Below are 72,089 nucleotides of genomic sequence, written 5' to 3' on the forward strand. Positions count from 1 at the left end.
TACCATCTGAGCCACCAGGGAAGTCAATCATTTCACTATATATGTAAATCAGAACTTAATTCTGTACACTTTAAATTTATACAGTGATATATGTGTAGTACATATATATATCAATTACTCCTCAGTAAAACTGAAAAAAAGCTGTTTGTAAAATGTCAAGTTGAGACTAAATCATTTAAAAGAAAAAAAGAGGAGCCCAAGGAGACACGATGACTAAATATAATGTGATGTCCTAGATAGGATCTTGGAATAACAACAACAGGAAAAAAATGAGCATAAAACAAGGAAATCTGAACTCCAATAATAATAGATCAGTGTCGGTTCATTAGTGATACCAAAAGTGCCATACTAACATAAGATGTTAATAGAATGAAAACTGGGTGCAAGGAATATGGAAACTCTGTACTTTTTAATTTTTCTGTAAATCTGAAAAATAAAATGTTTTAAAAATGGACTATAACAGCCCCTTTCTGTGGACTCATTGAGTTAACACACTTGTATGACGTGTATGTTCTGTGCTAAGCCTTGTGCTGGGGGCTGGATCTCAGGCGGAACAAGACATGGCCCTGGCCTCCCAAAGAGCATGGAGCCTGTGGGAAGTCAGCCGAGAAATCAGGCCTCCCATCCTCTCTCTTACCCTGGAAGGCTCTGTACTTCACCTTGGAGACCTAACTGGAGTACAGCAGGTAAAGAAGGACTTGGCAGCCTTATGGGCTGGGGGGCTGAAGTGGGAGGGCAGTGAGGAGTGTGTTGGAGTGGAGTGGAGGCAGAGATGTGAAGCTAGAAAACTCAGACCTCATTTATTTCTTAAGTATTTTTGAGCACTTACTCGGTACCTGGACTTTCCAGATGGCTCCGTGGTAAAGAATCCGTCTGCCAGTGCAGGAGACCCGGGTTCAATCCCTGGGTTGGGAAGAGCCCTTGGAGAAGGGCCTGGCATCCCACTTCACTATCCTTGCCTGGACTTGTGGACAGAGGAGCCTGGTGGGCTACAGCCCCTGGGGTTGCAAAGAGTCAGACACGACTCAGTGATTAAATAACAAACTCTGTACCTAGGAATGTGTTGGGAGCTGCCTGAAGGTGAGAAGGATGACATGGGCATGGTCTCTGCCCTAAAGAAGGGGAAAAAAGGACAGTGTACAAGTCATCCCAGATGATGGTTTATTTGGAAATTGATCATCAACATGAGAGGATCAAAAGGGAATGACTAGTGAGTATATGTTCCTGTGTCTGTGAAGGGTGGCGGTGCAGATCCCAGGGCTGCTATAACAAATCACCACACAGTTGGTGGCTACTAAACAAGAGAAATTTATTTCTCACAGTTACAGAGACCAGACGCCTGAAATCCAGGGGTCAGCAGGCCTGTGCTCCCTCTGACAGTTCCAGGGGAGGAGCCTCCCTCTTTGCTTTGTCCTGCTTCTGGTGGCTGTCAGCCTTGCTTGGCTTGGCTTCTCACTGCGATCTCTGCCTCCATCTGCATATCACCTTCGTACCTTCTTCTTCCTGTGTCTCTGTGTTTTCTCCTCCTCTTATAAGACCACCGGTCATTAGATTTAACATTCACCCTAAATCTAGGATTATCTCCTTTCAGGATGAACTTAATTATACCTGCAAAGACCTGTTTTTCCAAGGTCACCTTCAGAGTTTCCAGTTGGGAGGCATATTAGGACATAATGTTGGGACATAAACATATCTTGTTTGGGGGCAGGGGGCTGCACTCACTATCCAACCCATTGAAGTGGCCAAAGAAGGACTTTCTGAGATGGGGACGTTCTTGTGGAAAGTCTGGTTTGCAAAGAATAGGGAAGAGGGTTCTAGGTAATGAGAATGCCACACCCAGAAACCTTGAAGCAGGAAAGAGCTGTGTATAGCTGAGAAGCTAAAAGGACCAGAAAACTGTAGGGAAGGGACAGAGGCGCCAAGAATACCTTGTATGGCCTGGTAGGTGGGTCCATCCTGAGTCACAGATGGTCAGGCTGGAAGAGATCTCAGAATGACTTGGGCCAGCGTCCAATCTCATTCTCAGCCCCGAGCTCTTCTTTCACCTACCTCCTGCTCTGGAAGGCTTACCTTCAGTGCATGACAACAGCTCCTGGGCCCTGATCCGGTGACATTCTGCCCTGCAGGAAGAAGCCCTTTGTCTGTGTCTATTTCAATGTCAGAGTGGCGGCAACTTTATAGTACCCTGTGAGCCTGGGTCTCAGTGCCAGCTTCCAGTTTTGCTGCAACAAGCCCCGTCAGGCCCCACTGTGAGCTGCTTCTCTGAATAAGCCCTACCTGGTTTTGTTTCAGATCACTCAGGCAGCTGATCTGCTGGGGCCCGAGCTGTGGCCTGCGATCTAGGAGCTAAGGTTAAATCTCTTTTCAGACTCTTACTGGCCACACAGCTCTGGGCAAACCAGTTAGCCATTCGACGCTCAGTTTCCTCATCTGTAAAATGAAAACGAAAAGCCCAATATCACAGCAAGATGGTGAGGCTCAAATAAAATGATGTGTCCGAGATGTTTTGTGAATTCCAGTGTTCTACATGATGAAGGAGGTGTTAGTATCAAACCCCTGGAGTCGCTCATCATCTTCCGGGAGGCAGGGAATGCTCAGGACCCTGCTCATTACATCATACATCTCTCTACTTTGCACTGACAGCTGCGTGTCACTGTCCATCCCTCCCTGTGGGGTTAACAAGCCTCATCTCCCATTGAGATTTCATCCTGGAGCGAGCTCCCCAAATGGAAAGAAACAAAACTCAAATTCATGTCCCTATAAAAAGCAGCCTGCCTTTGAAACTTGACCCTGTTGAAAACCTACTGAACTGAACACAGAGGAGAAGGCGAAGGGTATTTTAAAAAAGGAAGAAAAAAAAACAAGAAGTAATTAATCAGCATTTTGTCCAACCCAATTTGGTTTCAAAGACATTCATCAAGACCAACATACCTGTCCAGGCCAATCCTGGGAGCCCTGTGAGTGGCCACGTGGACCTGACCTCCTGGTTGTCTGCAGTCCCGCTCATTTACAAAATGGTTTCAAAGAAGGTAACAGTTTGTGGTAATGGGAAACATATGGGCTGGTGGCTGCTGTCAGTAAAAATAGCCGGCATGGCCCATGTGGCCAGACGCAACGTCAAACTGAGTGCAGGAAGACAAAAGCTGTGTGAAGAAAGGGAAAAAAAATTGTTTCAGAAGACTAGAGACAGGAGCCTGCCTGGTGGGGGAGGAGGGACTGGGACATGAAGGCAAAGGACTCCTCAAAGGCAGAGACGTTTGCATGAAACGCCAGCCCTCCCTGGCCTGGTTGTCCACACTCTCGTGCCCCAGTTGAGAGGGGGGCAGAGAAGGTTCTTTCTTCAGAGCCGAGGCTCAGCACGCGGCACAGATTTCTGTAGGCTGTGCACTGGGGTCCGCGTCCTCTTACCCCACCGTCCCGACAGAGGATGAAGCCTGAAGGAACTAGACAAGGAGGCCAGGCCAGCAATTGAAAGAAAAAAATTGAAGCTGAAACTTTAGGATCTTTTTCACATGTATCCTGCTTTGTAGTGTAATAGAAAGAATATGGATTTGAAAATTGTAAGCCTGATTTCTTCTGACCATAAACACAATCACTGTGTAAACATAAGCAAATTAGTTAATCTCTCCGAGCTTCCATTTATTAGTCTGTAAAGTGGAGATAAGGTAACCAATGACTGCTTTCAAGACTATATGTGCTGATTCTCATTTTTTAGTGGCTTTCCCTGTTTATGCATTCATTCAACAAATATTTATTAAGTCCCTGCTATGGGGCCAAGCATGGTTACAGAGGAATAAATCAGTGAATAAAACAAAACAAAACAAAACAAAAACCAACCCACCTGCTGTCACAGAATTTACATTCTAGTTGTAAGTAAAGCATAGAATGTTGGGAGGAAGAACATGCCATGGACACAAGCAAACTAGGGAAAGGGGTTGAGAGAGCAGGGACTGGGATGCAGTTTTAAGTGGGATGGTCAAGGAAGACCTTGCTGGGAAGGTGACATATGGACAAAACTCGAAGAAGGTGAGAGAGTGAGACACAGACCTATTTGGGAGGCTAATGCTGAAAGTGGAAGAAGCCACTGGAGTGGAAGTCTGGGGTGCTCCAGAGACTAGTGGAGCTGGAGTGAAAGGAATCAGAAAGGTATGGGGGTGGCCATGCTGCCAGGGCGGGTGAGGGTTAAGAAGGAACTTGGCTTGACTCTGTTGAAGTGGAATGTCTTGGAAAGGTTTTCAGAAGAGAAGTGACAGGATTAGATTTGTCTTTTAATTTTTTTTCAATAGGATGACACTGGCTGCTGTTTTGAGAAGAGTTCCTCCATGAGCAGGTGCTGAAGCAGAGAGACTAGACAGGAGGTGAGAGCCAATGATTTCTTTGATTGAGATGATGACATTGGAGGTGGTGAGGAGTGGCAAGTTCCTCCCAAATTTTCCACTAGTTTGAATGTGGGTTTTAGAGAGAGCGGTCAAGAAAGGCTCCAAGAAAGGATACATGTATATGTATGGCTGAGCATCTGTTCTATTCACCTGAAGCTATCACAATATTGTTAAATGGCTATACTTCAATACAAAATAAAAAGTTAAAAAAAAAACAATGCTGCTAAAAGTAGCTGGAAGAAGCTGCTGTTAGCAGAGATGGAGATGACCATAGGTGAAGCAGGCTAAGGAGGACAGACCGGGTGTTCAGTGCTGCACATGTTAATTTTGAGATGCTTATTAGACATTCAAGTTGAAACAGAGCATCCCAGTAGATGAGAGTCATAAATGCATGCTGCTGCTGCTGCTGCTAAGTTGCTTCAGTCGTGTCCGACTCTGTGCGACCCCATAGACGGCAGCCCACCAGGCTCCCCTGTCCCTGGGATTCTCCAGGCAAGAATGCTGGAGTGGGATGCCATTTCCTTCTCCAACGCATGAAAGTGAAAAGTGAAAGTGAAATTGCTCAGTCGTGTCCGACTATTAGCGACCCCATGGACTGCAGCCCACCAGGCTCCTCAGTCCATGGGATTTTCCAGGCGTAGATGATACTAAAGACCATCAAACACTAAATTATCATGGTAGCACATGAAGACAGAGATGAAAAGGTAGTGACAAGCATTGGGCATCAAGGATTCACAGAGATTAAGTAGTTTTTCTACACAACATCATCTTCCAAATGCATGAGCTACAACAAGGGCAAAATACCGTGTATGTACGTGGCCATGAAACCTTCTGTGATAGATGGTGCTATTACTATTTTATATATAAGAAAAGTAAGAGCCCAGAGAAGTAGAGTGATATGCGCAATGTCAAGCAGCTGATGAAGAACAGAACAGGAATTCTAACCCAGGTGTCTGACCCCAGTTCTAATGCCTTCCATTCCAGCCATTGGCCCAGTGCTGGCTTGCTTCTAAGGTAGACATACATCTTCCACCCTCAATATAGTCCTCATGCTTCTCCAAGTTTTCAATCAAAAACAGGTCATTCTAACAGCTAAATACTCTTGTTTTCCAAGCAGGAGGTCTTGCCAGCCTTAGAAAATAAGAAAATTATGAGAAACTGTTTTTGGCAAAGCCTGGGAAAAAAATGAAAGGAACACGAGGAAGAGAGAAAATGACAAAAAAATCTTGCCTTCTATTTTCCCCATAGGTACTCATTGTCTCCTGGACTCTAAATCATCTTCTCTATCTGTGGAGGACATAGATATAAGGCAGATACAATCTCCCCTGCCTTCAAAATCAGGCACGAGGGAGGGATAGAAAACTAAATTGTTGTACGTGGGGTCACCCAGCAACTCGTGAATGTGACTTGGAAGAGGTCCTAGTTATTTGACACCACTCCTTTCCCCTGAAGTCTAACACTACTTTATACCATGCATGCAGAAACTGGTGGAAATAAAATAATATCTAGTAATTTGTGAAGCACTTTTTCTTAATCTGGAGGATAATTGCTTTACAATGTTGTGTTGGTTTCTGCCATACAAAAACGTGAATCAGCCAGAGGTATACACATGTCCCCTCCCTCTTGAAACTCTCCCCACCGCCCACCACGTCCTGCCCATCTAGGTTGTCACGGAGCACTAGGTTGAGCTCCCTGCCTCATCCAGCAACTGCCCACCAGCTAGCTATTTTGCATACGGTGAAGCGTATGTTTCAATGCTGCTCTCTCCATTCATCCCACCCTCTCCTTCCCCAGCTGTGTCCACAAGTGTGTTCTCTATGTCTGTGTCTCTATTCCTGCCCTGCAAATAGATTCAGCAGTATCACTTTTCTAGATTCCATACATATGCATTAATATATGATATTTGTTTTTCTCTTTCTGACTAGCTTCACTCTCTGTAACAGGCTCTGGTTTCATCCACCTCACTAGAACTGACTCAAATTCATTTCTTTTTATGGCTAAGTAATATTCCATTTATGTGCCACAACTTCTTTATCCATTCATCTGTTGATGGATATCTAGGTGGCTTGTGAAGCACTTTTTAATCCACTGTTGATGCCACTGTTTGAGGCAGTTACTGTGCATGTTGACATCCATTTTAAAGATGAATAAACATGGCTAGGAGAGATTAAATAATTTGATGTGCTTATGTGCATGCTAAGTCGCTTCAGTCATGTCTGACTCTTTGTGACCCTATGGACTACAGCCCTCCAGGCTCCTCTGTCCAGGGGATTCTCCAGGCAGGAATACAAGTTGCCATGACCTCCTCCAGGGGATCTTTCTGACCCAGGGATCGAATCCGTCTCCTGTATTGCAGGCAGATTCTTTACCACGAACCACCAGGGAAGCCCAAGTGATTTGACAAAGGTTACCATAAAACAAATGCTGTAATTTTACCAAATGTGATTATTATCACTAGAAAATAAATGTAAATTTATATGAAAAAGGGCCTCACTTGGCATCCACAGAACCTACAACAATCAAGTCCAGTTCTGCTTTGGCATCACCAGTTTCTTCAGCGTGTTCAAGAGTCTTACCTGCATCTGCCTTCTCCCTTTCCTATTTGGCCAACTTCACACCTTTCTGAGAAGCACTTAGTGTTGTTCCTCTCAAAGGAATGGCCTGGATCTTCTCCATCCTTTATCCCCAGTGCCTCTTCTGTTTGCTGTCACTATGCAGGGAACTGCATATGGTGGCTGGGCTGCACTGAGCTGAAGAGGAGAGGAAGAAGGTTGGAGGAATAGTTTGGGGTTAAGACCACAGAGAGCCTTGAATGCCAAGCCAAGTTGTGTGTATATCCATCTATGATTAGCAGGAGCCAGAGCCACTGGCTTGTCTAGCCCCTAGGTTCTGCAGCTCCATGCTGGATTGTCTTAAAAAAGACATAGTTTCCTAAGTCAATAAAGTGGGGGTGGACATGTCTACCGCACAAACATCAGAAGAACCTTGCCAACACTTATCAGATTTGACAACTTGACTTTATTTTTTTTCTTCCCACTCACATCTTAGGTCTTGTTATGGCTTCAGCCAAAGAAAACCAACTCAGGGCCATTTCAGGCTTGTTGGGAGTCTAAAGTAGGGAGACAGCAAGTAGGAGGTGACATCTGATGTCTGGAGGCTTCCTGCTCACATTTAAGACTCAGTAATTTAGTGTGGATTATTTGAGTCAGATGAACTAGGGAGAGGTGTTCAATTCCATTCAACTCATCCCGTATTTATTAGCTCTGCTAGGACCAAAAGGAAGAGAGAGAAGCTCTAGCTCCTGCTCGAGTGCAGCCAACTGTCTGTCTGAGGAGAAAGGAAGAAAAAGAAATATACAGATAAGCGCACAACCAGGCAGAAGCTGATTCTAGAAAGTGGTGGTAACGTGATACACAGTATTACAGATTTTTTTTGGTGGGTGGAGATATGTATTTCTCTAGACTTCCAAAGAAGTTCCCAGCACAGAGTTTAAGGCTACGGGGAAGAGGAAGAGGAATGAGGTTCTTAAGACTAGTTGAAATTCGACCACAAAGGGCCTTGAATGCCGAGCTAAACTGAATGTATATCCATCTGTAGTTAACAGGCAGAGGGTGTCACTGCAACATCTAAACACCAAATTGTTCCAAACCCTTGTTTAACCTTCAAAATGTGATGCTAAGAGCTCTGGAATCAGGGATTGCCCTTTCATATTTTCTGTGTTGTGCCCAGCCAATTGTTAGACACAGAATTTGACATTAGATTCTGGAGAACCAAGACTTCCTCTCAAGCCACATTGGAGAGTTACCTCCTTACCTTAGAAATGAAAATCATAAATTGTTACTAAATTTGTTTTCAGGTATTTTTTGTATTTCATAGAACAGGGAATTTTTTTTATCCTTTCAAGTAATTCAATTGAAAATAATAACCAGGGAAGCCCAAGAATACTGGAGTGGGTAGTTTATCCCTTTTCCAGCAGATCTTCCCTTTTCCAGGCAGATTTTTTACCAGCTGAGAGCTACCAGGGAAGCCCATTTAAAAAACAGGTTCCATCAATTGTCATAAACATTTCATAAAAGGATGAGAATTTTAACAGCCACCCCCCTCAAAAAAGAAAGATGGAATCTCAGAAAGAAAAATCATCTTTTCAAAAAAAAGCTGACAATCTAACACTGTCATTTAAGGACATTTCTGTAAATTTTAAAATAAAAATAGAATGTAAAATTGTGCTTTATGCTGTACATGTACTTAGTCACTCAGTCGTGTCCAACTCTCTGTGACCCCATGGACTGTGTAGCCCACCAGGCTCCTCTGGCCATGGGATTCTCCAGGCAAGAGTACTGGAATGAGTAGTCATTCCCTTCTCCAGGAGATCTTCCTGACCCAGGGATCAAACCCAGGTCTCCATTACAGGCAGATTCTTTACCATCTGAGTCACTAGGAAAGCCCATTTATGCTATAAACAGTATATATATATATATATATATATTTTTTTTTTTTTGGTAGAAGTCAAGCCTTCATGACTTTCCCAGTCACACACTTGGTTAGTGGCAGAATGTGAGTGAGTCCTGTCAGGTCCCAGCATGTCCTTGGCATTAATAATATTCTCTGCTGTCCAGGACCTGTCAGAGGGTAAGCTCACGGGGCTGTTGCCCATATGAAGCTGTACGTAAGTAGCTTCCTCTTCCATCTGACAGTGCTGGCCCTCACTTCCAGGCCACCACTGGAGAGAATCATAAGATGTCCCACTAAGTCATCTCCAAGGTAATTCATAAAATGTCCTATTAAAGGTGAGCTACAACTATGACTATAATCTTCACACAGCCGTAGATGTCCTAGTTTGTTATACTTTTCGGTTCAGCAGCTAAGAAAAAAAAATCCACCTGCCAATGCAGGAGACACAGGAGATGCAGGTTCGATCCCTGGGTCAGGAAGATCCCTGGGAGGAGAAAATGACAAGCCACTCCAGTGGGACACAACTTAGCGACTGAACAGCAACAACAAAGTTAGACTGAGGCCTGAGGAAGTCCCCAGGGGTCTCCCTGATGGCCAGGGGTCAGGCGGGGCTACCCTCTCCTCGTCTAGCACAACTGACTGCTTGGAGGGAAACTCTGGCCCTCACATGGACCCCTGCTGCACTTCATCTCGCTGGATGCCGAATGTTCGGATCATCATTCCAGCCAACTGAGATCATTTAGAAGTTTGATTTTGCCATCAATCATTTCTTCTCTCCCTCCCAGCTGTGTGTCAGCTATAGCTGCGATAAGTGGACTTGTTATGCCTTTGTCCAAGTCACTGGTACCAAATACTGAACAGGTCTGAGGACAGTTTTCGGGGGCATACCTCTGCACTGAACCCAGGGCATTTGCTTGGGCCTGGGCCCCTGCATTTGTCCCATGCTATTATTGATTTTTTATTGCTATATATAAGTGCTTTAAGAGCCAAGCCTTGACTTTATAGTCCTTTTAATCCTCGCTGGACACAATGCTGACTGTTAAAGCAAAACTCAGTGTTTGCGACAGGGCACTAAACACAGCCACTGATCTGATGTCAGAAGACTCAGGTTCAAGTCACAAGGGACCCACTTCTAATGACTTTGTCTAAGCTGTTTCTCCTTCAAGGGTCTCAGTGTCTCTATCCGTAACACAGAAACAGGTTATCCTTGTAGACAACCTCATTTAGTTGTGCAGCTCCGTAGAGTAACGCCAAGCTTGCTTTTCACTCACTCCTAGTCCTGCTTTTACATGACACGTCTTCAAACTGACATTCCTTTCCCCTTTCTTTTCTATCAATACTACCCTTACCCTGCCCCACTTCTCCTGCTTCCCTGGGAATCCTTCCTGCGCCCTTGGGAAGCCATCTCCTCCTTCTCTGGGCTCCCACAGCACTCTGCAGGTCTTCGTGGGGACACTTATGTCCCCAGTTGACTGTTGTTTTTTTGTCCATTTTCCCTCAAGACGATGGAATCTATCTACCTCATAGATATCTGGCCCCGGCACCCGGAGACAGGAGGACACTCAATATCCTTTATGGAATAAGGATAGATGATTGCAAGCTGCCGACTCAGTCCCATTCTTGCCTTAGTGATGGCCCTGGGGGTTGGTGTGGCTGCACGGGTCTGTACTTGGGCCACTGGCAGGTGTGACATTGAGCACAGCTATTCTGGGGCTGAATGTCCTTGGTTTATCCTTATGCTTAGTCAGCTGTTCAGTAGTGTCTGACTCTTTTGCGATCCCATGGACTGTAGCCTGGCAGGCCCCTCTGTCCATGGGATTCTCAGGCAAGATGCTGGAGTGGGTTTCCACTTCCTTCTCCAGGGGATCTTCCAGACCCAGGAATTGAACGTGTGTCACCTGTGGCTCCTGCATTGCAGGTAGATTCTTTACCTGCTGAGCCACTGGGGAAGCCCTCTGGTTTATCCCTGGGGAGAAACAGAGGTGGAACTAAAGGACAAATTGAGCCCCAAAGCTCTGTGAGAATACATATCGTGTCTGTTTTGCTTATTGCTGTTGCAGCGGGGGTTCCCCAGCCAGCAGACTCTGAGAGGGAAGTTTGCATCCCTCTCAGTTTACCAGGAGGGCCACTAGGATGGGAGAGTAGGGGAAACAGGATTGGGCAGACAGAACCTGAACTGCTATGTCATGGCCCAAAGGACTCAGCTGGCCCTGGAGCTGGGGAAAAACTTCAGAGTTGTCCCAGATTGAGACAAGCAGATGGGGCCTCAGTGGACACCCTCCCATTGACCTGTCTTGGATGAAGGCTGCCTTGACGAAGGGGGTGAAACTTTTGGCTGGGTGGTTATCTTCAGCTGAGGACATTTCCGGAGAGAGACAAAGTTGAGAGCTGCCAATACTTGGAGCTGCTGGTGAATGAGAGCCTCGGGGCTGGAGCAGGCGTGTCGATTAACATCGCTAAGCCTGGTAGCCCCTCACTTGTTGAAGCCCTTCCGTGAACACTTGCTGAGTGAATGAAGGAGTCTGTGACCAATCTCAAATGGAATCTTGTAGGCTCTCTGTGGGACTGTCCACTCAGTCCATGTACCTGTAGATGTGCAACCTTTGGCCAAGGCTGTGCAGGTGCCTGGCTCAGGAATGAGTAAGACATGTTCCCTTCTCCCCAGAAGGAAGGCAGATATGTAAACAGCCAGTCTGACTCCCAGAGGAGGACTATAGGAAGGGTAAGCTCAGAGGGCTGTGGTAGCAAGAAAAGCTTCTTAAATAAGCTGACATTGAGACGGAGGCCTGAAGGGCGAGAAACAAGAGGTTCTAGGACAACATGAAGTGTAGACAGATGATGCAGTGTTGGCGTGAGAGCCCCTGGTGTGGACCCTGTGGTGGAGGCAGGCCAGGCCAGGTCCTCCGGGCCTTGCAGGTCAGACTGCAAAGCCCAGACCAGATCCTAGAAGCAGCGAGGGAACAGGGACAGGTTTTCAGCCGAGGGTTAACAACCCAAGTTTTCCTTTCCGAAAGAACACGGGGTTCACTTCCTTGTGTCATTTTCCATCTCGGCTTCGATGGGAACCACCACCCACCTAAGCACATACCATACCTGGGGCCTCCACCCAGAGCACGGCATGAACTGTCCCTGACGCTGGGACCTCCAACAGGGTGAGGGAGCCACTGGCCCTTGGGAGATAGGGCGTGTTCGTGCCTTGACATGCAGGCAGGAGCTCCTGAGGGTGTGACCCCAATGAAAGGAAGCCCCGTCAACATGGCAGAGTCGAGGCGACTCTTCCCACAGACACAGTATCAACACACAGTGGGAAGAGCACTGCCGGAGGAGTCCATCCTCAGACACTTACTGAACCTATGGTCCAGGCAGGTGACCAACCCTTATCCATAAAGTGAGAAAAAGATCTCACCACACATGTGATGAGGATGCTCACAGTAAGCTAACAATGGGATATCATTTATGTGTTTCAGATTGACAAAGATTTTTTAAAAGAATGATTAGTGCTGGTGAAAGTGGATAGTATGGGCTGGCTAATTCACTGTGGGTAAGTCTAGTGAATTGGAATAAACAATGAAAGAAAGTGACAGTCACTCAGTCGTGTCTGACTCTTTGCGACCCCATGGACTATACAGCCCATGGAATTCTCCAGGCCAGAATACTGGAGTGGGCAGCCTTTCCCTTCTCCAGGGGATCTTTCCAACCCAGGGATCCAACCCAGGTCTCCCACATTGCAGGCAGATTCTTTACCAGCTGAGCCACAAGGGAAGCCTTACCAATTTGACAACTAATACCATTTTTGAAATGCACATATCCTTTGACCCAGAGATTCCACTTTTAAAATTTATTAAAAGGAAATAATTAGAAATAAATGGAGAAAATGTATGCTAGAGGTATTCAGCAAAACATATTCAACAAAACAATTTTTATTCATGAGAGTAAAGATTCCCATCCATGGAAATATCCAACATGTCCATCAACAACACCTAGCAGCTGATAATAGTATTAGTAAATTTCAGCACACCTGTATATTAAAATATTATGCAGCAATGAAAAATTAGGTTTTTGAATTTGATTTATCAACATAAAAATGCTTGTAATCTAATGCTAAGAAAAGAAAAAAATTTATTTATATTTTAATCCCAATTTTTTAATCCCAATAAAATCTAAAAAAATCTGTTATGTAATTGATATATATTTTTGTATTTTTTTTCACTTAGCATTGTATTATAAGCAACTGGTTTACCAACACGTTAACTAATTATCCATCTGAGTACTAGGCCAATTCTAATTTCCTACTTTTTTTAAAGTATTTCAGGCATTCTACAATTGTTATTTCTATAATTGTTTATAATCAGAAAAACAAAAACATAATTTTAAATATGAATAATGTATGCTTTCTAGGACTCCTGTGATGACAGATAATACACATGAAAAAGATCTTATAAACAGTAAACCCTGTGTGTATGTGAGGATCTGCTTTTCTGAAACTCTACATTTCTCTTTACCATAGCAACTCAGGGTAAGGGGAGTAGCCATACTGAGGTTCTGGTACCCAGGCAAGGTCTTTTGTTGGCAATCAGTGATTTCTCTGAGGTATAACATCACAGCAATCTATGAAGGAGGCCTCTTATCTATCTCCCCTTCCAGTCTCTTCAGTCCCATTGTCCTGCCTGGTTCAGACCCTCATCAGCTGTTTATACCACCACATCAACCCCAGTTCTGTTTTTTTTTCGTCTCCTACATCCCCATCTCATTCATTTACCACGCTGTAGCCATGGCAATTGCTCCATGGAGCACTTCTGACCATGTCTCTCTCGTGTTATTCCATAGGGGACAGCCTGAGCTTCTTGGTGTGGTGTATGAGGCCATTCATAATCTCACTCCATATAGCTCCCCAGGGACTTCTACTTTTCCACCAGGTCCCAAAACACAACACTGGCCCTAAAACTGTATTATGTTAGTTCCCGAGACACCCTATTTTGTTTTTAGTATCTCCATCTTTCTGGAATGTTTTTCCCCCTTCTTCATCCTGAAAACTCCTAGACATTCTCTGTGAGATTGCCTTCTCTCTACTTCCCATCCCATGTCCAAAGATGTATATTGTGACACAGGCAATACATCTAATATGGGTAATTCTTTATATGTCTGTCTCCTCCACTGGATTACAAGCTCCTCAAGGAGTTATCTTATTCACCTTTGAAACATTGCCACCTAACATGTGCCCAATACAGTCTGGATATTTGTTAGCATGATGTTGAATGAATTTTGTCAGAATTGTACCCCATGGTATAAAGCAAATCATACCTACATTTTCCCTGGCTGCTCTGTAATGCTGACTTCACTGAGTCCCCAGCCACCCAAGTGATCTCTCATAGTTGTCATCTGGAGGACAGGAGAGCTTTAGGGGAAAAGCAGAGCCCCTCAATTACCAGTTCTGACTATCCTCATTTTAGTTCAGGTTTCTCCATGTGAACAGACAGTCAACATGTGATTGGAGAAGAAATAGAAGTATATTTCTATTAAAACCATGTTCCTTAGGTTGTCACTCTGAATTTATATCCCTCTGGTCCTTGCCAAGTTGGCTGTTGGCTATACTCTGTCCTGAAATGAGAGCATTCTTCTCATAGCCCCAGGAGATGCCTACAATGCCTGAAGATTGAAAACAGACCTTGAACATGGATTTGGGAATTTGTAGAGTCCAAAGCACCACTATCCTATATAACCTGCTCCAGATAATCGAGCTTCCCTTCACATCTCTGATTAGAGTTGGGTTGCATTAGAGGGTTCACTTCCTGAATGCTTCTGCTGCTACCCAAGAGGATGGGCAAGAAATCTTATTAGAACAGAAAGAGTCATCAGCTCTGGGTACAGGGAAATGCCACCCATGGCCAGTGGATTTTGACTTTGGAGCAGAAACAATCATGGGATAAATGCACATCTAAGTGTTTAAATCAATAAAAGCAAGCAACTATGAACAAGGCCCCCTTTGGGTCTGGTGAGAGATGAAGGGTTGAGCAGGAGGATCATTGCTTTTAAACTGCTCATTTCTGCTGGAGAGAAAAGGTTTGGCTCTAAATAGCCATTAATTACAGTAGAATAGGATAAAAACAGAATGGAATGAAATGAAATAGAATAGAAAGTACTATGTGTGTGCCAACTGGTAATATAAAATGATGGAGAGCACACAGGTTTAGCAGGCAATCAGATTCAGGCTCAAATGCAAGCTTGCCAGTTACCTTAAACAAAGTACCATACCTCTTGCTATTGTTATTATTGTTTAGTCACTATGTCATGTCCAACTCTTTTGTGACCTCATGGACTGGAGCCTGTGAGACTCCTCTGTCAATGGGATTCTCCAGGCAAGAATACTAGAGTGGGTTGCTATTTCCTTCTCCAGGGGATCTTCCCAACCCAGGGATCGAACCTGCATCTCCTGCATTAGCAGGCAGATTCTTTACCACTGAGCCACCACAGACCTCTTATAGCCTCACTTTTTTCAGCTATAAGATGGGCTTAACAGCCACTTCACAAAGAAGGAGTTTAATAGAGATTAAATGAGATGGAGCACATGGGCTCCTAACCTACAGCAGCCCTGGCCTCCCTCCCTTTCACTTTCATTCAGAGCTGAGATCCAGGGCCCCCGTGAATAACCGTGAGCAAACACTCAGAGGTCCCAAGAGGGAGTGTCAGGAAGGGAGGCCAGAGGGTGCTGGGATGACAGCTCTTGCCCCATTCTTGCAGTTTTCAGAAGAATGTCTACCTGTTCTGTTATCTTGGGTCTGTATGTCTTTGGACTTAGCAAATGCTCTGTCAGATAGGTTAAATGATTTCAGTTCACGTAGATTATCATTTCTGTCAGCCTGAGAAACTGAGCTGGGCTTCCTCGGACCGGGAACTGAGGTTTGCCACTCTGGTGGCTTCCCCTTGAGGTGCCCAGCTCCTTGCCAGACCACAGAGCACACGAGAAGAGGAAAATAAACAACAATCAGGGAAGACATGGCCTTCTCCATGAAGGGGCTGCTACCCTGGCCTGCAGTCTTAAACAATGCAACCAAGCTTGGAGAGTCTCGCTTGGTTTACAAGGCCTGATTGTTGGAATGCTAGACTTCTGAAAGAGTGCATGGGACAGTGGGTTCATGTCTCTGAGTCTTGTTCATTTTGTATATGAAGGAAAAAAAAAATCCAAGTCTATCTATAAATAGGGAGAACAACCGACTTTTCCACTTGTGGCTCTTTTTACCCAAAATCCAACTATGCGGAAATATTATTTTCCTCATTATAGTCAGGCTTGGAGAGTTTAAATGCAGCATAACCAATAAGAGCACTGGATTAGTTAATAGAAGACTAGGGAGTCAGTGTTGTCTTAGCTCCTTATGGTCTGGAGAACTTTGAAACTGTGATTTAAATCTCTTGTGATTCAATGTCTTCGTCTTTCAAATGGGCACAATGATACCTATTCTACTGGGTTTGTTTATGGATTAACTAAGTTAGTATGAAAGAATCTGGCACATCATTAAATGTGAGTTTGTTTCACAGCTCCCCATAAGACATTGGGTAAACCCTTTAATCAGTGTTAGAATTTCTCTTTTGTAAAACTAAACCCATCTACCTCACCCTGTCTACCTCTCAGAGCTGATTTGAGAAGTTAAGGTGATGGTAGAATGAATGTGCTTTGTAACTGGAGAGCATTAGGCAACATAGTCTATCAGGGTGGCTCTTTCAACCATGTGGGAATCTCTCAGGAGAAGAGAGTATGTTCTTTTAAAGATCTACTCTTTCAGTCACCTCTTACATCTGAGAGACACTTTAGAATAGACCGGACTGAATGCTCAGTTATTATCAAGGGCCTGAAAAAAAGACTCAGGCTCCGGCTATTGTTGAAATGAAGCCATGTTGGCTACAGGGCCAGTGCCTAAATCCTTTGAATGCCATATAGCCTCAAAAATAATAATAATAAATAAAAGCTGACAAAGCTTGACGCCAGCTACATAATTAACTGGACAAAACCTACACACTCTAAGCCATGAGATCAAAGAGAACACTCTTTCCAACAAGTAAACCCTCTTAGAGAACTGGGGCATGATTCATCCCAACAAACCACTTAGGAGTCAAACAAGCAGACTGCCCCTTGCCTGAGGAATTAGATGCAGTTCTGTCCTGGAGAGGAGAGTGACGGGATCATCCCTAACAATCTTATCCAGAAGCAAGTGGTCCATGACTCGAGTCTGACCAGAGAAAGTCTCCCTTGCATCTACAAAGTGAGATTCTTAAGGACAGGGGTGTGGTGCATCAAATTCAGCTGACACCCTATTTCCAGTTCAAGGTCTCACATAGATTGGGTCCTCAAGAGATTAGTGCTTGTGTTAGAAAGTCTTCACTATCAACTCACAGCTTAGCCCGAACTTTCCTACTGAGGTTTCATTTCCACCACCTGCCCCCATGGATAGAAGGCTAGATGAATGAATGTAAACAAATGTGCTTGCAAGCCTCCTCCTGAAATCATCAAAGAGGCTCAAATCAACTGGGACAAGGAGATGGCCGGGATACATGGCATCATTATTAACCTCTTTTCAGTAGTGTTGACTGTATCCTCCCAAATCGTACATTGAAGCCCTAATCCTAAGGTGATGGCGTTTGGAAATGTACCCTATGGAATTAATTAGGGTCAGATGAGATCATGAGGGTGGGGCCTGGATCTGATGGAATTAGTGCCTTATAAAAAATTATACCAGAGAGCTTGTTCTCTCTCTCTCCCTGTAAATACATTACAGTTTTGGAAGCTGGGAGTCCAAGGTCAAGGTGAAAACATGGTTGGTTTCAGATGAGACCTCTCTTCCTTTCTGGTAGATGGCCGCTTTCTCATTGTGAGTGCTTATAGGAGAGAAAGAAAACTCTCTGGCATTTCACTTGCTTACGCCATGCAGTCCAGGATGTTTTGATATGGCAGCCTCAGCTGGCTAAGACAGCAAGGGAAAAGAACTCTGCTCTAGCAGTTGGCACCATCACCTACCCACTTGTCTCAGCCAGAAACCTGGAAGTTATCCTTGACTTTCCCTACTCCTTCTGTCTTTCTCACCTAACCAATTGTTTGTCCTAAGACAAGCAATGTCTTGTGAAAAATTCTCCACTTGTTTCATTCTGTTTCCCCAGAGGACTCACTCAGTTCTCTGCATGCTTTGGACTGTGCACCAGTTCCAACCTCCTTCATTTCTCGCCAGGACAGCTGTAGCAACTCTCTGATAGCAGCCTTGCCTTTGGTCTTTCCCTTCCAACCCAGCCTCCAAGTGAGCGTCAGTGTCACTTTACAGAACGTAACCTGGTCCTCCCCTGTGGAAGGCCCTTCACTGGCTCCTGTTACCCAACCTTGGCCTGTTATCTGCATGTGCCCAGGGCTCTGGATAACTTGCCCTTGTGTATGTCACAGCCTTATCTCTCACCACCCTTCAGGCCCCATCCCCTGACTCACCCCAGGGGTACTGCAGGATATACTACCTCCCCATTCCCTGTTCTGATTTCCTGCATTTCACTCTCCCACTTCCCCATGCAGCCTCCTCCTTGTTCTCAAAAACACAGCTTGTGTTTCTTCCCTGGTGGAGGCATCTGTGTCAGCTTCCCAGCCCTCCCTTCAGGGTTGGGGAACTCCCCTGGGCTCGAGCAGCCCCAGCTCATGGTCATCCTGTTGTTTTTTATGGAGTATTTTAGCAGACTAATGCCTTACCTGTCTGGCTACCTTCTAGAACCAGTGCATGTATGAGTTTCTCAGGATACCATAACAGAGTACCATAAACTGCACAGGTTAAGCAACAGAAATGTATTTTCCCACAGTTCTGGAGACTGGAAGCTTGAGATCTTCTGAAGCCTTCTCTTTGGCTTGTTGATGGCCATCTTCTTCACATGTTCTTCTTTCTGTGTGTATCTGTGACCTAATCTCCTCTTCTGAAAAGACACCAGTCATATCGGATTAGGGTCTGCCCTAATGGTCTCGCTTTAAATTAGTTATTTCTTTAAAGGCTCTGTCTCCAAACACCATTACATTCTGAAGCACTGGGGATTAAGACTTCCATATATGAATTTGAGGGGGATACAATTCAGTCCATAACAACCAGCCATGAACTCCTCAATAACAGGTGCTATATCTCATTCATACGCATCATCAGACTCAGCTCAGCTTGTGGGTCATGGGCAGATGTCTCAGGAATGATCTGTGGAATGAAGATACTCCAGGAAATTCCAAGCTGAGTTAGAGAGGTCTACTGTCTCTGCTCTGTGGAGACCACCTCTGGGGAATCCTTCTCAGGCCTCATTTTTAGTTTGAATCAGATAAGCCAATCAAATGTTTGAAGGTTGTTGAGATAACAAGAGAGAAAATATTGTTGTGCTAGCTTGGACTCCTATTCAGGCTCCATATTAGCTGATTGCCTTCCAGCAACTCACTTAACCTCTCTGAGCTTTGAACTTTTCTTTTTTTTTTTTTTTTTGACTGACATCTCATTTCATACATGATGTTTCACATGTTTCAATGCCATTCTCCCAAATCTTCCCACCCTCTCTCTCTCCCACAGAGTCCATAAGACTGTTCTATACATCAGTGTCTCTTTTGCTATCTCGTATACAGGGTTATCGTTACCATCTTTCTAAATTCCATATATATGCGTTAGTACACTGTATTGCTGTTTTTCTTTTGGGCTTACTTCACTCTGTATGATAGGCTCCAGTTTCATCCACCTCATTAGAACTGATTCAAATGTATTCTTTTTAATGGCTGAGTAATACTCCATTGTGTATATGTACCACAGCTTTCTTATCCATTCATCTGCTGATGAACTTTTCAAATGGAAAAGTTTGGAAAAGAACCGGTAGTTTTCATTCCTCGCTGTCCATCAGAAACTTCCACAGGAGAGCCTTGACACTGATATTTTTTTAAGTTCCCCAGATGATTTAATAGCCAGAGTTTAGTACTGCTAAGACAGAGACAGAAATGGTGGCCTGTATCAGCTGGCATGAGGACCACTCAGTCTTACTAGTATTCAGTCAACTAGTGTGAAGGGCAATATTTGTACTGGTTTGGGCAACAATCAGAAGCATTTTAGAAGTTCCCAATCTCTGAGCAGTTTTGAGTACTTAGCAGATGAATAGAAAGGAAGAAGCCCCCCCAAAAATATATGTATGGACTCATTCACTGTGCCAGGCACTGCCTTAGGTGTGTGATCTCAGGAAGTCACCACCACAATCCTGTAAGTGTTCTCCCCATGTTACAAGTGAGGAGATGTGGACTCAGAGAAAGGATATGACTTGCCTTGTGGTGTGGGTGGTAAGAAGAGGAACTAGAATTAAGGTCAGGCTCTGGCTGCAGAGTCCATGCTTGCAGCATTATAAGGTGCAGGGTAAGGACCATCATCATAGTGAAGAGTTCTGAAAAAACGTGACCCACTGGAGTAGGAAATGGCAACCCATGCCAGTATTCTTGTGTGGGGAACCCAAAGGACAGTATGAAAAGGCCAAAAGCAAACTTTGGGAGATAATGGAGGACAGAGGAGCCTGCCATGCTACAATCCATGGGATCTCAAATAGTCGATCACGATTGAGTGACTGAACAATAAAAATAACACGAAGACCATCTGGGACTAGACCCAGGACAATGACACACAGCAGGTGCTGAACAAAGGGTCATTGAAGGAAGGACATGAAGCAACACTTACTGAAGTACTTATGCTGGGTGCTGTGCTGTTTGAACAGTCTCCCCTCAGTTGAGTTTGATAGAATTACCTGATTGTACAGAGTTGAAGAGGTTAGCTTTTTTTTCTTTTTTTTTAATGTTTAAGCATCTGGGAAGGAAAAAGAAAGAAACAGTTAACTTTTGTTAATGATTAGTAGAAGTTCAGGTGGCTCATGGATGACAGATTTGGGATTCCAGATCCAAGTTTCCTGACTCCAAAGCTGATGCTCCTCTCCCTACGTCCCACTTCTTGACACATACTGAGGACTTTGCCAGGCATCTTCCTGGAGGACGCTGTGCCCAAACTACCGAAACCTCCTCTTTTTTCATGGGGGACTCTACAGGGGAGACCTGCAGCTGATCTCCATGGGCTAACCCCCAGTCTCTCCATGTGCTAATCTGGAATCCAGGAATCCAGTGTCGAAGCAGGGGCTTAGGAGAGAAGAGGTGCATGGTTGGATGTAACCTGTACCGTGCGGAGGCTGCCTTTCTGATGATTCTGTAACCACAGACCACAAATTGGGAGCTTGAGAAGACGCCCCTGGCTCAGTGTAATGTCCAGGATCAGGCAAGACCCAGAGGGGAAAATTCCCTCCACAAGGCAGCTGAGCCAACTGTGTTTGAGTGCAGAGGGTAGGTAGCTGTTGGGCTCAGGCTTTAGAACTCCAGAGATCAGGAGCTTTCCCTCAGGGAAGGCAGCCAAGGGGACAGCCCTCGTCTGTGCTCCCCTTCCGCCAGCAAGATGCTCACAGGACAGCCGGGGCTTCGAGCGAGGCTGCTGGCAGCAGAGGGGTTTTCCCTAGGAAGCCAGAACAACCGAGGCTTGCAAAGTTAAAAATAAAAGAGCCCAGATGCGGAAGGCAGAACTTAGCCCTCTGAGTGAGTGATTCATAGCAGGGAGGTGGGGTTGGCCCTGCCTGTTCATTTTTAGCTTCCTTCAAGCAGGTCTTAAGGAGATATGGCTTTCTGAGTTGAAAGCAGGAGAAAAGTATCAAAATTATCTTATCCTGTTGTCCTGTGGTACTTCCTCCAACTCCCGCCAGAAGACAGAGATCTATTTTATAAGTGGCAACCCCCTTTGCTCACAGAAGGGGTTACTTTTATTTGTACCCATGGCACGCGTCACTCGGAAGCGCATGAATGTCATGGACGTAGCGCCAGTGCTGCAGTTCGTATTTTCTGAATTCAACCCTGTCTCCATGCGCTATTGGTCAAGCTCCTTTACCTCTTAGAGCCTCAGCTTCTTTGCCTGAAGAATGCAGACGATAACAATAGAAGCCAAAATGTATTGAGCAGTCTGATATCTTAAGTCACTTCGAAGGGATTTTAGTTGAGCCACGCAGCCTCATTGCCACACTTTTCACCACACAGTCCTAGTGTTTCTAGGCAGGTTTTGACAGCTTTGATGGCTTACATGCATTACTGTATCTGAGATCTTATTTGATTTTCATAAATATCCAGTGAGGTAGAGCCAGTAGGGATGATGCTCCTGTTTTAAAATGAAGATGCTCAGGGGATTTGAGTGACTTTTCTGAGGTCAGCTAGTCTACAAGCGGAAGAGAGAAGACTGAACCCAGGTCATAACCATAATACTGTGTGCCAAGTAGGTGCCTTACAAATGTCTCATTTAGTATGAAGAGCAGTGATTCTCAACAAAAGGTGATTTTGCTCCCTAAGGGACACTTGGTTATGTCTGGAGATGTGGGGGCTTATTGCTTCTAGTATGTAGAGGCTAGGAAAATGTTAAACATCCTACAGTTCAAAGGATAGCCCCCCATACAAGGGATTATCTGCCTTCAGATGTCTTTAGTGCCAAAGCTGAGATACTCTGAATCAGAATAAAACAAGCAAGTTGTTTCCATTGACAGTTGTTTACCAGCTGGCTGAAGGGTGTCTGCTCTAAGAATGCCTGCATGTCATACAAATTAGAGCCTCATCATTATTTTGGAACTCTTGACATAAAGAAGTTTAATTGGATTTGAAGTCCATTTGCATTATTATAAACAATCCATTGTTACCAATAAAAAAGGAAGAGCTGTTAGGTTCTTTCAACACAATTTCAACTGTGGAAAATTTTAAATTGCTATAAAAATGTCACAATTTGAACCACATCTATGTGAAAAGTTTCTGGTCAAGAATTTGAAGAGATAATTATTAAAATACCATGGGCAGGGATTGTGCAGTCATTTCAAGTATAAAGACTAAAAGTTTCTAAAGTTATGCTAATGAACACAAGCTGAATTATTCATTAGAAACTTTAAAAATATTTATTTGGGAGCTTTATATGCATTTAACATTTAGTATATTCTTTAAAACTTTGTTTCATCATAATTTATACATATGTTTTCTATATCTGTGAGTCTGTTTCTGTTTTATAAATGAGTTCATTTGTATCATATTTTTTAAATTCCACATATAACTGATATTATATGGTATTTGCCTTTGTCTGAGTTACTTCATTTAGTGTGATAATCTCCATGTCCATCCATGTTACTGCAAATGGCATTATTTCATTTTTAATGGCTGACTAATATTCCACTGTATATATGTATCATTTTTTTTTTATTCATTCGTCTGTTGATGGACATTTAAGTTGCTTCCATGTCTCAGCTATCATAAACAGCACTGCAGTGAACGCTGGGGTGCATGCATCCTTTCAAATCATGTTTTCCCCACATATATACCCAGGAGTGAGATTGCTGAATCCTATGGTAGCCCTCTCTTTAGTTTCTTAAGGAACCCCCCTACTGTTCTCCATAGTGGCTGCATCAACTTATATTCCTACCAGTGGTGCAGGAGAGTTCCCTTTCTCTACGCCCTTTCCAGCATTTATTGTTTGTAGACTTTATGATGATGTCCATTCTGCCTGATGTGAAGTGATATCTCATTGTGATTTTGATTTGCATTTCTCTGATAATTAGTGATGCTGAGCATCTTTTCATGTGCCTCTTGGTCATCTTTATGTTTCCTTTGGATAAATGTGTATTTAGGTCTTCTGTCCATCTTTTGATTGGGTTGTTTATACTGAATACTTTAAATACTTGTTTCTGACATTTCTTCTCATATATAGACCCATGACTTGAACTTGTAATATCTACAGTAGTAGCCACCGTTTATTGAGTACCCGTTATACCCAGCACCATGTTAAGCACCACATAAACATTTTTTACTTTCTCTTAAATAAAATATTTGATACACACAGAGGCATATATGTAATGCATCTGCAGGTTTCAAAGCTAATGTAAGGAACCATTAAAAATAATCATTATTTGTAATCCTCACCACAAACTCATTGAAAGACAAACATTGTTGTCCCTTCTTTACATATGAAGAAGGTGAGATATGGAGAGAATAAATGAGCATCTAAGACCAAATGATAAATCATATTATTTTTGGCTATTGGTACATGACTGAATGGCTTAATTAGCATGTCTAAAAATCTACTGACATTAGACCAATGTAGTATCAAAGACTTGAAGAACATTTTCTACAAATAAAAGAGGAAATGTTTACATAGATCTGATAGATATCAGGAAAAACTATATTTAAAATCTAGGAAATAGTCCCCCACCATAACTTTTTTTAGAAGGAGGAAGTGATAGGAAGCAGGAAAAAGAGGATGAAGAGGAGAGCTCATAGAGATCTGAGATGAACTCAGTAATATAAACTGAAATCCCACTCGTTGTATTCTTAAGTCATGATTCAAAAAAGTCAGATGAAAGTAATAAAGCTAAAGATATCTGATCACATGGGAGTTTTTAGAACCTGAAATTATGTATGTATCAGTGAAGCAATCCAAGAAAAAGAGCAAGATTTTTAATGACAGAAGACACAGTGGCCCTGTGTCCTTTTGTCTGACAGTACCCTGACCTGCTTTGTGGTCATCAAAGGCATACAACTGGCCATGGTTGGGGTGGGGCTTTCACTAGGAAGGAAGAAGATAAAAATTTCTCCCCAAACCCCATTAGTTCCCTTTCCACAGGTCATATAGAACAGTGAGGCAAGACTGGCTGTACCCTTTGCCTGGGAGGCCCTCAAGAAAAATAAAGAAGGATCTAGAAGAAATAATTCTGGATTGAAATTTGTGTTAGGGGAGGGACCAAAGAGATGTCAAAAAGTTTCACATTTTGATTTTACCGGTTCACTATGGTGGGAAGAAAGAAGGATTCTAGGTGTCAGACAAGCTAAGTGTACTAAATTCAAGTACCTGGATTTACATTGAATCTTCTAGGGAAATTTAAGCACGATCGTGGTGTCATAGAGGGTGGAGTATTCCTAGCAGTGAGCCAATAGGTCTAGATACATGAGCAATAAGTATAGCATGCTGAAATTAATGGGATGATAAGAAATAATGTCTCTAGATGTCACTAACAACATAGCTCAGAGTGAAACGCATAGTGTGTCTTCAAAAACGTTATTTCCACCTTTCTTTCTCATATATAAGAAAAATTATTACTTGAAATAGATTTAATAACAAGCAAAAAAGAAAATGTGATTTAAATATATTCTTCAATGATTTAGAAAACAAACAGTAAACTAGCTAGCATTTGGAATGAAAGAAGAAGCTAGCAAGAAGAAGTATACACATACACACACACACACACACACACACACACACACACACGGCTTTCCTGGTGGCTCAGATGGTAAAGAATCTGCCCACAGTGTGGGAGACCCAGGTTTGAGCCCTGGGTCAGGAAAATATACACACACATATATATATACATGATTTCCCAGGTGGCTCAGTGGTAAAGAATCCACATGCCAGTGTAGGAGACCCAGGTTTGATCCCTGGGTTGGGAAGATCACCTAGAGGAGGAAATGGCTACCCACTCCAGAATTCTTGCCTAGAAAATCCCAATGGACAGAGGAGCCTGGAGGGCTATACAATCCATGTGGTTAAAAAGAGTGGGACAGGACTAAGTGACTGAGGATGCACAGAGAGAGAGGGAGAGGGAGAGACATTTATTTTAAGGAATTAGCTCATGTGATGATGGAGGCTAATTAAGTCCAAGCTCTACAGGGTAGGCCATCAGGCTGGAGAACTAGCGAAAATTTGTAGTTCAAATTCAAAGGTCATCTGCTGTCAGGATTCATTCACCCTTGCTCAGGGTGGATTCAGTCTTTGTTCCACTAAGGCCTTCAACTGACTGGATGAGGCCCACGTATATTATGGAAGGCAATCTGCTTTACTCAAGTCCACCAATTTAAATGTTAATATCATCCAAAAATTGACACCTTTACAGAAATATCCAGAATAATATTTGACCAATATCAGGACACTATGACCTACCCAGATTAACACATAAAATGAGCCGTCACAACTAGTTTATGGAATGAATCTGTTCAGTGCTTTGTAGTTCCCAGTGTACATTTATAACCATCATTTTCTTTAATCCACTCAATAGTTTATTTTATGGTAGCAAACTGAAGCTGAAATGCTGAGTGACTCTCCAAGCACCCACAATCAGTAAGTGTCTGAAGCAAGTGTCCTGACTGTCTCCACTGTGCCATCCTCACAGTGATGCCAACCTACTCGCTGACTCTAGAGCTGTGCCCTTGCCTGGGGTCAGGCTCCCCTCCAAAAATAATAATCAAAAAAAGAGAGACCAGCGTGAACTGATCAGCAGACAGAATTTGTCATTGTGGGTGCTGAGGAGCAGCAAGTAGGTGAAGAATATCTTTCATATTCTTCTTTTGTAATATCACCTAGGAGCAATGATTTTGCTAATGCCTTTACTTTCCTTCCAGATAGAGAAGATCTTATCTGCCCTGAAACTCTTTCCCTTAAAAGCCACGTTCTTTTATTTATTTATTTTTTAATATAAATTATTTATTTTAATTGGAGGTTAATTACTTTACAATATTGTATTGGTTTTGCCATACATCAACATGAATCCGCCACAGGTATACACGTGTTCCCCATCCTGAGCCCCCCTCCCTCCACCTTCCCCGTACCATCCCTCTGGGTCGTCCCAGAGCACCAGCCCCAAGCAACCAGTATCATGCACCGAACTTGGACTGGCGATTCGTTTCATATATGATATTATACATGTTTCAATGCCATGCTCCCAAATCATCCCACCCTCTCCCTCTGCAACAGAGTCCATAAGACTGTTCTATACATCTGTGTCTCTTTTGCTGTCTCACATACAGGGTTATCGTTACCATCTTTCTAAATTCCATATATATGCGTTAGTATACTGTATTGGTGTTTTTCTTTCTGGCTTCCTTCACTCTGTATAATAGGCTCCAGTTTCATCCACCTCATTAGAACTAAAAATCAGCTTCATACATGGATCTTTTGTGCATCTATTTCAGTGAATATTTGTTCAGTGCCCCTCCCCTGTCAAGAAAGAAGATGAATTCCCAGTAGAAAAGCATCAGAAACCAGATACAAAAGTGTATACGTGCTGTACAATTTCATTTATATGAAGTTCAAGAATAGGTAAAATTAAAGTCAGAATACTGATATCTTTTGGGGGGAAGTATTGGCAAGTAAGTAGCACACAGGAGGCTCCCAGAAGCTGGAAATGGTCTATGTCTTGATCAAAGTGTCTGTTACATAGGTGTTTATATTAGGCAAAAAAAAAAAAAAATCACTGGACTGTGTATCTGAGATTGGTGAATTTTTATTGCAGGTATATTACATCTCAGTATTTCTTTAACATGTTGTGGTTGAAGAAGAGGGAGAGGGGAACCACTGGGAAGTGCTTGTTTCCTGCAGGGGACTGCTGTCTGGAAGCAAGAGCATGAAAAGAATACACCTTGTGGGCTTTTGTTGCAAAGAAGAAAAGAGTCAAGAAACATGGGAGGCAAGACCACGAGATGAGGACCTTCTGTTCAGCAAAAATTTGCAAAGCAAAGCCCAACTCCAGGATGGGATGGAGGGAAGAAAGGAAATTAGGAAATTTTCCTTAACATAAGGAAACCACAAATGTACGATTCCCTGGACACCCTGGGGAGGGGGTGGATGCCAAACCCCCATATTTTCATGGGAGATTTATGAGTCAAAAAGTGAGGTGAAACATGACCTAGTGTATTAGTTAGTTTTAGAAAAGTTAAACCACTTTTTACCCTAAAGCATGATTTCCAAAATCCAGAGCATACGTGTGGATGAGGAGATCTGTCTCCCGCAGGAACCTTAAGGAAATGTTACCTGGTCTAGTGGGTGGAGCAAAGAAGCTGCCTAACTTCTTGATAGAAATTATGGATATGGTGAAACCTCCTGTGTGAACACCTCGTGTCCTCGACCTCCGAGCCCTTTCCAGGGTAGCGCACCTTTCAATTTACATCCGGGAATAAAAGAGTAAAAGGAAGACAATACTCTCTTCCTGGCCCCTGCCCTGACTCCCGTCCCTGAGATTGTTCTGAGACAAAGGATATGTTGCTGCAAGGATGGATTTCTGGGTGGTTTCTAAGAGTTGTTTGGGATTTGGTGAAAGGAGAATTGTTACAAATAGAATCATCTTGGATTTTATACTCACATGCTAAATTGCAGCAGAGACCCAGGGCTCTATCCACTCCAGAGGCTGCCTGCTGGGCTTGACTCCCTGGAAGCAGAGGGGACCGGCCAAGGTCAGCATGGCCCACAGCCCAACACCTGCCTTGACTGGGCTCTGCTGCTCAACCAAGTGCAGAGGGGCCTGACTGTGACCCCTGAGGACTCTGAGGGGGAACAATTCTGACTAAGAATGACACATCCGGTTTTTGGAGAAACACTCTCTGGACCACTGGGGCCACCATCTTGGGGTCCTGACGGGGACCTCATTGCACTTCTTGTGAGAAGTGTTTATGGGGCTGGATCCATGCTGGTCACAGATTCCTGGATGCTAAACCTTCCTGGTTTAGGTAAGAAACGTGCCAACCTCCAACCATCCTCCAACCATCCTCCAACCACCAATGATACCGTGGGGACAGTGGCCGTATCTCCAAAGATGCCTGAGTGTAGGAGGAGCCTAGTGACCTGAACTAGCAGTCCTCTCTGCCAGGTTAACCTAGAAGTTCTCTTCCGGAATATTCTCTGCCTCTTCCCCTTTTAGTCACTCCTCTCCTCCAATCTCTCTTTCTCTCTCTCTGTGCCTCTTTTCTCATAGCACTTATTTCCTCTTCTCCTCTAAACTAACTGAATGGGGACATTTTAGCTGAGGTCTTCCTTTTAAATATGGAAATTAATTTCTGGGAAAAACTGGGGAAAATCCTTGCGACTGTAAAACATTGAAACAGGAGACATGAACATCCAAGCTCATGTGATGCGCATCCTAACATCATTTCAGCCCAGCAGTTATCTCCTGACTCTGCCCGGCACCGTGTGGAATGCTTCAGAAGATCAGGGTAGAATGGGGAGACCTCACAGTGGGTGAAACACTGCTAATCACCAACGTTTATTGAGGATTCTTGCTGCAAAGTTAGGTGAAAAGCTTTTTTGTATGTGTTAACTCATTTAATCCTCTGAAAACCTTATGAGGAGAGTCCTGTTGGTCCTTTATTACAGAAGAGAAAACAGAGGCTTAGAGGGTCAGATAACTTGACAGAACTGATGGGCTGATTAGTGGGGGCGGCTGTCTAATCCCACAGCACTAACCTGTACTGCCAGACCCTTCATTTATATGATCTTACTCTATCAGCACAATGAACCTGCAAAATGGGTTATGTTATCACTGTCTCAGAGATGATAAAACCAATTCAGAAAGATTGAGTGACTTACCTAGCGTCACACAGCTGATCAAAAACAACAAAATGAACCCAAGTTTGTCTGTCTCTAGAATGTATCTTCTTTCCACCAAACCACGTGGTCAGAGCCTTAAAAATCAAGGTGTTCTTAATTTGCTAAGACACACAAACAGCTATGGTATCTTTAGAAAAACAAGGTGTGGAGGAAGAAAGGCCACCTCTGGTTGAGGAGCCAGGAGAGGCCTCCAGGGGAAGGAAGTATTGAGTAGGGTTGAGATGCATTGAAAATTTAGTCCACCAAAGGCTCCATATCTCGGGGTGAACATCACCCCACTCCCTGTTGGCCTAATTGCCGTGGAGCCACCCCAGATTTAATTTTTCTTGGTTCAGCTCTTTCTTCTGGTAGAGATCTGCAGAAGGATATCCAAATAGAAAAAATTAAAGGATGAATATGGAATGGGAATTGTTTTCTAAGAATATTAAAATAGTGGCTTTCATACCATAAAAAAAAAAAAAAAAAAAAAAAAAACTTTTTTATTAGTAATTGTGATAAGACATTGATGACTTCTTTGAGCTGTGATGGCATTGATCATCCAAACACACACTGCTCCATAGACTGAGTCTCATCATCAATAAAGAGATTGCCTCCTCTGTCCTAATTACTATCTTAGAATGGGGAAACAGCTGCTGGAGCAGCCAATTACTATCCTAGAATAGGGGAAAGGCTGCCAGGGCAGCCAACATGGGTTTCCGCAAATAGGTCACTAAATCTTAGAGAGAAGATGAGGGAAAGACTTCCCAGGTCCTCTCCCCTCTGAGCTTCTTTCTTTGTCCCCCAGAAAGAGCAAATCTGTGTTAAGTGCCAGCTCTGGACCAGGAGCTGTGCTGGGGCTGAGAGTTATGGTGCCCCAGTGGGAAGGAGACAGAGGTGCTCATATACCAGAAATAGCCTCCAAATCTGTGCTCTCAGTGAGATCCTCCTGCCCCATTGCACAATGTGTAGCTTACGTAACTCACATTTGAGCAACCTAGAATCTTGCTTCCAATCAAAGGTTTCACAACTGCATAATTGATTTCCAGCCTCTCACATGGCACTCAGTCTAATTGTCAGAGACTGGAGAAGAAACGAGGTCAACTTCAAGAATTTGAGAGAACAATAATCACTTCTTGAGAACACACTAAATGGGCCAGGTCCTCCGACTTGCAGCCAGGTCTGTTGGCAAAGTGGAGAGTGGGAATCAGGAATATCTTCATAGACAGATGCTTGAGCTTGGTTTTAAAGGATGGATAGGGAGAGTACAGGCAAGCAGAGGTGGAATTGCTTCCCTCAAGCAGAGTGAAAACCTGTGCAAAGGAACCAGGGTATGAAGTTGCATGATGAATTCATGACGCTATGGTAGATGGCATATCTAAGCCCTGTGTGTGTTAGTCGCTCAGTCATGTCCAACTCTTTGTGACCCCATGGGTTGTAGCCCACCAGACTTGGCTGTCTGTGAGGTTCTCCAGTCAAAAATAATGGAGTGGGTAGCCATTCCCTTCTCTATGGGATCTTCCTGACCCAGGAATTGAATCTAGGTCTCCTGAATTGTAGGCAGATTCTTTACCATCTTAGCCACCAGGGAAGCCCAAGTTAGCCTTAGTGATCCCATTACATGTTCTAACACAGTGATCCCATTACATTGTTCTACCATCTGAGATGCTCTCCAAGAGTCTTTCTGCATGAGCAGCACATGGCCTCTTAGAAAACATGGTGAAACCCTTCCAACTGACTCAGACCTTCAGCACAATCAGGATTAAAATTCTATTTTGTGGAGATCATGGAGGTTCCTCAAGTGCTTCAATGATAGTTCTTCAAGTGAGTCTAGAACTCATCTTGGGTTATAAAAACCAAAAGAGATTGGCCTCAGGTTAGAACTCTGGTGAACTAGCAGTGAGCGGTGTTTCTGAGATTGATGTACAGTAGTGGTGCTTAAATTCTCTCCACTCGATCCCTGATGTGGAAAGGGGTCAAGTCAACTGGGGAAAAGACCAAGCAGGAGCCATAAGTTGCTCTTGAGAACTTGGGACAGGCTTGTTCGCAGGCCTCTTCTCTGTGCCATTGTCTCTGTGGCTATCACTTGAAAGAAAGCCACAATCCTTGGATCTGCTCCTGATGAGATTGGAGACTTATTTACAAATCTTTTCCAGTGATTGGAGGTCATCCTGGAGCCTTTGAAGTATGTTACCATTGCTACTGCAATACCTCAGCCCCAAAGGCACCACATAGGGGCTGTCATCAGAGCTGGAGTTTCATCATCAATAACAATGAACATAATCAATAATAATTAATGTGTGAACCAGCCCTTTTCACATACAGTACTTCCCTTATCACCTATAACATCAACCTTTGGTAGATATGACTAATAAGAGCTCCAGTTTACAAATGAGGAAATTCAGCCTCAAAGAGATTATAGAAACTGCACAATACCATATAGGCAGTGACTGACAAGGCAGAGATTTCAGGGCCAGCTCTTTATGACTCCTGAGCTCTTGGGGTTTTTCAATGTGATTGCTATTAAAGTGTTTTGAGGCACCACAAACTAACACCCTTCAGTCCTAGGCCTGGTGCTGCTAAATGTTCCTTAGTTTGACTGTCCTTTTGTTCAAGTTCAACTGCTCATCCCAGGGTGGGAGAAAAGTTCAGTAACATTGTATACACATTGACCAGGTGTCCAGCCACAAACAGGCCAAGTATCCTGAACCCCTGAATACTCAAAGCAACCTCCCAGAGATGCATTTATCTCTGAGTGGGGCTGTTGTGTTTTCTTGTTCATTTGTTACTGTGCCTGCTGCTTGGAAGACATTCAATGTGTATTAGCTGAATAGTAATGAGCATCTCTATCTCCATTTTCTTGAAGAAGGAGCCTGAGACTCAGGGGAGCTAGGCAACATCCTTGGTATTACAGAGCCTTTGTGAGATGGCTCAGGAGCTCAGACACAGGCTGCCTGTGGACAGAGATCCCACTCTTTGCCATTTGCCAAGAGTCAAAAATGCAGCCTTTCTAGCTACCAACCTTTTCTTTCTCTGAACTAAAGCAAGCTGATGAACTCGCCCTTGCACTGCACAGCTTGGAAGTCAAATGCATGTGCATGTATGTGTCTTCTTATCCATGCTTGTGTTTGGGGTGTGGTAGGGAGGCTTATAAAGGATATAGCAGTCTTGTTTTGTTTTGTTACAGCAATCTTTTTTAAAATTCATTTGCTTATAGTTAGAAGACCTTACTCTTCTGGGAATTTACTGCTAGGAACATTTCTAGGAGCCTGGTCCTTTTGCTCACTTCTAGATAATTCTATTCATCTTATCATGCTCACTGGGATACTTAGAGTTAACTGAGACTATCTCCCTTAAATTTCCAAGAAATGGCTTTTTCCTACTAGACAATAAGCAACATTAATACCTTAGTGTACATGAGACTCAGCTCACTGGTATTGTCATGTGAAAAACACAGATTTTACCATGGTGATGAGTCTTTCATCCTTGGGGGAAAAGTCGGGGGTGTACTATCTCTGTCCCAGAGGCAGCAGACATCTATGATTAACTATACAAAGTGCCAGTTTGATGATAAAAACTGTACTTAGCATTGACTCTTCTGCTGTAGCAGGAGTCTGGGGGGTATAGCTCTTGAAGGTTTTTTTTTTTTTTTTTTAATGGAAGCTTTTGTTAACATCAGCTATCTAATTAACTTAGGTTTTCAACTACTGAGGTGCTGTGTCCTCAAGAAAGATGTTTATCAAAATAGTTTCAACTGGGATAATTACCTTAAACCTACAATGTAATAAAGAATTAAAATTTTCTTCTTAAAAAAAAAAAGAAAAGCTAATGTATTGAATAACATGGGAGCATGTTGTTGTGGGATTTATGCAGTTGAGGCTACATCAACTTACTCACCAACATAATTACTGTATCGAGAGTTTATCTCAGAGAATTGCCTTCCAGAATAAGGAAAACACAGCATCTGTGCCCACATGGCTGATTTGGCTCCCCCCGAGGATGAAAGCTCCAGCTGCTCTGTAGTTATAATCAAACTGACTACCCCCCACCCTCCTGCAGCTCATCCGTCACTCAGTAATAACAGAGTTGCTGGCTGTTGATCTCTGGAATGGTGTTTAAAATATCAAATGCTTTAACTATCATCTATGTGCATGAGGACTCCCAAGTGTGTGTCTTCAACCGGGGTCTTCCTCTTCCACACCCCTAGACTCCAAGTCAAGCTCTTAGGCTGCCTTTTGGACACCTGGACTTCCCACCAGCCTCTCCAAGGCAGTATCTCCAAAACCAAACTCCCCCTCTTCCCCTCTCTACCTCCCACCATAAATGGATTCCTTTGCTCAGATTCCTTGCCTTCCTTATCCTGACAATCACTCACAACCCTAATTTTAAGAGTTAACATTATTATTTTTTAGTAGACTTTATATTTGAAAATAATTTTAGAATTACAGAAAAATTGAGACAATAGTACAGACAGTTCCTATTTATCCCATGTGTGCTAAGTTGATTCTGTTGTGTCTGACTCTTTTGTGATGGATTGTAGCCCATCAGGCTTCTCTGTCCATGGGATTCTCCAGGCAAGAATACTGGAGTGGGTTGCCATTTCCTCCTCCAGGGGATCTTCCCGGCCCAAGGATCGAACCCACATCTCTTAGGTCTCCTGCATTGGCAGGTGGGTTCTTTACCACTAGCACCACCATGGTCATTTTCCATTATTAAAATCTCTTATTAGTATGCTGTATTTGTTATGACTAAGTAACTAATATTGCCACATAATTATTAACTAAAATCCATATTTTACTCACATTTCCTTTGGTTTTATATAATATCCTTTTTCTGTCCCAGGACCACATCTAAGATACCATGAATATTTAACAATTGTGTCTCCTTAGTTCCTCTTGGCTGTGACTATCCCACAAGCTTTCCTTGTTATTGATGATCTTGATAATTTAGAGGAGTGCTGCTCAGGTATATTCTAGAATATCTTTCTTTTAGAATTTATTGATGTTTTCTCATGACTAAACTGGGAGTGTAGGTTATTAGGAGGACGACTACAGAAGTTAAATACTGTTGTTAAGAAATTTAAGCATTGGTTAGACATTGGAGAGGGTTGGTCTCTGCCTTCACTTGATAGGGGAAAGGCTAATACTAGCTCATATATTGCACTTCTTTATCAAACTGAATCATAATTATTAATTTTCTTCTCTCTCTTAATTTCTAAACTCTTTGAGAGTAGAGACTCTACCTGATTCATACCTGTATCGTCAGGATCTAACACTTGGTATGAAACCAAGTCAGGGTTTGATGATGTTGGAAGCTTTGATTTGTTTCCTTATCCGTAAAGTAGGACAGTAGAACTTACTTCATAGGAATTTGATGATTAAATTAAAATATTAAAATAATTCATTTGGACAAGACACACTAACAATAGTTCAGATTGAAAGAAACATAAGGCATGGCTCCTACTCTCAAGATCTTAAAAACTGACTGTCAGATAATAATACAGGGTAGCATTTGCAAGGAGCCAAGCAGGGGCCATGTCCGTGTGGAAAGTTCTGAGAAGGGACTATGTCTCTATGGTCTGTGTTATTGCTAAAGTCTGGGATGTGAGCATTGAATGATGGGTCAAATTTGGATATACAAAGAGAAAGGAGGCAAAGACATAAGCAAGGATCTGGAAAGAGTGAGTATACAGAAATTTAGTGCCTGAGAGAAGTCCAGCCTGCATGGCCCTAGGATTTATACACAGAAGAGAAGAAGAGGGCTTTGTAGAGAGACATGAGATAGAGCAAGAGAAGAGAGTGGGGATGGCATGAAGTCTGGCTTAAAGGGTAATGGAGAGCCACTTATATTTTTGAGCAAGGGAGTAACAGCATAGAGATGAAATTTCCAGGAGACAGCATGCTTGCAGTGGGCATGACTAGCCAGAGACAGAAAGACTAGTGGTGGAAAGACTAGTGAGCTAGTTCTTCATTCATTTATCAATTCATTGATCATATGTACACTCAGCAAATGTTTATGGAATTCCTATCAAAACTCTGGTCATATAAAAGATATAATCTTTGGCCCCTGCCTTCAGTGGGCTCACAGACTCAAGTGAGAGAGATTAAAAGAAGCTTCTGCTATAATCCAGACTAAATCATAGTGAAACTGGAGAGAAAAGAATGAAATAAAATGTGGGAGATGCCAGATAGATAGATAATAGCTAGATAAAGCTATCTATTATATAAACAAATGAAACGGAATTCCCTGGTGGTCCAGTGGTTAGGACTCTGTGCTCTCACTGCCAAGGGTGCAGGTTCAGTCTCTAGTTGGGGAACTAACATCCTGCAAGCCATGTGGGACAGCCAAAAAAAAACAAAAAACAAACAATGACAACAACAGCAACAACAAAAATGCAGATTAAGGAAGTCATGGATCAAGAATTAGGAGGCAAACCTAGAACAAGCACGCTCTAAAAAGACAATACCTTATCCACAATGTCAAATACTACTCCTACAAGACAGAAAACTTACCAGGAACAATGGCAACTAACAGCAACAACAAAAATAACACCTTTTATAGCTACTATGTCCCAGACCTTGATACCATTCCCAGGTGTTCCTATACATTGTCTCGTTTTTCTCTGTGCCTAACATAGCATAACAGGACAGCAGTTCTCAATACGTGACTCATGTTCTAGGCCAAACTTGAGTGCTGTTAGGAATTCGGATGGATGTTTGAATAGTATAGCTGGTGCTGGAATGTTAGAAATGAGGTTTACAGGCTGATAGAGTAGGAGTTTCTTTCCTCAGTTCACACTCTTTGGGTTAAATTGTTGGTTCACTCCTAGTCAGTAAAATCTTGTCTGATAAGATGCCTTCCCTTTGTCCTGTATGCGAACGCATTTCTTACTCATGTGGGGTTGGGTGGAGCCCAGAATGTTCTTCGGTCCAACCTCTCTGGCAAATAGAACCTCTGGACCTTCGGGAGATTGGTCATTCCTTTGCTAACGCACTCATGTTCTAAAGTACATTACAGAGTAGAGGGTGTGTTCTGTCCCGGATACAGCAGGGGCTGGATTCAGACAGAGAAGCTTGTGGAAGGTGCGGGTTGGGGAGAGGAGTGGACTGTACTTCCAAGAAAAGTTGCCAGTGCCAATGAACTTGTTCTTATTTTTCTCTATGGCATCTCAGAGGGCGCTTCCCTGGTGGTTCAGTGGTAAAGGATCTGCCTGCAATGCAAGAGATGTGGGTTCGATCCCTGGGTCCGGGAGCTCCCCTGGAGAAAGAAATGGCAAGCCACTCCAGTATTCTTGCCTGGGAAATCCCATGGACAGAGGAGCCTGGTGGGCTACAGTCCATGGGGTTGCAAAAGAGTTAGACACGACTGAGTGAATAAATCACCATCACCATGGCATCACAGAACTGCTTTAGATTCAGCCAGAGACTGACCACAGTTTCGAAAAACAGGAGATTTCTGCTCAGTGACTTTCAGTTTGGGAAACCAAGTCTCTCTCAGATGCAAGGGGAAATGTATTAGTAAAGATTGCTACCAATGGTGCACCTTCAGCTTAGGCTAGGACTCACTAACTTGTCCTGTAAATTGCATGCAATGGCTCTCCACATATCTTTGAGTTTGTGAACTGCCCACCCAACAAATGTCTCTAGAGAGAGTTTTCAGATGTACAATGGGGTATAGTATAAAGTTACAGAATACTACTGAGGAAAAAACAAACAAACAAACCCATTTAAAGACAAAATTTTTAGGGACTTCCTTGATCCAGGGGCTAAGACTCTGCACTCCCAATGCAGGGAACCCAGGGTTTGATCCCCGGTCAGGGAACTAGATCCTGTTTGCCCCCACTAAGAGTTCACATGCTGTATCTAAAAGGTTCCTAATGCCACAACTGAGACCCAGTGCAGCCAATTAAATAAGTAATAAACCACAAACTTTAAAATGGAGAGCAGAAATTCTGATGCTAAAATAAACCTTAGCAAACAAGCCTACATCCTGCTCATAGTGTCTCCTCTAATAAACAGACAGGGCTCCAATGCCCTCTGAGTCACAGACTCAGTGCTAAACACTTCTTCTTGCCCTAATGTTCATTCCCCATCTGGAAGACGTGGAGGATAACACAGGTATTTGTTAGAGTGGAAGATTTCATCCATAGTCACTCATGAAAGGGATCCAGGAGTCAAATGTGGTTCTATCTACTACCAATGTCTTCCTATCCATATGATGGCCTTCTATAATCTGACACTGACCCTATGACATCAAAAGTGAAAGTGATAGTCACTCAGTCATATTCGACTCTTTGCAATCCCATGGACTGTAGTCTGCCAGGCTTCTCTGTCCATGAAATTCTCCAGGCAAGAGTACTGGAGTGGGTAGCCACGCCCTTCTCCAGGGGATCTTCCCAATCCAGGGATCAAACCTGGGTCTCTCACATGGCAAGCAGATTCTTTACCATCAGTGACACATGATCAGTCAAAAGTCACAGGCAAAAAATCAGTTTCCTTCAGAAAGCATGAACCAGTCTGGAAGAAAGAAGTAGAACAGCAATTGTGGTAATAAAGAAGTAGGTGACGAGAATCAACACTAGTGGGTAGCTTGGCTGGGATGAAGGCAAAAGACTCGTTGTAAACAGCAGAGGTCCCCAAGCTCTGGGATCTAATTAAGTGTGCAATAAATGTAATGTGACTGAATCATCTGGAAACCATCCCCCACCCCCAGTCCATGGAAAAATTGTCTTCCATGAAACCAGTCCCTAGTGCCAAAGTCTTAGAGTTGTTTTCCTTATACTTTCAAAGGCCTTTTTGCTCATCCCCATGAGTTTCCTATAACTACATCCTTTTGTTCATCATATTTCAAAATCATATATCATTGAAGAGTATCAGTTCAGTTCTGTCACTCAGTTGTGTCCAGCTCTTTATGATCTTGTGAACTGTAGCACACCAGCCTTCCCTGTCCATCACCAACTCCCGGAGTTTACTCAAGCTCATGTCCATTGAGTCAGTGGTGCCATCCAACCATCTCATCCTCTGTCATCCCCTTCTCCTCCTGCTTTCAATCTTTCCCAGCATCAGGGTCTTTTCAAATGAGTCACTTCGTCTCATCAGGTGGCCCATGTATTGGAGTTTCAGCTTCAACATCAGTCCTTCCAATGAATATTCACGACTGATTTCCCTTAGGATGGACTGGTTGGATCTCCTTGCAGTCCAAGGGACTTTCAAGAGTCTTCTCCAACACCACAGTTCAAAAGCATCAATTCTTTGGAGCTCAGCTTTCTTTATAGTCCAACTCTCACATCCATACATGACCACAGGAAAAACCATAGCCTTGACTAGATGGACCTTTATTGGCAAAGTAATGTCTCTGCTTTTTAATAAGCTGTCTAGGTTGGTCATAACTTTCCTTCCAAGGAGTAAGCATCTTTTAATTTTATGGCTGCAGTCCCCATCTGCAGTGATTTTGGAGCTGCCCAGAATAAAGACTGTCACTGTTTCCATTGTTACCCCATCTATTTGCCATGAAGTGATGGGACCAAATGCCATGATTTTGGTTTTCTGAATGTTGAGCTTTAAGCCAACTTTTTCACTCTCCTCTTTCACTTTTATCAAGAGGCTCTTTAGTTCTTCACTTTATGCCATAAGGGTGGTGTGATCTACATACCAGAGATTATTGATATTTCTCTCAGCAATCTAGATTCCAACCTGTGCTTCATCCAACCCGGTATTTCTCATGATGTACTCTACATATAAGTTAAATAAGCAGGGTGAAGCTTATATACAGCCTTGATGTACTCCTTTCCCAATTTGGAACCAGTGTGTTGTTACATGTCCAGTTCTAACTGTTGCTTCTTGACCTGCATACAGATTTCTCAGGAGGCAGGTCAGGTGGTCTGGTATTCCCATATCTTGAAGGATTTTCCACAGTTTATTGTGATCCACACAGTCAAAGGCTTTGGCATAGTCAATAGAGCAGAAGTAGATGTTTTTCTGGAACTCTGTTGCTTTTTTGATGATCCAGCGGATGTTAGCAATTTGATCTCTTGTTCCTCTGCCTTTTCTAAAACCAGCTTGAACATCTGGAAGTTCATGGTTCACGTTTGAGCATTACTTTACTAGCGTGTGAGATGAGTGCAATTGTGTGGTAGTTTGAGCATTCTTTGGCATTGCCTTTCTTTGGGACTGAAGTGAAAACGGACCTTTTCCAGTCCTGTGGCCACTGCTGAGTTTTCCAGATTTGCTCGCATATTGAGTGCAGCACTTTCACAGCATCATCTTTTAGGATTTGAAAGAGCTCAACTGGAATTCCATCATCTCCACTAGCTTTGTTCATAGTGATGCTTCCTATGGCCCACTTGACTTCGCATTCCAGGATGTCTGGCTCTAGGTGAGTGTGAGTGATCACACCTTTGTGATTATCTGGAAGATCTTTTTTGTATGGTTCTTCTGTATATTCTTGCCACCTCTTCTTAATATCTTCTGCTTCTGTTAGGTCCATACCATTTCTGTCCTTTACTGAGCCCATCTTTGCATGAAATGTTCCCTTGGTATCTCTAATTTTCTTGAAGAGATCTCTAGTCTTTCCCATCCTATTGTTTTCCTCTATTTCTTTGCATTGTTCACTGAGGAAGGCTTTCTTATCTCTCCTTGCTATTGTTTGGAACTCTGCATTCAAATGGGTATATCTTTCCTTTTCTCCTTTGCCTTTTGCTTCTCTTCTTTTCACAGCTATTTGTAACGCTTCCTCAGACAACCATATTGCCTTTTTGCATTTCTTTTTCTTGGTGATGGTCTTGATCACTGCCTCCTGTACTGCTGCTGCTAAGTCATGTCAGTTATGTCCGACTCTGTGCAATCCCATAGATGGCAGTCCATAAGGCTCCCATCCCTGGGATTCTCCAGGCAAGAATACTGGAGTGGGTTGCCATTTCCTTCTCCAGTGCATGAAAGTGAAAAGTGAAAGTGAAGCTGCTCAGTCGTTTCCAACTCTTCACGACCCCATGCGATCCCATAGATGGCAGCCCACCAGGCTCCTCCATCCATGGGATTTCCCAGGCAAGCGTACTGGAGTGGGGTGCCATTGCCTTCTCCAGCTGCCTCCTATACAATGTCACAAACCTCCATCCATAGTTCTTCAGGCACTCTATCAGAGCTAATTCTTTGAATCTGTTTGTGACTTCCACTGTATCATCGTAAAGGATATGATTTAGGTCATACATGAATGGTCTAGTTGTTTTCCCTACTTTCTTCAATTTAAGTGTGCCTTTGGCAATGATCTGAGCCACAGTCAGCTCCTGGTCTAATTTTTGCTGACAGTATAGAGCTTCTCTATCTTTGGCTGCAATGAATATAATCAATCTGATTTCGGTATTGAACATCTGGTGATGTCCATGTGTAGAGTCTTCTCTTGTGTTGTTGGAAGAGGGTGTTTGTTCAAGTGTATGGTTTGTTTTAAATTTTGCTTTTCAAATGCATATCAGGACTAGGGATGGGATGATGGTTTGGCATGATTCAAACACATTACTTTTATTGTGCACTTTATTAGATCAGGTCAGGAAGCAACAGTTAGAACTGGACATGGAACAACAGGCTGGTTCCAAATAGGAAAAGGAGTATGTCAAGGCTGTATATTGTCACCCTGATTATTTAACTTATATGCAGAGTACATCATGAGAAATGCTGGGCTGGAGGAAGCACAAGCTGGAATCAAGATTGCCAGGAGAAATATCAATAACCTCAGATATGCAGATGACACCACCCTTATGGCAGAAAGTGAAGAGGAACTAAAAAGCCTCTTGATGAAAGTGAAAGAGGAGAGTGAAAAAGTTGGCTTAAAGCTCAACATTCAGAAAACTAAGATCATGGCATCCGGTCCCATCACTTCATGACAAACAGATGGAGAAACAGTGGAAACAGTGACTGACTTTATTTTGGGGGGCTCCAAAATCACTGCAGGTGGTGACTGCAGCCATGAAATTAAAAAACACTTACTCCTTGGAAGGAAAGTTATGACCAACCTGAAAAGAAAGTGAAAGTGAAGTCACTCAGTCGTTTCCAACTCTTTGCAACACCATGGACTGTAGCCTACCAGGCTTCTCTGTCCATGGGATTTTCCAGGCAAGAGTACTGGAGTGGGTTGCCATTTCCTTCTCCAGTGGATCTTCCTGACCCAGGGATCGAACCCAGGTCTCCCACATTGTAGGCAGACGCTTTACCCTCTGATTCACTAGGGAAGCTACCAACCTAGAGAGCATATTAAAAAGCAGAGACATTACTTTGCCAACAAAGGTCCGTCTAGTCAAGGCTATGGTTATTCCAGTAGTCATGTATGGATGTGAGAGTTGGACTATAAAGAAAGCTGAGCCCCAGAGAACTGATGCTTTTGAACTGTGGGGTTGGAGAAGACTCTTGAGAGTCCCTTGGACTGCAAGGAGATCCAACCAGTCCATCTTAAAGGAGATCAGTCCTGGGTGTTCATTGGAAGGACTGATGTTGAACCTGAAACTCCAATATCTTGGCCACCTGATGTGAAGAGCTGATTCATTTGAAAAGACCCTGTTTCTGGGAAAGATTGAGGGCCAGAGGAGAAGGGGACAATAGAGGATGAGATGGTGGATGGCATCACTGACTCAATGGACATGAATTTGGGTAAACTCCAGGAGCTGGTGATGGACAGGGAGGCCTGGCGTTCTGTAGTCCATGGGATTGCAAAGAGGTGGACATGACTGAGCGACTGAACTGAACAGAACTTATTAGATTCCAGAGGTTGAACATGGGTTTACAAAGGAGAGCCAGTCAGTGGCCATGCCTATCGGGGTAGCAAGACCAAACTTCAATGATTGGAACATTTGTCTCTCACAATCAATAGATTTCAATACTGGCAGGAGGGAGGAGTGGGAAATGGATGGGCTGCTGCAGACTAGATGCCATAGGGAAGGGGATTAAACCCTATATGATCAAAAAGAAGCTGGACAGCCTGCGATCAGCTGCCTTCAGGGCTCAGGGGACCCCTGGAACTGAGCCACCTCAGCTCTTAGAAGATGCCTCGGGAGGAGATAGTGTGCCTTGTTCAGCCTGGGGCTGGCTTCATTTACTTATAATTATTTTCTCAAAAATATTGGGTGTATAAAGTGGAGTTTCATCAGCAGCAGGTCCTTAAAAATGAGAACCCAAAATCCTCTTAAGCTGCTTGGTAGTAACTTGGGGATTGCTATAACTCCTCATGTCACACATATATTCCTACACACACATTTTCCTGACCCTCACTCCTTTCAATAAAGTTTATTTTTCCTAAAATCATAGCAGATTCTTCAACAATTGACGGGATCAAAGGGAAGGACAGTAGGGCCACAGCACAGTAATCCAACTTGACAAAATTCAGTGCTTGTTCAATTGTACTCAAATGCTTATTTAGCACCCTACTGGACCCCAAGTTAGGGGACCTTCAAAAAATCACAGCCAAATCGACAACTTTCCAAGTTTACATTCACCCTTGGGAACTGATGAAAATACCGATTCCTCAGCTTCATTCTGGCTCTCTGAATTAGAACCTAGGGTGGTGGGACTCAGGAATCTGTATTTTAAAAAGTCATCACAGGCGAGGGTGACTTTTATGCACTGTGAAGTTTGGGATCATCTGCCTTGGGCTCTTAACTGACTTGAGACCTCATACACAGAGAGCAGGCAGTGGCCCACCTGGTGACGATGAGGGGTAGATTGTGGGGCAAGGTTGGTCACCACATATTTCCTGAGCCTCTAACATGCAAAAAAAAAAAAGCAGCTGACTTCACCTGGGACACCAGGACAAAAAGACACCCAAACCCAGAGTTCCTCTTGGCCCCCGTGTCACAGGAACCACCTATAGAGAAAAAGACATGGCTGTGACTGGAGCAACTGGATGGAAAGAGGTGCCAGGATCCAAGGTCAGATGTACCCATGGCAGACTGACTCTACCTTTTCTAACCTCTACTCCAGAACCTCCTTCTGATGTGGATGTTTTTTGACCTTCCCATCACTCCAGTGGCTAAGACTCTGGGCTTTCACTGCGGGGAGCACAGGTTCAATTCCTGGTTGGGGAACTAAGATCCCACGTGCCAAATGGTGACCAAAAAAAAAAAAAAATCAATGATGTGGGTATTTTGACTATCTGTTTAACAGAATGAGGATGCCAGCTCAGCAGTATTGAGTTACCTGTCCATGCTATAGGAATTTTAATTCATTTTCCCTAAATCCAAGAGGTTGTTAGCTGCTTCTAACTTTGGAAGAACTTTTCCCTGAGGTTCATATCTAAGAGTACAATGTTTCAAGAGAACTTGGGCAGAAATTAATCAACCCCAGACACTGAGAACCAGTTACAATGTCACAGGATGATCTAAGGCTTGGATTATAGGCCTGGCTCTGCTGTTTACTAACTAGGTGGCCTACAACTTGTTACCATTGTCCATGAATTTTCCTAAGCCAGACTCCCAGGTGTTGTCCTTGACACTCACCCTCCACAGGCAATCCATTCTTGCTGATTCTGCCTCCTAAATATCTTCAAACTTGTCTATTTCCATCTTCATTGCCGTCACTTTGTTAGTTACTCAGTCATATCTGACTCTTTGCAACCCCATGGACTGTACGTAGCCTGCCAGGCTCCTCTGCTGGTGAAATTCTCCAGGCAAGAATACTGGCATGGGTAATCATTCCCTTCTCCAAGGGATCTTCCCGATCCAGGGATCAAACCCAGGTATCCCACATTGCAGACAGATTCTGCATCTGAGCCACCAGGGAAGCCCTGCCGTTACTTTAGACCTAACTACTATTGCAAGAAGTCTTAACTGTCACTCCTCTGCCATGGTCCCTGTTCATCCTCTCCCAGTCCATTTTTCCCCCAACAGCTTAAGTCCAGGCACATCAATCCTTGACTTAAAACTGGCAAACAGCTTCCATTTAACCTAGGATAAAACTAAATCTCCTGTCATGGTCTCCTGTGCCCAGCCTCCCTCTTCAGACTCATTCTGACTTGCTTTCCACCTGGGTTTCTAGGCTCCAGGCACACTGGTGCTGGTGTCTGTGTCTCAAACCCTCGGTGCTCCCTTCTGCTCAGAAGCCTCCACGTCCTTTGGTCCTTCCCCAGGGGAGCACTTTTCACATCTCAATTCACCCACTTAACTCATTCTTCAGATCTCAGTTCATTATCTGCCCTCGGAGCCTTCCTCATTCCTCCCCCTCCTCCCACCATTAAATCTGTTCCTCCTGTTAGGCACTCTCAGGCTTCCTGCACTCAACACAGTTTGCAATTACATACCCTATGGTGATTTCTGTCTCACCCACTGGAGTGTGAGCTACATCAGGGTGGAGACTGTATCTGTTGTCTCCACCACTGTCTTATTCCCAGCCCCTCAGTGCAGAGCTTGGGAGGTAATGAAAGCAACAGAAATGGTGCTAATGCAGTTGGCTATATTACTGATGCCCAGCATGTGCCAGTCTTGCTCCTAAATACTTCAGTGAATTCTCCTAAACCTTGCTCTATGAATTTATAGGTCTTGATGAGATCTTGACGAATGAATACACTCATTTCTTTGAGCCTCATTTTTCTTATTGATAAACGGAGAAAGTAGTATGTGAGTGAATCACAACCAAAACTGCAATACTTTATATTTTCTCTAATGACAAATCAAAGAATCAAACCTTCAAAAATTTGCCCATGTGTTTTGGGACTTCCCTGGTGGTCTAGTGGCTAAGACTCTGTGCTCCCAATGCAGGGGGTCTGGGTTTGATCCTTGGTTGGGGAGCTAGACCCCACAAGTTGCAACTAGAGATACTTTGCACATCACAACAAGATATCAAAGATCCTGCATGCTGCACCTTAGACCCAACACAGCTAAATAAATAAAATAAATATTTCTTTAAAATTAAAAAAAAAAACTTTCTCCATGAGTTTTAAAAATATGTAAATGTGCGTATGCATATACCCTTTACCTTCTTCTAATACAATGATTCTCAACCTTAAAAAAAATGCTAAGTCACATCAGTTGTGTCTGACTCTGTGCAACCCCACAGACGGCAGCGCACCAGGCTCCCCTGTCCCTGGGATTCTCCAGGCAAGAACACTGGAGTGGGTTGCCTTCTCCAACGCATGAAATTATCCCTAGTGGAGGACAAAGAGGAAGAAATAATCAGATGTGAAAGGAAAAAAATAATTACATTTATAGGATTGTATCAATTTTTTATAGTACCTTTACTGGTTGACGTGATTACGTGCTTAAAGTGGGAATACAAGTTGGAAGAGCAATAATGATGAGACTTAATCCAACTAGGCATGAGAAGTTGATGATCCAAGTACTGGATGCTTGGGGCTAGTGCACTGGGACGACCCAGAGGGATGGTATGGGGAGGGAGGAGGGAGGAGGGTTCAGGATGGGGAGCACATGTATACCTGTGATGGATTCATTTAGATATTTGGCAAAACTAATACAATTATGTAAAGTTTAAAAATAAAATAAAATTAAAAAAAAAATAATTGACACCACCCTATCCCCCATTAAGAGAAAACATAAATTAAAATGCTGCTTACCCCTAATGAGGGAAATTAATAGGATTTCTTTAGGCAGAATTGAGCTTTGGAAAGTCACACACCATTGTAATAGCTAATTTTTTTTCATATTCTAAGAATTAATTTCCATCCCCTTGGTAATAATGTCACTGCTCCTTTCTTAAAGAATAAATGTTCTAAAAGAAAGGAAGAGAGGAAGTGAGAAAAGGAAAGAGGGAAAAAAGGAGGAAGAGTGGATTGAGGTAGCAAGTGATTCCGTGATGAAAAGCTCAAGAAGCAGGTGAAGCTGAGTCACAGTTCTTGGCCCTGTGATCAGACCCCCTGTGCTCCTTTATGCTCCCCTCTGCCCCTCTTGGTGTGAATGCCCACTTCCTTTCACATTCCTCCTGCCTCTTCCTTTTAAGTTGCAACCCTGAAAATGCCGGATGAGGCTCAGTGTTGTGTGGATCTGAATGTAAGTAGCCAGGTGCAGTGGCCGTCCTCAGGGGATACAACGTGATGATGGCAGCCCATAGAGAAAAGTAGGGAAGAGCTGATGCCATTTGGGGGAACAAGGAAAGGCTTGAGAAAGTAAGGTAGCCTTTGCGGTTGGGCTGGAAGGAGGGGCAGGATTTTGACAGGAGGGGTGAGGGTGAGGAAGGGAAAAATAAAGGCATCCAGGGTAGAGGCCTGGGGGAAAAGCTGGTGTAAGAAGTCTGGCATGAAGGGAGGGAGTGGGAACCAGGACTAGAACTATTTTGGAGAATCTTAATAACAGGATGAGAGATTCACTAGGCACCATGGAAGGTGTCACCAGTGGGATGACATCAGAAGATATATGGTTTAGAAATCTTGATGTGGCCAGCTGGGTGGAAGGTGAAGCAGAAGCAGAGAGGAGGAACCAGTGAACACGATTTTCCCATGGACCGGGCCAGGGTTTCTCAACCACAACACGTTGGGCTTTGGGGGCTCAACGTTGTGAGGGGCTATCCCACACATTATAGGGTGTTTAGCAGCATCCTTGGCCTCTACTCACTAAATGCCCGTTGTGACACCCCAAAATATCTCTGGACATTGCCAACTGTTCCCTTGATGGGGTGGGGGGGTACAAACTTGCCCATCTGAGAACCGCTGATTTAAGCAAGGACCAGTCATGGCCAGGTACAGGGCAGCCACAAAGAAAACGGAGGATGATAGTGGAGCAGCTGACGTTGCCAGCTCACATATGTCAGGATAAAGGCTAACATGGAGTCCAAGGGAATCTTCACGTTTCAAACACGAAGGATTGGGGAAACAGCAGTAAAGTTCACTGATAAAAACACGTTAGAAGGGATGCATAAGGAATTTCATTTTTAACTGTTTTGTTAGATGTTTCTAGACACACACGGAACTAAAGATGTCTCGTGGGTTATTCGTAGGTGCGTAGTCAGGTTCTCATGAACTAATGAATAATCATATCAATGCCATGATAGACAGAGACTGGAAACTAGGAACAGGACCGTGTGAGTGGATGAAACCACTATAATACAGTCTAGAAAAATATTAGACAAGACCTGAGTTCAGAACTTTACATAATGCCTTTTTTGCAATGGGGAGTAACAGGTGTAAACCAAGTTTCTTTTCCCTGGTATAACCCTAATGGTATATCGTTGTCACTCATTGTTCAGTGTCTAAGTTGTGTCTAACTCTTTGCGATCCCATGGACTGCAGCATGCCAGGCTTCCCTGTTCTTCACTATCTCCCTGAGTTTTCTCAAATTTGTGTGCACTGATTTGGTGATGCCATCCAACCATCTCATTTTCTGTCACTCACTCCCTTCTCCTCTTGCCCACAAACTTTTGCAGCATCAGGGTCTTTTCCCATGAGTTGGCTCTTCACATCAGGTGGCCAAAGTACTGGAGCTTCAGCTTCAACTGGTATATAAGAACAAACCAATATCCTTGGGAGCTTAGGAATTTGGCTCAAAGTTATCTGTAAAAGCACAACATTTAATAGCAGTTTCAGTTGCATCTTAAAAATTAACTTGAAAATATGTATTTCAGCCCATATTATGAATTATTTCATTCTACCATGAAAAATATTTTAAAATACTATTTACTTTCTCCCCATAATGTTTAGATAGCATGGCTAGTCTAACAGATTCCCTAGGCCTGCTAACAGATCCCTGCTGTCATCCAGGGATACCCATATCCAAGCTTGTGATACAGAATTACAGAAAATGATACAAAATTGGGAGTTTGACAAATCCAAATTCAATTTCTTAGCCTGCCACTTTCCAGCTGTGTGACCTTAAGCAGGTGTCTTAAACTCTCTGAGTTTTACTTTCTCAACAGTAAAATGGGGTGACTACTCCCAATCTCCATTATAAAAGTTAAATGAGATAAACTGTTAAAAATGCATTATAGATGTTTAATAGGTAGCAGCTCATTTATTATTTGAATGAGGAAGAAAGAAAGGGAGGCATGTAGTGGCAGAAACGGCTGGGATAGCAGTGACATAAATATAGTTTAGTATCCTGAAAGCTTAACTTGGAGTTCCCAGAGAGAAATTATTTTGAAACAATTAATAAGGGGTTCAAAAAGGGTAGAAGCATGTGAGAAAAATCTTTGCAATTGGTATTTGAGTTTTTTTTAATTTTAAAAAATGTTTATTAGAGTGTGGTTGATTTACAGTGCTGTGTTAATTTCAGGTATATAGCAAAGTGATTTTGTTATATATATATATATATATATATATTCTTTTTACATTCTCTTCCATTATAGGTAATTATAAGATATAGAATATGGTTCCCAGTACTATACAGTAAGATCCTTGTTGGTTATCCATTTTATATATAGTAGTGTGTATACTTTTTTATTGGCATATAGTTGCTTTACAATGTCGTGTTAGTTTTTGCTGTACAGCAAAGTGAATCAGCCCGTATGCATGCATAATTACGGCCTGAGACAGTGGTGTGAAGGGGACCTGCTGATGATGTAGTCCAATTAACTAGCAAGTGGAAAGTGAACAAGAAGTAGGAGAAACCTAGAATATTTTTCCCACTCATATGATGCATGATGTGGGAAATCTGAGACTGGAAAAAAATCATAAAAATGAACGTCCAACCAACTACCCAAAGCTTGAAAAGATCTCTAAGAAAATGGATAATGTTAATAGAATCTGAATGGAAAATCCATACAGAGAACAGAATATTGGTTGTAGTTACATGTTTTGCATTTTTTAGAAACCTTAAAAAATCATGCATTACAAATGTCTTGCACTCTTTTATACACACACACACACACACATACACCCCGTGGTCATCATAAACACAAGAAAATGCTATGTTTACACAAAACTGTACAAAACACAGGTTTTTTTTGTTATATTATGAATCTCCAAGACAGAAAAATACCTACCATATCCTAAAGTTAGTACACAATGGAATTTTTTTGTCCTTAAAACGACTCCTATAACTTGTTTTTCAAACATACGTTAAAATTTTCTGCCCTAAACAATTCTAACCATAATCCTTTTAACATACTTAGCCCATGCAGCCGTCTTTCAGTGTACTGGAATCTTCGAACATCATAGCACACATCCTTTCCTAATGTGGCAAAATAAGGGGAGTCCCCAGGCTGATAAAAGATCTCTAAGTCTAAAAACATTTGTAACTGTCTACAAGTATCTGTTAGGTAGATAAAATCACAAAATACTGAAGCACAAAAACAACAAGTCAATGACAGAGAGGTTTTGTTATGATCACCGTATCAACAGCAACTGCTATATTTTTAGGCATTGGGATCAGGAGTTGAAATAAAGCTAATATCCAGGCTTCCGAGTACTTAGTAAAAAATAAATATATATATATATAATTTCTTGCAAACCAGCAGAGAATACTGGGGGCAATTCCCCTTCAGCCATCTCTCCTTTAAACACTTGGATGTTGTCCTGAGATGTTTTACCATGAGGGCAACGGGGATGTAGGTAAGGGTCTGTGAAATGCTCAGGTGAGGAGAGGTAAGGGAAGTCGATGAAAGGATACATCAGCTGCTACAGTTGTTTTCTTCTTGGATCATCTCCACGCATCAACTGCAGAGAGAGATAATGGTAATTCCATGCTCTCTTGTCTAAACACCAAAAGAACTCACCCCTCTAACCAGTTGGAGAAATGACAGAATGATAATAATGCACCAAACACATTAACACATTCTCTTATGACCTCAGCATGTTTTTAAAACCTGTTGTGAAAGAACAGTGACAGACAGGCAGGAGAAAAATGCATTGACATCACTTCTGTGCTGGGCTGAGGTACAGGCATTACCAAGAGGACAGCCGCCTTTTCCTAACCAGCCCTGAAGACACAGCAGTGTGGAAGAGGCTCTGTCCCTGGAGCCCTTGCAACAGCTGGCTGGAGTCAGAGGGTGGGGCAGCTGAGCCTTTGCTGACCTCCTTGGCTGCTGGAGAAATGGTCCCAGACACGCCTTAGGCGAGCACGCTTAGCTCACCCCAAGCAGCTGCTCTCCCTCTCCTTCCACATGCAGCATCAGGCGCACTTTGCTCACCTGCAGGAAACAGGGGCCACGATACCCTGCAGTCTCTCTGCCTCTCCCATCTGGACCACTGCAAAGACTTCCTAGTCTTTCTACTACTTTCCCCCCTTCGCCAAGCCACCCTTTGCATGAAGACTGTCAAATATGTAAAGCAAGCTTAGAATGTGTACATCACTGGCTTGAAAGTCTCCACTTGTTCTCATTGAGTGGAAAATTGATTCTCCTTCACTTTCAGGAGAAGAAAACTTGAATCCTGGCCCCTGCGTTTTCTCCAGTTTTACCTCCCATCCCTTCTCTGCTTCCCAGGTGGCTCAGTGGTAAAGAGTTCCCCTGCCAACAGAGAAGACGCAGTAGACATGGGTTCGATCCCTGTGTCAGAAAGATCCCTGGGAGGAGGGAATGGCAATCCACTCCAGTATTCTTGCCTGGAGAATCCCATGAACAGAGGAGCCTGGCAGGCTAAGGTCCATAGGGTCTCAAAGAATTGGACATGACTGAACACACATACACACCCCTTCTCTGCTACTCACAATGTGCTGGCTAGTTTCTGAGACAGAGGCTTTTTCACAACTCAGTGGTTTTGCATGAGTTGTTTTCTATATCTTTCATGCTTCCACAACTTCTCCCTTGAGGGAATCTCCCCCTTGTCCTTCAAGATCCAAGGTCAAGCATTATTTCCACAGTAAAGACTTCACTGATCCCCCTGGCCACCAAAGCTGGAGGGCCTAATTCCCTATCTTCCTCTCACTTTCTGCACAGCTCTATAAGGGAGGCAGAATAGCTTCAGTGACTAACAGGATGCACCCCATAGTAGGTTACACATGCTCATTGCCTGACCTTGGTCAAATTACCTAATCTATGCCTCAGTCTCTTCCAACTGCAAAACCAGAGGACTAGCAGTAAATACGACATAGGGTTCCTATGAGGAGTAAATGCGTTAAGCAGTTAAAATGCTCAGAAGAGCATCCCATTCACAATAAGTGCTCAGTAAGTATTAGCAATTATTTTTATATCCACTAAAAGTTTAATACTGTCATCATCTGTTTAGGTGCCTCTCTCTCCCTGTCTAGAGAAAAGGGTGGGGACGATTTCTTATTCATGCTTTTATTCTTCATGCCTAGCAGTTCTAGGTAATAGCCTCTCAATAAATGTTTATGGAATAATTTGATTATTTTCTAGGCAGTAAAATATCCTCATGACTTCAGAGATTATATCTCAAGGAACTTTATTTCTTTCTTTCACTCTATGGAAAGGAAAACATCACACGAATCCATAAAATGCTACCCTAAACAGAGACATTTGAAGTTAATCTTATGAGTCTCTCTGTGAAGTAGGAGCCTGGAAGCCTGATCAGAGTCTTTGTTCTACCAGGACTGTGTGTCTTTAGACAAATCACCTTCATTCATTTACTCAATACATCCTTGTTGAATATCAGTGATGTGTTAGGAACTGTTTTAGGGGCTGGGGAGAAAACATCGCACAAGGTTTGTGACTGGCAAGATTTCTATTCTCATGGACCTTGTTCAGAGAGAGAAAGTGCATTCAGAAATGAATAAGAGAAAGAAGAATGAAAAGTTGGAGAGTTGTATGTTCTATGATTTAAATGAAGCAAGAAAACATGTTAGAAAGTGTCTGGGAAGGCTACAATTGAAAAGTAAGTCAAGGAAGGTTTCTCTGAAGGTCAACAATAACATTTAGACTTGAGCTTGAGACTTGGGGGAGAAACATTCTGGGAAATAAGGGGCAGCTGCTATAAAAGTTCAGTGTGAAACTTGAGCTTGGAGAGCTCCAGGTATCAGAAGAGAACCTGTGTGCCTAGAATTTGGGGAGTGAGGGTAAGAGTTGGACCACCCAAGGTCACTGAGGAAGGCAGGGGCCCCATAGGCAGAGGAAAGGATGCAGAGTTTATACTCAGGGCAACAGGTTGTTATTGGCAGGTATTGAACAAGAGAGGTTTGATTCACATTTTCAGGAAATTATATTGTTGTAGAGAGAATGGATTATGAGGGAGCTGGAGGCAGGAGAAGAGGCAATGTGACCAGGTAAGAGGCTATTCCATTAACGCAGGTGAAAAAGAAAGAGCATCAGTTCAGATGGCATGTGTGGGGAAGGAGCTGATGAACCGGAGTCCTGATACTGATCAACCGAATGTAGGCACAAGGGAAAGAGGAGAATCAAGGACAGGTCCTAAGTTTTTGCCCAGAGTATTTGAGGCAGTCCTATTGGCAACATATTCCACAGCCAGTAGCACAGCTATAGAGTCCAAATTCATGGTGACAGGGAAGGCTACAGTTACTGCCTACGACAGGCAGACAAGGTATAGATTGAAGGTGAGAGATTCAAGTCTTGTCTTCAAATTGTTAGGTTTGAGATGCCCAATAGATATCCAAGAGCGAAAGACAGAAAGTTAGATTTTCAGTGCTTGAATTCAGTGGGAGAGGTGAGGACTGTAGATACGCAAGTAGTGGCATTCAGATGAGGTCAACAAGGAAGAGGATTGGCTTTAGCAACATGGTGAGCTTGAGGGGGTCAGTTTCACTGTTCATCTCTTGGTCCCAGTTTGTCTATGTTTAAAAAATAAATGAAATTATTTTCAAACACTTTTAAAGCAGAAGTACTCTTTTCTTAAAGCATTAAAAGAGTCCAAGATATGTAACAGAACAAAATCAGAACCGTTGTAGGTGAAGCAGGGGCTTTAAGGACTTCTGCAGTCCCATCTCTGCCTTTGCAGTTGACACTTTAAAGGCAGCTCTGGCTTCTTGGAAAGAAGACCCAAAACTACTAGGCTGGAGTTCTGTAAAGGACTCTTTGGCCAAGAGACTCTAAATGGGAAGGTATAAGCAGCTCTCATTCTGGTGAGCAGCAGGCCATCCACTGGTAGGAACTTCCTTACATGGTCATGAAGAATACAAACGTCCCTGGATTGTAGGTGGAAGTGCTTAGAGTCTTCTGTAATCACAGTTCATTCTGGCTTCTGAACCCAGTCCTTCCAGAGTAGGCCATTGGCTGCTCAGGGGTGCACCCATTTGACTGGTTTGCCCGGATCCTGCCACGCTGCCACACCTCCAAAAAGCATCCAAAGCCCTTCCTTTGTTGCAAAATGATTTAGTGTCATTTCCATAAAATGTGGGGACCTGAGCCTATGTTCACACACGCACTCTGTGTATTCTGGGAGTTTTAAAGGGAGACATCCTTCAAAGGAACAAGCCTGCCAGAATAAATTCTTGGTTGTCTTAAAGGAACCACCAAGCATAACACTGTTTGCATAGTCTGTGTTCTCTCAAAGTTAGCTATGGTGTTACTCCATTGGAAATAATCTCAAAATGGATGTTTAAGTGTGGTTCATGGGAGATGAGGAATAAAAAATAATGTGAAGGATCTTTACCACATATCCTAAATAAACTGACAGAATGAGCTAAATTCTTCATTCATGGGGTGCCCACTTGATGTCAGGTACTCTACTGGGCCTGGGCAAATGGTGGGGTGGATGTGAAAAGAGAATTTCTTGGGGACATCCCTTTTGTGTATCTGAATTGAGTCATCCTCCATCAGTTAGTTCCACGATAGCTTGCAATCAGGCTGTTTGTTAGAATTTCAGGATTTTTCCAAGCAGCACATTCATTCAGATTACCAAAATATGAGACCAAAAGTACCTACATCACAGTGGGAAAACAACCGCACCTGACATCTATCTGCACAGACACTCAAGTGTACAAAACTCTGATACATTTGAGATAGAGCGTTCCTTTATCTTTTGGTTTGTGTGGGCTTTCTGTTTTCCTGTCATTTTCGCATTGAACTGTGTTGGCTGCTACCTTATGAGCCATTTTAGAGTTGTTTCGTTGTGGTGGTTTGTTTCTCAGCTTGCCCCCAAAACAAAGGCCAAACATGGGAAAACATCACCACGGTGCAGGTACAAGGGTGATTATTCCAAAGGAGTCCAGTGACTTTGCAGAATCACTGTACCCACTGACCAGTGGCTGATGTTTATTCTAAAGGAAAGCCAGTACAGTCAGAAGCTTTTAACGGGGAAGTGACAGAGGGAAACAAATACTTTGATGTAGGCCGCAAATGTCAGGGAATCTACATTGGGAAAGCCCTTTGGACTGCTAACTGCCTGATCGTCTTACGTCATCCACCCCAAGGAACGCAAAACTTAGGCGAGACCATATCCCCCAGGCTGACCCATCAGCATGGTCACATCCCAGGAGCAAGTGAAGCTGGGTGATAGAATTTGGGGAAGAAGAAACCCTACTGTACCTGCCTGGAAGCCTGATGAGTGGGCAAGGGGTGAGAGGCTTATAAGTGGGATTATCTTTGCTCTGAGTTCACAGACAGCTCCCATTTGTGAGATCCCTTCTTTACAATCTACATTCAATGGCTCTAGAAATACTATTATCTCACAACCACCCTGTAGGGGTGTGTATATATTAATATTCTTGTTTGATAGAAGTGGCCCAGAGAAGTCAAGTTATGTGAGCCAGGCTACAGAGCAAGTCACAGAGCCTGGATATTTACCTGTTTCTCAATGCTATGGTCCTAAATGCCCCGCCATCTGGGCATACACGAAGCAGGAGCAAGGCTGAGATCTGAACCAGGTCTCATTTCCTAAAGCTGTCACCTGACATCCTTTTGCCATATGTTTAGATCTTGGGTTTATGCCTGGTGTTTTGATGTTTGAGTGTCTTCCTCCTTTTCTTTCATCTTTTTGCAGATTTGGTTATGAAGATATTCTTCTTGGAAAGTATCTGGTTTGGCAGGTTCCCATGGCCACTGGGGATTCAACTTGAAGGGAAGCGCTAGGAAAATATTTTTTATGACTGGAATAGAGGGAAAGGACCCCATTCAGACCGGATTCCACCCAAAAAAGCCCTCCCCAGGTTTTGTGAGGGCTAGGGTAAGGGGCTGGGAGTGGTACATAGAGCCCCCTCCCCTGGGTGGAAGGTGAAATGCACTGTGTCTGTTTGAGGTTAGCTCTGCTCATTTGTAGCCTGAGATTAATGGACCACAGATCCTCATGCAGTGGTGATAGAGATCACACCCAGATTTGCATCTTAATCCTTGGAGTTGAGCAAACATCAAAAGGCTCAGCAGGTTGGCTCAGATCATTAAGATAATGATTAATAGCAGGCTTGTTTATGGCGCTTCCATCTCCAGAGCTTGCCATTGCCTTTTACACAGGAGACACTGTTGCATGAAGATTAAAAACAACATTGAGAATCCAATGAGTTTCCCCTAATAAATCAATCTCTCCACAATCTTTCACTCCAGTTCCCCTCCTGAACACCTCTGCAATGTAATCTCCTCTTATTCCACTGATTCAAAAGCCATTTTGCCCTTGTAAACCAGAACATTTCATAGAATAATGGACTGTATATGTTTCTAATCCTTATTATGTCAACACTAACTGTGTATACCTCTCCTTCTAGATCCAGAAAACTCAGAGACAAGACCATTTATGACTCATCTTTTTATTTGTGGCACTTAGTCCAGTGTCCCAAACATCATAGATGCTCAATTAAATATTTGCCATCTTGTTAAATTTATGATGTCACAAACAGAATAGTTTTCTCTCAGACAGTCAGGCACAGCGCCCTTACTCTACAGAGGAGACTGAAGTCCAGAGAGTGGACCTGGATTATCCAAGGTCACTAGTGAGTGGAGGAGGCCCGAATCTAGAAACTCTGTCACTTGACTAACCTCTTACTTCTCTTTCCATACTATATATTAAAGCCTGGAAAGGACAGGTCAATCCAAGATTTCAACCCCTCATGAAATCTTCTATCAGAAAGTCTTGAACAACATGACCCAGTATAACCTTGTTACCAGATGTCTAAGCCTCTCTGATAACTCCCCAAGAGAAAACTCAACAGTACTGGAACAGTCCTAGGATGGAATTATATTAGTCAGGCTTTTAAACTGGGGTTAAGCAGCAAGACTGTATTCTCCTTGTATTCCAACTAACTTTGAATCGAAATGGAGAAAAGTCCAATGAAAGTTCATAGTTTTTTTAAACATTTCCTAGGAATAGAAGTGGTTCTAAATAAGGACAGATGTTAACATCGCTTATGACATTAGGAAGTAATGGAGGCACCAGTAATTATTGCCTTTGTTCATTTGGTAACAAAAGGAAAGTCTTAAGTGGAAAAACAGAAAGATTTCTGGGCAGTTATTATTCATTCAAAGAGCTTGAAGAAATGAACTCTTATCCTTCCAATCTGATTCAACCAAAAACATCTCCGATTGTTCCTAACATGAAAGAAAAGATTAGTAAGTTTTACTTTGGAAGTCTTAAGCCTTGAAAACAGATAGTCCATATTTCTGTCTCAAATTATTAGGCCTGTGCTGGGGCCTAACATCCTGGTCATTGACCCCAGGCAGAATGATCATTCCTGTAAATGGATGGCTTTGTGCCCAACAGTACACTTTCTCTCCAGCCCCTCTCTTGCAGTCTAGCAAAGGAACAATATGATGAGGCTAACTGGATAATGAGAAGATCAGGCTTGTGAATTTGGCCTTCTTATCCCCAGAACCTCCTCAGCTGAGGATTCACAGCAGGTCTCATTTCTAAATGTTGCTGTGGAGCAGTTAAGATGTTTAGTAGGGTGGCACAGGACCAGTGGTGAATGTGGTGGCTGGTTCAAACACGTCTCATTTGGGCGCTAGTGGAAGAAAGGCAATGACACATACCTACCGTTCTGCAATTCTTATGGGCCATGTCTCAACATTAGACCTGTGGCTGATTAATTTGGTAAAAAATAAATAACATTAATTTGGTGAGATACTGAACAATTTACTTAAATGATTTATTTGATTTTTTTAATGTAATTATATTTTTAATGGTCTTAAGCAACTCTGACCAGATGTTCTGGTTTTATCTGTATTCAAATTCTACTGTGTCACTACAAATGACCTGTTAGGTATCTCTCACCTTGAGAATTCTGTGATTCTATACTGTTGCCTGAAGTGCTAGAACTTGCAAGTCTTTGTTTACACACCGCTGAGATTCTTATATAATGTGCTTTGACTGCCATGACTTCATGAAAGAGAGATCTTCAGGGAAAGAGAATTGCCACCTAGCAGGGAACAGAGGGGGCTTCCCAGGGGGTGCAGTGGTAAAGAATCCACCTGCCAATGCAGGAGATGCAAGAGAAGTGGGTTCGATCCCTGGGTAGGGATGATCCCCTGGAGCTGGAAATGGCAACTGCACCCGTATTCTTGCCTGGAAAATTCCATGGACAGGGGAGCCTGGCAGACTACAGTTGCAAAAAAGTGGGACATGACTGAATGACTGTACACAGCACAGGCCAGGAAACAGAGAGAAAATGTTCAGTGTTTATTAGGGAAATGTGTGCATGAGAGAAGACAATAAGAAAAACGATAATTTCAGACAAGAAAAAACAAGATGTGTCATTTCCAACGTTGTATACTTTCTTGCTTGAGAAGCCAAAATATTCAGTGAACAGTTACTATGGTAGCCACTATTTCCAATTTTTAAGAGACTCGTTTATTTCACATAAATATCTGAAGGAAAAAAATGCATAAGTAATATAATTATCTTCCTTCATTCTCATCAGAAGAGAGAGCAGCATGTTATTGCAAAAGTCCGGCTTTAATGATCAGGCTTGAGTTCTAGTCCTTGATCCACTCTCTGGGTGATCTTGGCTAATACTTTACTCTCTCTGAGCCTTCATGTCTTCATTTTTTTAATGGAATGGTAAATAGTTTCTCCACCCTAAGTGATACTCTAAAATTAGCTTTAAAAATATTAAAAACATGGGACATCCAGAGCATGTAATGTCTCTTTTTTTCTCCTTCTCCTGAAGTCTTTGTTTTCATATTCTTTAGAAAAACAAACAGAAGTCCTGAACTAAATGGATTCAAATGTATGCTATCCTTGTTTCTAGTGCCTTAGCCAAACTGAAGGATGATTCCATCATTAATGAAAACAGGTCATTGTGAGCAGCATGGCCCATTCATCCACTAGGCAATCTATCAGAATGATCAGTAGGACTGATCACTCCACTTATTTTATGGGAAGACTTCCTTGCTGCTAAAGAACCCCGATAAGACTTGGTTCTGAGATAAGAGCGTACCCTTGAGGGTACACGGGTCATTGTGTGTGTGAGAGGGTGCTATCCCCACACAGCAGGAGCACCTGTGTGTTCTGTGGGGCAAGGTGATTGTGTCTACATGTGTGACGTGTGTCAGGGTTTGGTTTGTGGAATCTTTTTGACTGCCACCATATTTTTGAGTAGATTCCTCAAAATAGTAACAGCACTTAGATCCTGACCCTCTTTCTGGGGAGAAGAACTTGGATGGTCCTCATGGGACAGGCATCCAATTACTAGCTCCTGCTTCCCTCTCCTGGACCTCTTCACAACCTCCGTCCAAGCATTTGTGGACATGGACCTGTACGTGTATGTGTACACACTATGCTTAAAAATCACGGTGAACTGTTTATAGCTTCCTGAGATACGTCGCGTTATTTCACTGGCACTCCTCAGCTGCACTGGTCCCTCTTCTTGGGACTCTTGACAGTCCCTCACACCCACTCACATCCTTATAGAATCAGCTGGGGTGGAAGCTCCTCTCGGAGCCTTATCTGACTTCATCAAGTTTGGTAGAGGCATCCCTTTTCCTATTCTTCCTGAACACATTTTTTTTTAAATTATAGCATTTTTGCACTATAGGTTAATCACCTGTTTATGAGCCTACTTCCCAAATGAACAGTCAGTTTCTTGAAGACTCAGAGCATGTTTTATTTATCTCAGCATCCACTGTGCTCAGCATAGGGCCTAGTACCTCAACATATATTGAATGAATGAATGAGTGAGTAAATAGATGGTTTGGGGTACAGGGCCGGGTCAAAGTGTAGTTACAGCCCCAAAATACTAAGAGCTTTGTAAGTCAGTGCATGAGGGGTCTTACTCAGTAACCCATTAAATCATTAGGACTTCCGAGAGTAAACAGCTCCCTAAGACAGGTGCTCCGGCTTGTAGAGTATGCGATAGTTGAGTGGCTAATAGATCAAGTAACTTGTCCACTTTCCTGGAGTGAAGTTTTGGGCTCACCTCCATTCAGAAGGCTGAGTACATGATGTTACATGCCTCCTTCAGTGGAGTTAAATTAAGCTTAATATCTTATGACTCAAGAGTTTGCACACCAAGGCTTGGCACTTAATATTGTAATTACTCCTTTTGATTAGAACTACCTTTCATAAGCAAATCGACGCAGTGATTTGACAAGCTTGAGGAATTGTGTTTGGAGCTCACCCTACGAGTTCCACAGGGACCTGTAATCATAGTAATTACTGTTGAAGCGAGATTCCAGTTCTCGATGTACCAGGAGGTGAGTGAGTAAGAGTCACAAGCTGCATCCTTTCCCATCTCAGGATAAGCTGTGTGGCTGAAAACAAGGGAAGTGGAGGTAAACAGTGTGATCAGCCATCAGCCCATAGGCTGTGGTGTTTCTCCTTTGACAGGGCTTGGCCTGTGTGGAACTCACTGCATTGAAATGGATTCTTTGACACACATTTGGTGGCACTTAGCTCTTCCGGTCCATGCTAGTAACTTTTGTGAATAAATAGATAAGGCAGACATGAATCCACACACTCTGTCCTTTGCGGGGTTCCCAAAGTACTCTTCGGCTGAATGTGGAAAATAGTAAAAGCAGGGTCTGTCATGACCCAGAAGGCTTGGCTCAGATTCATTGGCGCTCCAGTCAGTTGAAAGATCAAATATTCCCTGAAGGATGAGTTCAGAGCTCCACTGGAGGTGTTCAGAGCTCTCTGAGCTAGTTCTTAAAGGACAGATGCCACGCCAAGGACAGGAGCCTTATTCCAAACCACAAGAGAGCCTTGCGGCGAGAAACACATTCGGCCTCCAACTGAGCCACTCTGCCCTTCTCTTCTACGGTCCTGGGGCTGATTTCACCGGGAGGCTGCTGCAAGTTCCAAATGCTGAGGAGGAACAGTTCCCAATGGGACTCACAGGGGGACTCCGAGAAATAGTTGTTTCTTTTCTTTTTCTTGTAGGGGTTGTTTATGTTAGGGGCCCCCCTACCCTCTGGAAACATGATCTCTTAGGCACACACCCCACAATTATGGCTTCCCACTGTCCACAGTCTAGGGGTTCCCTCCCCACGCCCTCTACTTTTCCTTCCATCATCCACAGCCCAAAAATCCATTTAAAAATTAACAGCACAAGGAGGAAAGTGCCGCAAGACCCAGATTGCTAGCAGATGCTCAGGGGTGCTGGCAAGAGAAAAGGCAAGTGGAATAAGGCATTTGGAGGCCAGGGTTTCCTCCCGAGCCTTTCTAAAAGGCTGCATGGTATCAGGTGAGGCACGATACACCTCCATCCACTTCCTCACTCATTCTCCCTTTCAATAGATATCCTTTGAGGAATAACAGAGTGTGCCAAGTCCACTGCTGGGTTCTAGAGCTACAGTGGTGATGATAATGAACATTTATCGAGTGTTTACTACATGCCAGACACTCTTCTAAATATTTTGTTTATTAACATGTTAACTCAGTTTAAAAAAAAAAACAAAACAGCCATAGTTTTAATCCTCAGATGAGGAAACAGAGGCACAAAGAGGTCAGGAATTTTTCCCAGTGTCACATAAGCAGTAGGAAGAGGGATCAGGCCTAGATCCTTGGCAGTCTGATTTCACAGCCTAAGCCAGGAGTCCACACACTTTTTCTGTGAAGGGCTAGATAGTAAATATTTTCCCTTTGTGGGCCATCTGGTCTCTGTCGCAATTTCTCAGCTCTGCTGTCATAGCAAAAAGCAGCCATAGACAGCCCATGGCTGTGTTCCAAAAACGCTTTGTCGACACTGAAATTTGAATTTTATAGAACGTTTATGAGTTATGAAATATTTTTGTTGATTTCTTTTCAACCATTTAGAAAATGTAAAACCATCTCTACCTTACAAATCATGCAAATCAGGTCTTGGGCTGTAGTTTGTTGATCCCTGGCCTAAGTTGTGCTGGCTCCCCATTGGTGAATAAGGATAAATTGCTATCCTAGTGTGGAGAAGGCGATGGCACCCCACTCCAGTACTCTTGCCTGGAAAATCCCATGGACGGAGGAGCCTGGTGGGCTGCAGTCCATGGGGTCGCTAGGAGTCGCACACAACTGAGAAACTTCACTTTCACTTTTCACTTTCATGCATTGGAGAAAGCAATGGCAACCCACTCCAGTGTTCTTGCCTGGAGAATCCCTGGGACGGGGGAGCCTGATGGGCTGCCGTCTCTGGGGTCACACAGAATCGGATATGACTGAAGCGACTTAGCAGCAGCAGCTATCCTAGTGGGCGAGCCATGCAGACTTAAACCCCTCTACAGAATCTTTCATCTACGCATGTGCTGCTGGCTTTGTGTGAATCTCTCTACTTCTCATCCTCCATTCTCCTGTTGGCTAAATCATATGTGCCTTTCAGATACCAGCTGAGCTTCCACCTCTTTCCTTGCCACTCATCTGTCTTATGCCCAGCCCCTCCTTGTTCCCGGCACTCTGTCCTCTCCTCTGTCACAGCTCTCTTATAGTCCCCTAGTTACCCATCTGCTTTGGGAGGACGGCGGGTCCCAACCATCCCAGCTTCCCTGAATTCTGATTGGATTCTTGGTGCTGGTAGGCACAAAACACAATTAGTAGAATTAACTTGTAGGTGAGTCTCAAGAAAGATCAACGAAGAAGGGAACTTTCAACTTTTGGGTTGAACAAAGGAGTTCTCCAAGCCAATAAGATGAGGAAGTTTGCTCTGAAAAGAAGCAACTGTGTGTGACAAAATGCAGGGATGAGGAAAACAATGCAAATGGGAGTGTTCAAGGAATGACCAGGGGCTGGCAGAAATGCCAAGGGAAAAGCTGAGCAGAGAGCATCTATATTGCCAAAGCTCTGATCCCCACAGGATGGATTAAGGGCAGTGAGCTTGGGAGTGACACGTTCAGACTTGTGCTCCAGAGCAGAGGTCAGACAACTAGGGCCCACTGACCAATTCCAGCCCAAGATCCCACAGTGAAGAGGGAGCTGGAGAAGAATTTCAGGGGTGTGCGAGATCCCGCCTGTGTTCTTTCCCTCCACCACACTGCTCTTCCCCATCTGGACATCTAGACATGGATGGGGGCTGCTGAACGTCTCAGGGACCCTGCCAGCCTAAACCCAACCCCAGCTGCCCCCGATGGACTTGGCCTTGGGGGAGGAGTGAGAGATAACTGGTGTAAGGCTCTCCAGTCTTGCTGCTTAGTGCATCAGTGGTGTGTAAACGCAAAGCTCATGGCCTGTGTGCCACTGATCTTGCCATGATCTTTGGTCGTGCACCTATTTCTCCTTGAGTCTTTTGTCCTAATCTAAGTATAGGCTACATCCTCTTGAAGGACCCTCATCATGATAAGATTCCGAGCATTGGAAGGATTCCGCATGCCATATTAAAATACCTGTGGCTCAACAATTCATAAGTGATGAGAGTCCTGGAAATGGAGGAAGAAGAAAAGACATCACTCTCACCCTCAAGGTACAGAGGTGAGCAATGATCCAGGGCTTTAGGAAGGACAGGAGGATCCAGACCAGATTAGCTCTGAGGGCAGGGAGCTTGTTAAGGGGATTTTAAGTCTACTGTCTTAATAGTCCTTTGTAGTTCTTTGGCGCCTGGCTTTTCTTGAAGCTCAAAGTATTTTGCAAACATTAGCTCATTAATACCGCCAGCAGCCTTGTGAAGTGGGTAGTGTGAATGTCTTATCCCCACTTGGGATTCTTGAATTTGAGGGGAAGAGGGGTTCTGGCTGGTGACTAGTGCCTGGTTGAAGAGAGGCCCCAGGGGTTGGACCAAATTTAATACTCATGTTTGTTTCTCATCCCACCAGAAGAACAGTGGATGGTGAGAGAAGCGCAAGCCAAATCTGGATACCAGTTGAAACTAGGCTTCTCCAGCTGTGTGAATTTGGACCAGTCCCTCAACTTTTGTGAAACTGAGTTTTCCCTTGGGAAAGGGGGGCTGATGATAAGAATTATAAATGTAATGTTGTTGTACTGAGTTGTGTTTTACCCTTTTGTGAATCTATGGACTTTGGCCCACCAGACTCCTCTGTCCATGAGATTTCCCAGGCAAGAATACTGGAGTGGGTTGCCATTTCCTTATCCAGGGGATCTTCCTGACCCAGGGATCAAACCCATATCTCCTGTGGCTCCTACCTTGCCAGGTGGCTTCTTTACAACTGAGCCACCAGGGAAGCTGGTAAATATAAAATGTGTGTTAAAGTCATTTGATTATTGAAGTTTCAGTCAATAGATCTAAGATATTTTTATTAAAGCTCACTATACATGTGGCTCAACATTATATGGGCTGTGTGTTCTGATGAGTGTTCTCTGAGGTGGGTGAGCAGGATCAAGAAGGAGGTCCTGGAGACTGCACTGTCTTGGGCTTGAGCAGAAAAACCAGCCAACCAGCTGGAGCAGAGTTGTCCTGAGATAAAACCAAAGAAGGGGATGCATGGGAAAGGAGGATGATAGATGATTAGAAGTTCATTTCACCTAGGAGCTTCGGAAGGTTTGAGCAGGGAACCAACCTAGACAGATCTGCCGTGTGAAGATTAACTGTGATACCAGCACAGAGAACCAAAGACAGCAATGGTGTCGGCAACTGATGGGCAAGATAATCCACTGTGGCATGGGAAGAAAATTTTTATAACATATCTTTGCTATTTTCTAATTCTCATCCTTTGAAAATTTTACTTTTAGACATGACTTTTGTGTATATGTTTTAAAGGCAAATATATTTTTAAAATATGATATTTATGTGATATTCACACCAGAGAGTGTGAATGGCCCTTCGAGACTACCTAGTTTATGGTTGACTTGGTCTAAGTAAATTTTTAAAATCACAATCTTAAATGACCCCAAATTTGTCAGTGAGGATTCTTAGTTGCAAACAACAGAATCCACTCTGGCTAATTTAAGCAGAAAACAGATTTATTAAAAGACATTTAAAAGGATGTCAAAATTCTTAGAAAATCTCAAGAAACTAATTTGTGGCTGTGCTTCCAGGAACAGTGTTCAAAACCACAATACAATGAATTATTGTTTGGCAGAAGAAAGAAATGAAGTACAGATCCTGGCTACAACATCAACGAACCTTGGACACTTCATGCCAAGTGAGAGAAGCCAGTCACAAAGGCCCACATATTGTATGATTCCATTTATATGAAATGTCCAGAATAGGCAAATAGAAAGTTGATTCATAGTTGTTTAGGGCTTGGGGGGGTGGAGGAGGGTGGGAAGTTGGAAAGTGACAGCTAAGAGACATGGTTTCTTGGAGGGCTAATAAAAATGCTCTAAAACTTTAAATTGAGTGAATTGTATGATATGTGAATATATCTCAAAAAATTGTCACATACGCACACGCACTCTATAGAAAGGCTGATGAGAAGAGGATTATTATTGTCACCACTACCAATGCCAAATATAAGATGCCAAGAACTCAGCTTTAGCACAGCCTCCACTCTCAGCATTCCTGGTGCCAGCCCCGCCTCAGGGACTCAGTCAAGCAAGCACTGGCTCCTATGCCTAGGAAGATCCCATTGCTTCAGAATGCTCACTTCTAATTTGAAGTCCTGTTTGGATGTATCCAACTGATGAAGCCAAAAATACACTGTGATCTAACTTCCAGGTTTCCTGAAAATTGGATTTCTGATCATTACATTGGGAATCAGGAGAATGTCCCAGAGAAAGGTTAGTTGAAAGACGATGTGTAGGGAAGGATGAATAGGCGGAGTACAGAATGTTTCTAGGGTGGTGAAACTACTCTGTATAATCATGGCTACATATCTTTATACATTTGTCCAAAACCTAAAAGGTACAACACTGAGACTGAACATTAATGTAGATCCTGAACTTTGTATGATAACTATGTGTTGATGCAGGTCCGCCATCTGTAACAAGTGTGCCACTCTGATAGGGGATGGCGATAATGGGGGAGTTTATGCTTGTTGAGGGCAGGAGGTCATGGGAAGGTCTTGGGAAATCTCTGTACCTTTTGCTCAATTTTACTGTGAATCTGAAACTGCTCTAAAAAATAAAGCTTATTTAAAAAAAAAAAAAACAGGGACAGCCACAAATATAATTAACATCCACTATTAAAATATATTGGGCTTCCCTGGTGGCTCAGACAGTAAAGAATCTGCCTGCAATGCAGGAGACCTGGATTTGATCTCTGGATTGGGAAGATCCCCTGGAGAAGGGAATGGCAACCCACTCCAGTATTCTTGCCTGGGAAATCCCGTGGACAGAGGAGCCTGGCTGCCTATGGGGTCGCCAGGGGGAATAACATTAACATTAAAATATATTATAGAGTTTCAGAATAACACTTAATGGAACTTGATAATTTTAAGGGCTCTCCTAAGAGTATTTTTTTAACTCTAGATGTGAAAAGCAGCCAGGTTATGTATCAAGAGTGGCAGGAGTGGTAAGGGGCAGGAGTGGTAAGGGGGAATGCACAGGTTTTAGAGTCTGGGTTTGAATTCAGGCCTGCCCCTTATCAGCTGTCTGATCTCTGCAAGTCACTTAATTTCACTGAGCCTCACCTGAAAAGTGATAACAGCAACACCTACTTCCCAGGGTTTTATTTTTAGGACTAAGGCAATGAATGCTAAATAAATCTTAGCTTCTGCCAGTGAAGTGAAGAAGTGAAGTGAAAGTCACTCAGTCATGTCCAACTCTTTGTGACACCATGGACTATACAGTCCATGGAATTCTCCAGGCCAGAATACTGGAGTGAGCAGCCTTTCCCTTCTCCAGGGGATCTTCCCAACCCAGGGATTGAACCCAGGTCTCTCACATTGCAGGCAGATTCTTTACCAGCTGAGCTACCAGGGAGGCCCCCCCAAAAGGGAAAACAAATGTAATTATTTCTGTCAATTTTTATTAGATTACACTCAACTGTTATCCTGATTCTTATGTTTTCATAATTTTTAAAAGCTAAACTATTACTATATTTTATGCTTCAAAGTTAAAGTCGCTCAGTCATTTCCGAGTCTTTGCTACGCCATGAACTATACAGTCCATGGAATTCTCCAGGCCAGAATACTGGAATGGGTAGCCTTTCCCTTCTCCAAGGGAACTTCCCAACCCAGGGATTGAACCCAGGTCTCCCAAATTGCAGGCAGATTCTTTACCAGCTGAACCACCACGGAAGCCTGCAGAAGTGAGCTCTAATTAATAGCCAAAATGTCATCTCATGGACCACCAGCTCCAGAAGTGGCACTGGACTCCTCATGACCTCCTCATCCTGTTATGGCATTCCAGGTCCCAACTCTGGTGACAGAAAGATAAGGGGGAACTTCACATATTTTCCAGAAACTTCCAGTTTCAATTCACTTTGTAGGAGTTGTCTCTCAATGCATGAGGCCCAACTTCCATGTGGCTCTGGGGTTATTTAAAGCAAGACGAAAGTGAAAGTGTTAATCACTCAGTCGTGTTGACTCTTTGTGACTCCATGGACTGTAGCCCACCAGGTTCTTCTGTCCATGGAATTCTCCGGGCAAGAATACTGGAGTGGATAGCCATTCCCTTCTCCAGGGGATCTTCCTGACCCAGGGATCCAACCCAGCTCTTCCACATTGCAGGCAGATTCTTTACCATCTGAGCTACCAGGGGAGTAGGATAAGTCAAGCCTGTTGATTCCCTAGCTAGTATCCTTAGCATTCTCCAGGCACCCTGTCAAATAACCAATAGAAATGCTAAGTATTTCAGGGGCTCCCAGTAGTGGTATTCCATCTCTCCTGATTTTGTGTTCTGAATCTTTCTGATGCTCAGAACTTTCTTAGTTTCTGATGGCCTCATTGGTAGGTCTTCTAACACCAAGTCATGACCACCTTACTATTTTGGTGGTATTTGAGGATGACATGACATGAAATGCTCAAGTGTTAGGAGTCATTCAAATAGCCATAAAGATAAAAAACATTGTACCACAACAGAGCACAAAAATAATTTGATGTGTCTCCATCTGATTCTTACTTAGCCTCTCAGAAACACAGTCTTGATGTGTTTGACCACATCACTGACTCTCTCACTGTCTTCTTGGTGACAGTGGTTTCCTTTGCTCTTAAATTCACGTTCCTTGGTTTGTCAGTTAAGGCCTTTTACAGCAGGGCCTTACCTGCTTCTTTAACTCTATCTCCTACTTCCTCTCAGTCACATCCACGCGGTCAGCCACACCAAACCTCTGGCTTTTCCTAACATATGTCCTCAGTCTTATCTCAGTCTTATCTCCTTACTCAGGTGCACAGCTCCCTCTGCACAAAATTCTCTTTCCTTCTTCTTTACCCTAAGATCCACTTAACCCTAACTCTTCTGGAAGACTTCCTGCCTTCTTTAGGGAAAAGCAGAGGCTCTCTCCTGTTTCTTTCGAAAGCACAGAGGCTTCATTCAATAGTCAGTTCACAAACATTTGCGGAGGGCCTCGTATAGTAAACTCTGCACTGTGCTCCCACAATCCCTATACTTACGTCTATTACAGCAAGAGTCACACTAGGTATCATTATTTGTTTACCTGTCTGGAAGGTGCAGCCTGGCGACAGACAGCCATGTGGATTGTTTGGTTAAGACAATGGCACTATTTCCTCTTTCTCCAGACCCACCCAACTACGGTGACCTCTGCCCTCTGTCTCTGAGCCCAGCCCAGAACACCAAGGGCCCTGGTTCCAGCCTCAGGGAATCCTAGGGAAGGCCACATACCAGTCCACTGCCTACCAGCCCTGTACCCTCTCCCTTGTGCATTAGTCTGGCCCACAGGACTGGTTTTCTATCTCGGTCCCTCTGACAAGCATGCTATTTCACTGTTGCCATGGAATCTATGTGTCTGGATTTTTCTACTTTACCTGGCTCATGCCAGTGGTAAAGACTTGTTCCAGGGAGCCCCAGTGGTGAAGTGGTCCTGTTTGCCACATGTTGGTGATTAACAACCTTTCAGCTGATATTGTAATTGCCTATTCCAAGGGCCTGTGACCCTGTGCTGAATGGAGTGTCACACCTGGCATGCCTGGCCTCCTTTCCCCGCATACTGACTTGAACTTCCCTCCTGGACTAGCATGTCCCTCTGGACTGGAGATTCCACCCTTAGATGTTCCTTCCAACTGGGAAGGTGGGCTGCCCTTCTGGCCCCTGCCTTGCCCAGGCAGCCTTTTCTTCCCCGACAAACTTTACTCAATAAGGACAAGTGGAAATGTGTGAGCTGAGGGTATGCCTTGCCCCAGGGAGAAGCCAAGATAACAGGAAAAAGGGGCAATTAATATAGCCACAGAGAAAGACTTCGGTGGTATTCCATTAAAAGGATAGGGAAAACATAAGAAAAGGGGATACTGTAATTGGGTTTGAGAACTCTAAAAGAGCCAAAATATCAAGATCTTTGAATGTAAAAAAAAAAAAAAGCACTTGGGTTGCTTCCATGTCTTGTCTATTGTAAATACTGCTGCTATGAACAATACACGCATCTTTTTGAATTAGAGTTTTATTTTCTGCAGATATACACAGAACTGGAATTGGTAGATCATGGATTTCCCTGGTGGCTTAGAAGGAAAAGAATCTGACTGCAGTGCAGGAGACCCAAGTTTGATCTCTGTATCAGGAAGATTCCCTGGAAAAAGGAATGGCTACCCACTTCAATATTATTGCCTAGAGAATTCACATGGACAGAGGAGCCTGGTGGGCTATAGTCCATGAGGTTGTAAAGAGTCAAACATGGCTGAGTGACTAACACACACACACACACACACACACACACACACACACGGTATTTCAAATTTTTACTTTTTTTAAGGAACTTCCATACTGTTGTCCATAGTGGCTGCACCAATTTACATTCCCACCAACAGCCTATGAAGGTTCTCTTTTCTCTACATCCTACAGATAATATTTACTATACAGTGTGAAGTAATTGCTCATTGTGTTTTTGATTTGCTTATCTCTAATAACTAGCCATGTTGAGCATCTTTTCATGTGCCTGTTGGTCTTCTACGCATTTTTTGATTAGGTTGCTTGCTTTTTCGGCATTGAATTGTATGAGTTGTGCGTCTGTTTTGGATATTAACCTGCTACTGGTTGCATCATTTGCAGATATTTTTTCCACCATTCCATAGGCTGTCTTTTCATTTCATTGATGGTTTCTTTTGCTGTTCAAAACATTTTAAGCTTGATTAGGTTTTAAAAAAAAATGACATGAAGAAATGAAGTAACTTAACTTGCCTTGAGACTAGAAACTGAAAGAATGCTCATCAATAGGGAAATGGTTGAGTAAATCATGATTTCTCTTAGCCGTGAACTAACAGTCATTGTAAAGAATACATTCAAACTATAGCAGTTGAGTTGCTGCCGCAGCTGCTGCTAAGTCACTTCAGTCATGTCCGACTCTGTGCGACCCCATAGACAGCAGCCCACCAGGCTTCCCTGTCCCTGAGGTTCTCCAGGCAAGAGCACTGGAGTGGGTTGCCATTTCCTTTGCCAATGCATGAAAGTTAGGAAGGGATTTTTCTAGAGGCCACATTGAGTGAGAAAAGCCAGATACAGGTAAGTGTGTATAATATGATCCCACATTTGTTTACCGATGAAATAAACCTCTTATCTGTATATGTGCACATATATTCATATATATACACTAACCAGCATAGTATGGTTCCATTTCAGGAAAAAAAAAAATAGAGCCCTATGCATGTGTCTTTATATTTGATTGTGTCTGAATGAGAAAAGAGAAAATGATGGAAAAATTGACATTGGTTTGTTGACCTTGGCTATCTAGAAAGGAAGAGAGAGATTAGTGTGGGCAAAGAGAGCTTTGGGGCATTGGTCTTGTGATAAGCATGTGTTGTTTTTATAATATGAAACCATCAAGTGAAGAAAATTATTTATAAGAAATAAATATTACCCACAGTTACATGTGGCCCACATAGCTTCACCTCAGTTTTAAATTGTGAAGAAGGAAAGAGTGGTTTACGCTTCCACGGCCCCCCTCTCCCATGCACAACACCTGGGCTTGGATCCATAAAGGACTTTCACAGGTCATTTGTTTCTGGGATATTCTCAGCTTCACTGTTATGCAGGATCATTTATATTTTAATTCTGATTTTTCCAGACACTATAGGTCACATGTTAAGGCCAGGCAGAAGGCACCAAGTGAAAGTGAAGTGTTAATCGCTCAGCTGTGTCCACCTCTTCGCGACCCCGTGGACTGTAGCCCATCAGGCTCCTCTGTCCATGGAATTCTCCAGGCAAGAATTCTGGAGTGGGTTGCAATTCCCTTTTCCAGGGGATCTTCCTGATCCAGAGATCAAAGCCAGGTATCCCGCATTGCAGGAAGATTCTTTACCATCTGAGCCACCAGGGGAGTTAAGAGAGAACACTGAATAGCAGTTCAGAGTTTTGGACTCCAAATTCAGTGCTCTCATGTTGAGGGTTTAAAATTGTGTAACATAGAAAAACATTTTAAAAGACCAATTTTTAAAAAACTGTAAGAACCAACCTAACGAATATATTGACAGCTTTTATAGGTATGAAGCATCATTATTTTAATAAGCCCTTAGCTTCCCTTTTGCCTATCATTAGGGTACGATGCCATCAGTTATGTGACTAGTGGATCCTTGATTATAGCCTGACACATTCATTCAACAAACATTTACTGAGCATCTAATACATGCCCAGCACTCAGTTGGGTGCTGGCTCAGCCTTATAATCTGAACAAACAAGCTTCCCACGGGCATCTGGCCAGGAGTGATTAGTACATGCCTACACCATTCGTCCTTTTAAAATTAAAGAGACTATTTTATTAAACATGAAAGTTTAGGAAACATTAAAGGCTTTTTATTTCAGAAGGACTCTGAATCAGAAAATACTTAAAAGAAATAAGCACCACTTAGAGAAATATAGACTATAAATAAGTCCAGCATGAATGAGCATGATGAATGGCGACTAAAACTAGCATTTTGAGTGCATGCTATTGCCAGGCACTTTACATGTGTCATTATAATAAGTGCTCACAATAACCCTATATGGAGGGGACTGTTATTATTAAGTTTGCCAGAGAGGAGACTGTAGCCCAAGAAGATGTGAGGGAATGTTCCCAAGGTCACAGAGAAAGCTTTAGTGCCAGGATTCTAGTGTAGACATGCCTTAACTGCAGACACCATGGATTTCTTTTACTACTTTGCCCCACTGGCAAAGGAGACTGTTCCTCTAAAGAGCTCATCAGGTTTCCAAGGCCAAGGTGAAACAGTGGTTAAGTGTCCCCATCACCAGGGCCATGCATACCAGCTAGTGGTCCCTTGTTAACACTAGAATAACAGCACTAACGTTTACTGATGCTCCATCACCTGCCAGGCTCCATTCTCGACACGGTTCTGTATTCTTTACACAGATCATTTCCAACCCTCGCTGACAACGTGCCCTCCTGGCTTCTTCACTTGTCAGCCTACAGCCTCCTTCAATACAATCATCAGAAGAGTCTTTTTAAAACTCAAATCAGATCAGTTCTCTCTTCTGATCAAAATGCTCAAATGGCTTGCAGGTCTTACACATTCTCCCCATCTCCTTTGACTTCATGTCTCACTTCTCTCCCTTTACTATCTTGCCTCTTGCCCTTTCACTGTGTGAACTTGGTATCATAACTGATCTGATTTTTTAAATTAAATTTAAAAAATATTTTTAAAAAATTTGGTTAGAAAATTGTGGTGCTAGTGGTGGAGAATCTGCTTGCCAAAGCAGGAGACATAAAAGTCTCAAGTTCGATCCCTGGGTCAGGAACATCCCCTGGAGAAGG

Source organism: Bos mutus, chromosome 8 (assembly GCF_027580195.1).
Source record: "Bos mutus isolate GX-2022 chromosome 8, NWIPB_WYAK_1.1, whole genome shotgun sequence".
NCBI classification, from domain to species: Eukaryota; Metazoa; Chordata; class Mammalia; order Artiodactyla; family Bovidae; genus Bos; species Bos mutus.